This window comes from Podarcis bocagei, assembly GCF_964188305.1.
Source record: "Podarcis bocagei genome assembly, chromosome: 12".
Lineage (NCBI taxonomy): Eukaryota > Metazoa > Chordata > Lepidosauria > Squamata > Lacertidae > Podarcis > Podarcis bocagei.
This window is the reverse complement of record NC_138137.1, coordinates 62,496,246-62,567,970: the sequence shown is the minus strand read 5'-3', so window position 1 is coordinate 62,567,970 and position 71,725 is coordinate 62,496,246. Positions and strand designations below refer to the sequence as shown.

Below are 71,725 nucleotides of genomic sequence, written 5' to 3'. Positions count from 1 at the left end.
TCATGCTCTTCTGAAGTTTACTATACAGCGGAAAGGAGCAGCCAAGCATACTAGGACTCAATTTCTTGACTTTAAGAAAGCCGACTTGATAAAACTTAGGGAAGTGCTGGGTGAGATCCCATGGACAGTGTCAGGGGTTCAGGAGCAGAGACGCAGAGAAGGGAGGAGACAGAGAGCGAGGGGGAGGAATACGAAGGAAGGATGAGCGGGGATGACGACCCAAGATCACTGAGCCTGTCAAGTGAGTCCGAGGATTCCCAGAAGGGAGCGCCAGCAGCCAGAGCAAGGGGGGAAAGCAGGGGGACACCCCAGGAAGAAGGGTCCAGAGAGGGATCAGAAAGCAGCAGTTGGAGATCGGGACCCACGTGCCCAGCCGGGAGCAGCGGGGAGAAAGGGGACCAGATATCGGGTTCCGGAGACTTTCAGAAAGAGGGAGGGCATGAGTCAGGAGTAGTCACGCCCACCTCGGGGAGCGATGAAACGATCCAGAGGAAAGTGGAGAGTTGGGCGCGCGCGCCAAGTTCAAATGTAGCGGAAACTGGCGCAGTCAGCAGCCCCGAGAGTGAGCCGGGTCCCAAAGCCCGCCGCAAGGAGGCGGAAGGGTCAGGGGGGTCCGCATCTGAAGAGAGTAGGAAGGGAGAGACCCCGGAGGGCAGAAGGACCCAGAGAAGGAAGGAAAGGCGCAGGAGGTGGAGCAAGGCTAGGGTATTAAGCTGGTGCGCGAGAGGCGGAGACTCAGACGGGTCTTCGTCGTTCTGACCTAGAAGAAGTAGGGCTGCACATTGCAGTTTGGAAATGGAACCTGTAATCCAATAAAGACTCTTTGAAACTAAGCACTGGCTGACTTGGTCCTATGTGAGCTGGGACTGGGCGGCAGCCCCGACAGTAAGACCCGTCTCAAAAAAGCTCCTGACATCTGATACCTCGCAGCGGAGACAGAAGCAGCTGGAGGAGGGGATCGGTGTTTGGAAGCAAGCTCACGACGGTTGGCAAAGATGACGGAAGCGGCGACAATTTCAGCGCTGCAACAGGCAGTTACCCAATTGAATGCGGAGGTACTGGCATCCAAGAAAAGGGAGGAGGATGCGGCAGCCGCCTACCGGGATCTCCACGCCAGGTTTGAAGCATGGGTTAAGCATGGGCAGCCAGGACCCAGACCGGAGGGGGTTGGGTTGGCACGGAGAGCAGGAGGGCTTGTGACTCACTTCGATGGGAATTTACAACAGTACCCCAATTTTCGAGCAGATGTAATGTGCGCACTGAAACTGCTGGCAAAAGACTTTAGAGATGAGGAAGAGAAAGTGGGGTTTATACTATCCCATTTGCATGGGGATGCTAAAGCGTGGCTGCGCAATTTGTGGAGGGATAAAGACCCAGCGCTTCAGAGTGCAGATGCCTTTATCAAAGCGATGGATGCGTGTTTTTTGTCTACCATTGATGTGGATCTTGCCCGACGGGAGATTCATGGACTGAAACAAGGGAGGGCGAGCGTCCGGCAGTACCACGCCCGATTTTTTGCGCTGGTCAGTGCCTTGGAATGGGACCGGGATTCGCCGCCCGTCAGGGACCTGTTCTGGGAGGGTCTGAGCTCTGCTGTGAAGGATGAAATTGCAAGGGGGGAGAGGCCCCGAAGCACGCAGGAAGTGGTCCAAAGGGCGCTGACTGTGGGTGTGAGACTGGAAGAACGTCCTTGGTGCAGAGATGAAGGACGTGGGGGGCGCGAAGCAGCTAGAAGTTTCTCTTTCGTTCCAAGGGAAGCAGCGCGTGCGCAATCCACACCTCCGCCAGGAGGGGGAGTGGAACCGATGGAGGTGGGAGGAGCCAGGGCTCAGTCAGCTACCAGAGCCTCTGCACCGACGGCAGTCAAGACTAAACCTCCTAGAGGGACCAGGAAGTGTTACGTATGCGAAAGCTCTCAACACTTGGCGAAAGAGTGTCCCCAGAGGAGCTCCAAGCACACTGCAGCCTCCGCAACGGTGAAAGCGGCCACGCAATGCAGCGAAGCCCAGCAGGGAAATGACGATGTCTGGCTGGAGACAGAGGCACTGGGGCCCAGCCAGACGTATCAGTGAAGCAGTCCCCAGCGATATTGCAACCCACGGACCCCCTCCCACCCAAACCAGTAGTGCAGCTCACAGCGTCTCTCCAGCTACCCAATGGCGTCACTATCGAAGTGCCGCTTTCTGTGGATTCTGGAAGCAACGCAGACTTTATAGCACAGGATTTTGTGGAGCAGCACGCTATACAGCTACTGCCTGCCACGCTGCCCCTGCAAGTCGTCACAGTAGATGGCAGAGAGTTGCTAGGGGGGCAGGTGGTGAAGCAGACGCCACCAATGGTGATGCAACTTGGCAACCACAGAGAGGTCATCAGTTTTAATGTCACCCGACTGTCGGACACGCCCATTGTGTTGGGCATGAGTTGGCTGGACAGGCACAGTCCAACGCTGGCTTGGTACCAGAGACAGCTGATCTTCGGCTCCTCTTACTGCGCAGAACACTGCATCCTGCCAAGGAAGGAGGGGGAGGAGGAGGACTCACACCTGCAGTTGGGAACGTTGCAAGCCGTCCCCCACAAATATGCGGACTTTCTGGAGGTCTTCTGCGAGAAAGAGGCAGACAAGCTACCACCGCACAGGCAATATGACTGCAAGATTGACCTACTGCCAGGGGCGACGCTGCCGAAGGGGAAGCTATACTCCATGTCTGAGGACGAACTGCAGGAACTCAAACAGTTCATAGATCACAATTTGCAGCGCGGTTTCATCCGGGAGTCCAACGCAGTAGGGGACAGTCCTGTTTTCTTCGTGAAGAAGAAGGACACGCCCCAAAAAAGATTGGTCGTGGATTACCGCCTCTTAAACAAGAAGACCAAGCCCTCTGATTTCCCCATGCCCAGGATTGACGACCTGCTGGCGACGGTGCGCAAGGGGCGCGTTTTTACCAAGTTGGACCTACGAGGAGCGTACAATCTCATCCGCATGAGGGAGGGCGATGAGTGGAAGACAGCCATGTTCACGCCTCTGGGCACCTACGAATACAGAGTGATGCCGTTTGGTTTGCAAAACGGTTCTCACTGTTTTCAAGCTTTCATGCATCACGTGTTGGCGGGACTCCTCTACAAGAAGTGCGTCTGCTTTCTGGATGACATTCTGATTTTCTCTGAATCGCAGCAAGCACACGACCAGGACGTTCGGGAGGTGCTGGAGAGGCTGCAGCAGCATAGACTGTACGCCAAGCTGGAGAAGTGCCAGTTTGATACGACGGAGGTGGATTTCTTGGGTTACAAGCTGTCAGACAAGGGACTAGCCATGGACAGCGCCAAAGTTCGTGCGGTGTTGGATTGGAAGAGCCCGCGCAACCGGAAGGAGGTCCAGCGGTTTGTCGGCTTCGCCAATTTCTATCGCAAGTTTATCAAGGGGTTCGCGATGCAGACGACAGCTATTACGGACACGCTAAGCTCCAAGAAAAAGAAATTCATCTGGACGGAGCAGGCGGAGCGGTCCTTTCAGACACTCAAGCGTCTCTTCGCGTCGGAAGAGCAACTGCTACATATCGACCCCAGCAAACCGCTGCGAGTAGGAACAGACGCGTCCGATAGAGCAGTGGGAGCGGTCCTGCTGCAGAAGGACACACAGGGGGTCTGGAGGCCGGGGGCGTACTACTCCAGGAAGCTCAGTAAGTCGGAGCAGAACTACACCATCTGGGACAGGGAGTTGCTTGCCATTCATGCAGCTTTCAAGGCGTGGAGGCACTTCCTGATCGGCGCCAAGCACACGGTGCAGGTCTGCACGGACCACAAGAATCTGGAGCACTGGCGCACGGCTCGGTTCCTGAACCAGAGGCAGATACGTTGGGCGGAGTTCTTTGCTGACTTCAATTTCCGAATTGAGTACGTCCCAGGCGACACCAACATCATGGCGGATGCATTGTCCCGAAAACCGCAATACCTCGAGGAGGCAACGCCAGCGGCAGCCATGCACATCTTCGCGCCAACAGCGTGGGCGTGCGCTTCGGCCACAGTAGACCTGGATGCGGTGCGACGGGCGTTGCAGGACGACTCATTCGCGCAGGCGAAGATGGCAGAGGTGCACAAGGGCACGGCGAAGGGCGACGAGTTCCAGATACGAGACGGCTTGCTGTTACGTAAAGGGGCCATCTACGTGCCGGGAGACGAACTTCGCGCCCGGGTACTGCAGCAGCTGCACGACGCACCCACGGCCGGGCACTTTGGCACGGAAAAAACAGTGGAATTGGTCGCAAGGGACTTTTGGTGGCCCAAACTGAGGGGGGAGGTCGCAGACTACGTCGCGAGGTGCGACACCTGCCAGAGGGCCAAACCGGTGCACAGACCACCGGCGGGACTGCTGGAACCGCTGCAAACGCCGTTTGAACCGTGGGAGAGAGTGGCCCTGGACTTTGTCACGGATCTACCCAGCTCGAGGGGCAAGACAGCTGTACTAGTGGTGGTGGACCTGTTCACCAAGATGGCACATTTCATACCGTGTGCGAAGGTGGCCACGGCAGAACAAACAGCCAAACTGTTCATAGATCACGTGTTCAAAGTGCACGGGCTGCCACGGTCCATATTGTCCGACCGCGGACGCCAGTTCATCTCGAATTTCTGGCAAAAGCTGATGGGCTTCCTGAACGTCAAGATCAACCTGACATCGGCAAGACACCCGCAGACCAACGGGCAAGCGGAGAGGGTCAATGCCATCATGCAGCAGTACCTGAGATGCTATGCCAATCAACAGCCTGCGACGTGGGTGGATTACCTGCCGCTCGCCGAGTTCGCCTACAACAACACGAAGCACGTGTCCACGGGGGTGACGCCGTTCTTCGCCAACAATGGGAGGAATCCCAGAACCTTCCCGGGACTGGACAGAGTGGGGGAAGGGGAACCGCAGACGGCAGACGCTTTCGCATCTGAGTTGCAAGAGGTCCATGATCAACTCAGACGGCAGCTGGAGCTAGCGAAGCACGCATACAAAGTCCAAGCTGACAAGCACAGGCGAGTGGGCGAGGAGATCCGAGTGGGAGACTGGGTCTGGTTGGCCGCCCACGCGGTGCCGACCCGCTCGTTAGCCAAGAGGAAGCTGGGGCACAAGCAACTCGGTCCATACCGAGTCGAAGCGCAGATCAACCAGGTGGCTTTCCGGCTGGTGCTACCGGAGGGTTCCAGGATGCATCCGGTGTTCCACAGGTCGGTGCTCACTCCCTACAGGGCACCGCACAGGTTCCAGGAACCAGGAACGGCACCGAGTCAGTCTCCTGTGCGGGCGGAGACGGGAAGATTGCCACAGCAGGACCCCATCAACGAAGTCACGGAGATTTTGGACTCCAGATGGGGGGAAGACGGAGTAGAATATCTCCTGGCAAGAGAGGGCACCCGGGCCAGTGCTAACAGCTGGGTGCCGGACTACGCCTTGGAGGAACCCCTGCTCAAGGACGAGTTTCACGCCCTTTTCCCACACAGACCTATGCCAGCGGGCTTCTTCGACGACTGGTTGTTCACGCCCACGCTTTCCTCCAGCACATTCCATGGTTTCGACTCGGAAGGGGAACCCGCATCGCGCACACGTTCCCCAGAGGGGTCGCCAGAGGGTTTGGCGTCCGACAACTCGTATTGGTGGGACGATCTGCCAGAGGTGCCGTGGCGCCGGAAGTGGCAGGAGATACCGGGTCCAGCGACAGACGCAGAGACTGACATGGACGTTGGCGGGGAGGATCTTGGTTTCGAGCACGGCGGCACCGAAATGGAGGCGGAGGAGATCACTGTTGACGGAGGCGGGGAGGAAGACTCGGAGGTCTTCAGTTGGCGGCCAGCACCGGGGAGCGAACTGTATCCGGCATTCACTCCCGTGATGACGGAGCACCCACCTACCACCCTTGAGAGCGGGGAGGGGGGAAGGGAGGGCTTCGAGGGGGGGATGGATGTCAGGGGTTCAGGAGCAGAGACGCAGAGAAGGGAGGAGACAGAGAGCGAGGGGGAGGAATACGAAGGAAGGATGAGCGGGGATGATGACCCAAGATCACTGAGCCTGTCAAGTGAGTCCGAGGATTCCCAGAAGGGAGCGCCAGCAGCCAGAGCAAGGGGGGAGAGCAGGGGGACACCCCAGGAAGAAGGGTCCAGAGAGGGATCAGAAAGCAGCAGTTGGAGATCGGGACCCACGTGCCCAGCCGGGAGCAGCGGGGAGAAAGGGGACCAGATATCGGGTTCCGGAGACTTTCAGAAAGAGGGAGGGCATGAGTCAGGAGTAGTCACGCCCACCTCGGGGAGCAATGAAACGATCCAGAGGAAAGTGGAGAGTTGGGCGCGCGCGCCAAGTTCAAATGTAGCGGAAACTGGCGCAGTCAGCAGCCCCGAGAGTGAGCCGGGTCCCAAAGCCCGCCGCAAGGAGGCGGAAGGGTCAGGGGGGTCCGCATCTGAAGAGAGTAGGAAGGGAGAGACCCCGGAGGGCAGAAGGACCCAGAGAAGGAAGGAAAGGCGCAGGAGGTGGAGCAAGGCTAGGGTATTAAGCTGGTGCGCGAGAGGCGGAGACTCAGACGGGTCTTCGTCGTTCTGACCTAGAAGAAGTAGGGCTGCACATTGCAGTTTGGAAATGGAACCTGTAATCCAATAAAGACTCTTTGAAACTAAGCACTGGCTGACTTGGTCCTATGTGAGCTGGGACTGGGCGGCAGCCCTGACAGACAGCAATACTAAAAGGAAAGGGAGTTCATGATGGCTGGGAGTTTGTTAAGAGGGAGATAGTAAAAGCACAACGTCAGGCAGTACCAATGAGACGGAAACATGGAAGGTGCCTAAAGAAGCCAGGGTGGCTATCTAAAGAACTTTTAACTGAATTAAGATTAAAAAAGGATGTGTACAAAAAATGGAAAAGGGGGGAAACCACCAAAGAGGAATTCAAACAAATAGCCAGCACGTGTAGACACAAAGTCAGAAAAGCCTCAGTCTTCTCCGATAAAGAAAACAATGCCCGACCTGAAGAATTTGGAGCAAATGATTCAGCAAAGGAAACATAGCCCAGAATAACTAAGGAGATAGTACAAGAATACTTGGCTAGTTTAGATGTATTCAAGTCTCCAGGGCCAGATGAACTGCATCCAAGAGTATTAAAAGAACTGGCAGATGTGATCTCAGAACCACTGGCAGTCATCTTTGAGAATTCCTGGAGAACAGGCGAAGTCCCGGCAGACTGGAGGAGGGCAAATGTTGTCCCTATTTTCAAAAAGGGGGAAAGAGAGGACCCAAATAATTACCGCCCAGTCAGTCTGACATCAATACCAGGGAAGATTCTGGAGCAGATCATTAAGCAAACAGTCTGTGAGCACCTAGAAAGGATTGCTGTGATCACCAATAGTCAGCATGGATTTCTGAAAAATAAGTCATGTCAGACTAACCTGATCTCGTTTTTTGACAGAATTACAAGCCTGGTAGATGAAGGGAACGCAGTGGATGTAGCCTATCTTGATTTCAGCAAGGCATTTGACAAGGTGCCCCATGATATTCTTGTAAAGAAGCTGGTAAAATGCGGTCTTGACTATGCTACCACTCAGTGGATTTGTAACTGGCTGACTGACCGAACCCAAAGGGTGCTCATCAATGGTTCCTCTTCATCCTGGAGAAGAGTGACTAGTGGGGTGCCACAGGGTTCTGTCTTGGGCCCGGTCTTATTCAACATCTTTATCAACGACTTGGATGATGGACTCAAGGGCATCCTGATCAAATTTGCAGATGACACCAAACTGGGAGGGGTGGCTAACACCCCAGAGGACAGGATCACACTTCAAAACGACCTTGACAGATTAGAGAACTGGGCCAAAACAAACAAGATGAATTTTAACAGGGAGAAATGTAAAGTATTGCACTTGGGCAAAAAAAATGAGAGGCACCAATACAAGATGGGTGACACCTGGCTTGAGAGCAGTACATGTGAAAAGGATCTAGGAGTCTTGGTTGACCACAAACTTGACATGAGCCAACAGTGTGACGTGGCAGCTAAAAAAGCCAATGCAATTCTGGGCTGCATCAATAGGAGTATAGCATCTAGATCAAGGGAAGTAATAGTGCCACTGTATTCTGCTCTGGTCAGACCTCACCTGGAGTACTGTGTCCAGTTCTGGGCACCACAATTCAAGAAGGACACTGACAAACTGGAATGTGTCCAGAGGAGGGCAACCAAAATGGTCAAAGGCCTGGAAACGATGCCTTATGAGGAACGGCTAAGGGAGCTGGGCATGTTTAGCCTGGAGAAGAGGAGGTTAAGGGGTGATATGATAGCCATGTTCAAATATATAAAAGGATGTCACATAGAGGAGGGAGAAAGGTTGTTTTCTGCTGCTCCAGAGAAGCGGACACGGAGCAATGGATCCAAACTACAAGAAAGAAGATTCCACCTAAACATTAGCAAGAACTTCCTGACAGTAAGAGCTGTTCGACAGTGGAATTTGCTGCCAAGGAGTGTGGTGGAGTCTCCTACTTTGGAGGTCTTTAAGCAGAGGCTTGACAACCATATGTCAGGAGTGCTCTGATGGTGTTTCCTGCTTGGCAGGGGGTTGGACTCGATGGCCCTTGTGGTCTCTTCCAACTCTATGATTCTATGATTCTAAATATACCTTTGTAAAGAAACCAGAGGCCTTTCTCCTGGGCATAGTCGGCCAATTGGTGTCAAAGAAGGATAGAACTTTTTTTATGTATGCTACAACAGCAGCAAGAATACTCATCGCAAAGTATTGGAAGACACAAGATCTACCCACCCTGGAAGAATGGCAGATGAAGCTGATGGACTACATGGAACTGGCGGAAATGACTGGCAGAATCCGAGACCAGGGAGAAGAGTCGGTGGAAGAAGATTGGAAAAAAATTAAAGTATATTTACAGAAATATTGCAAAATTAATTAATGTTAGAAGGATGCTGGAATGAAGCTATATGGCTTTAGCACAAAAGTTATAAAGAATTAAGTAAAAATAGAAGAAGAAGAGTTTGGATTTGATATCCCGCCTTTCACTCCCCTTCAGGAGTCTCAAAGCGGCTCACATTCTCCTTTCCCTTCCTCCCCCACAACAAACCCTCTGTGAGGTGAGTGGGGCTGAGAGACTTCAGAGAAGTGTGACTGGCCCAAGGTCACCCAGCAGCTGCAGGTGGAGGAGCGGGGAATCAAACCCGGTTCCCCAGATTACGTGACTACCTCTCTTAACCACTACACCACACTGGCTCTCGTTTGTTAATGGTCCAAAGTGGAAAATTTGAGGTTAGAGTGTCTTAAGTTAAATTCTAGAACGAAAATTGAGAAAGATGGAAAGGACTTGCTGAAATAGCTAATTGAACTAGAATACAAAAAAGGGAGGTGTGAGGAGGTTGATGAAACAAGTATCTGAAAGGTAAAGATATGGAAAGGTTGGATGTGTTTTTAAATGTTTTTGTTCTTTTTTTGTTGTTTTATTGTATTTTTAAATGTATTGTAAGGTATTGTTTTGTTTTGTTTAATTCTTTACTGTTCTCTTGCTTTTTCTGTAACTTGTAAACTCTTAATAAATATCTTTTTTAAAAAAAGATCTGGATCTAGAATTCTGTTCATGAAGCCCAGAATCACTTCAACATTTTTGGCTGCTGCATCACATGGCTGACCAATGTTATGCTTGTGATCTACTAAGGCCCTGAGATCCCTTTTGCATGTACTCCTGGCAAGCCAAGTGGCCCCCCCACCCTATATTTGCACATCTGGTTATTCCTGTGTAAGTGTACATTTCTACAACATTCTGGCAGTCCCATCTTCTAATGGATATTGTAAAGTTAGGAAAAGGAGAACCAAGCCAGCTAGAGTCTGAAGAGTCTTCTATGTGTGGGGAAATGGTTAAGCCTTCGTGAATTTTGGTTTAGGAGTCTTTGCTGCCCAGGGTAGTTTTCCAGGAGAAAGAACTACAAATGGGTCAAGATAATAATAATAATAATTTTTTATTTATACCCCGCCCTCCCCAGCCAAGGCCGGGCTCAGAGCGGCTTACAAGCAATAATAAAAACAAGATGAGTGATTACAACTTAAAAACAAAAATAAAATACAACATTAAAATAATGGAACATTAAAATATTAAAATGGAGCCTCATTGCAGGAGAAGGAAAAGAAAAAAGAAAAAGGGGGCGGAGGGAATCAAATTGGCTCCAATCCAAAGGCCAGGCGGAACAACTCTGTCTTACAGGCCCTGCGGAAAGAGATCAGATCCTGCAGGGCCCTGGTCTCATGAGACAGAGCGTTCCACCAAGTTGGGGCCAGTGCTGAAAAGGCCCTGGCTCTGGTTGAAGCCAATCTAACTTCCTTAGGGCCTGGGACCACTAGGGTGTTGTTATTTATGGACCTTGAGGCTCTCCGTGGGGCATACCAGGCGAGGCGGTCCCGTAGGTACGAGGGTCCTAGGCCGTGAAGGGCTTTAAAGGTCAAAAGCAGCACCTTAAATCTGACCCTGTACTCCACCGGGAGCCAGTGCAGCTTGAAAAGCACTGGATGAATATGCTCCCATGGCAGAGACGCTGTGAGGAGCCTCGCTGCAGCATTCTGTACCCGCTGGAGTTTCTGGGACAGCTTCAAGGGCAGCCCCGCGTAGAGCGAGTTACAGTAGTCAAGCCTGGAGATGACTGTCGCATGGATCACTGTGGCCAGGTCGGGGCGGGAAAGGTAAGGGACCAACTGCTTGATGCGGCGAAGGTGGAAAAATGTCGCCTTGGCTGTTGCTGTGACTTGCGCCTCCATGGAAAGGGAGGCGTCAAGGACTACACCCAAACTCTTAACGGAAGGCAATGGCACTAATTGGGCCCCCGCAAGAGAAGGGAGTTGGTCCCTCATCCCCATGCTATCCCGACCTAGCCATAGGACCTCTGTCTTCGAAGGATTTAGTTTCAATCGGCTCCCACGAAACCATCCAGCCACAGCTTCCAAGCATCTGGTCAGTGTGTAAGGGGCCGAGTTGGTGTGGCCATCCATCAGTAGATAGAGCTGAGTGTCATCAGCATATTGATGACAGCCCAGCCCAAAGCTCCGGATAATCTGGGCAAGGGGGCGCATAAAGATGTTAAAAAGCATTGGGGAGAGAATTGCGCCCTGCGGCACTCCACACACCAAGGAGTGGCGTGACGACATTTCCCTCCCTAGTGCCACCCTCTGTCCCCGACCAGAGATAAAAGAGCACAACCAGTTACGGGCTATGCCCTGTATCCCCACGTCTGCAAGGCGATGGTCCAGAAGATCATGATCGACCATGTCAAAGGCTGCTGACAAATCTAAAAGGATCAGCAGTCCTGACCCGCCTCGATCCAGTTGTCTACGGATATCATCTGTTAGGGCAACCAGAGCCGTCTCCGTCCCAAAACCAGGACGGAAACCGGACTGAAATGGATCTAATGCCGATGTTTCCTCCAGAAACCTACCAAGCTGTTCAGCAACCGCTCTCTCAATTACCTTACCCAGGTATGGAAGATTTGAAACTGGGCGGTAATTGGATAGGTCTAAGGGATCTAATGAAGCTTTCTTTAAGAGTGGACGCACCACTGCTTCCTTCAGTTCCCCTGGGAATGTCCCCGTGTCAAGGGACAAATTGATAATTTCAACCAGGGGGGTCCGCGCAACATCTGGACACTCCCTAATCAGCCAAGACGGGCACGGATCAAGGAGACAGGTGGTGGGCCTACCAACTTGGAGGAATCTATCCACATCAGTAGGGAGTATCCGATCGAAATGGTCCAACACTGGACCTGAAGTCAGTCGAGGGGCCTCCAGTTCAGTCACTGTATCTAAATTGGCAGGGAGGTCACGGCGGAGCAACAGGACTTTCTCCGCAAAAAAGCTCGCGAATGCCTCACAGCTGTGGGTCGAATTTGTGCTTAAATTTGGTTGTCCTCCTAAGGACGTTATTGACCTAATTATTCTAAAAAGTTGTGCCGGGCGAGAGCTAGCGGATGCAATAGAAGCTGCAAAGTAAGATTTCTTAGCAGCTTTCATAGCCATCTCATAGGCTTTCATAAGCTTTCATAAGATGGAGTCATAAAAGCCACAACTTTATTGGGTACTGCTCTTTGGTTACAGTCATTGAAATTCTACTCAATATTGATCCAGAGTAGATTCCAACGTATAGTTAGCAGAGCAAAAACTTAAAACACATTGTAGGATTCCCCAAAAATAGACCAGAGGCAATTTCATCCAGCAGAGCTTTACTGCTACTGAAGGCAAATGAGCATAATGGTCACAAATCCAATACATTCAGGATTGGCACTGTCCATAAGAAATCCAGTTGAAGCAGACTAAACGTAAACTTAAAATAACTTATAATAAGACTAAACCTTAACTATTATATTTTAATCTTTTGTTGAAAGCCACCCAGAGTGGCTGGGGAAACCCAGCCAGATGGACAAAATATAAATAATAGATTATTATTATTATTATTATTATTATTATTATTATTATTATTATTATTATTATTATTATTATTATTATTAAACACTATATCCAGAACACCACACCAGAAGGAAGAGAGATAGAAAGAGAAAGTGTGAAACTCAGGCTCCTTCTGGCCCTACTTTTATGGTCAGCATGACCTTGACTGAAGAGATAGAAGAACCAATTATATACACAAGGGCCACAGAAAGAAACTGATATAGATTACAAAAAATCTCTTAAGAAAGTAAATTAATGTTGAACTATAAAATATCTGAACAGGAAGTAGAAGGTGCCATTCAAAACATGCAATTAGGCAAATCTCCAGGACCAGATGGGCTCAAACATTGCAAATTTTGGACAAAATGGACTGTTTCAAGAAGTGGCAGAGAGACATCTCTAGATTTGTCTGGCAGGGCAAGAAGCCTAGAATAAAATTTAAAATATTAACGGATGCAAAGGAAAGATGCGGATTTGCCCTGCCAGACCTTAAACTTTATTATTAATCAGCAGCTTTTTGCTGGTTGAAAGAATGGCTGCTTCTTGAAAACACAGACATCTTGGACTTAGAAGGTTTTAACAATGTATTTGGATGGCATGCATACTTATGGTATGATAAGGTCAAAGCACATAAAGCATTCAAAAACCACATTGTCAGGAAAGCATTGTTTAATGTCTGAATAAGATATAAGGATTTATTTGAAAATAAAACCCCAAGGTGGCTGTCACCGATGGAACCGAAGGCTCAGAAAAATCTCAATATGGAGGCCAAATGGCCGAAATATTGGGAAATTTTGGAACAAGAGGGAGACAAATTGAAATTGCAGAGTTTTGAAAAATTAAAAAACAAAGTGCGAGACTGGCTTCATTATTATCAGATAATGGAGGCATAGAATTTGGACCAAAAAAAATGGATTCCAGGTGGAAAAATCAAAATTGGAAACAGAACTGTTGGATCCCAAAACTAAGATTTTGTCAAGGATGTATAACTTGCTGTTGAAATGGAATACTCAGGATGAAACGGTGTAATCTGCTATGATTAAATGGGCACAAGATGTTGGACATAACATAATGATGGCTGACTGGGAACAGTTATGGACCACAGGTATGAAGTTTACGGCATGTAATGCCTTAAGAGAGAATATTATGAAAATGATATACAGGTGGTACATGACCCCAGTCAAGCTCGCAAAAATCTATCATTTGCCCGATAATAAATGTTGGAAATGTAAAGAAACTGAAGGCACATTCAAAACTTCGGCTTGGCTTCTTTCCCTTCCCCAAGTATTGAAACTCGGCTCAGGCCCTGTCTCCAGGCTACAGCTGCAGCAGGGGTAATCCAGTGCCAACTGGGAGTAATTTTAACCAACGCTTGCCTTCTAGTTCCTTGTGTAGCCGGTGATTCGGTGTCCTTCCAGCAAGGGAGACAAATTGCTGAGTCACTTGTAGGTGGAATGCTAAGGTTTAAATGCCTTAGATAGCAATTAAAACAGGTAAAAAGAAATTAATAAAACTGTTTAAAACTGATAAAAAACTGCACTACTAGCATGGAGCTTAGAGCAGGGCTGCCCTTACCGGCGCCATCTTTTTTCCTATCTTTCAAAAGCAAAAATTTCCCCTCTATACAGTTTGTGCGATTTATTTGGGTGGGAAGGCCCCTCTCCGCATTCATCAACGTACACAACTGAATTTTGCACGCTCAAAACACAGCAGTGTGTCCTCCCCAATTTGATCTCCGCTGAGGTTTCTCTTCAATGCTCTGGGTTGGTGCTGTATGATCCTGGGGGCTGTGCAGGAGTCGGTGGGGCAATCTATGAAAATGATATACAGGTGGTACATGACCCCAGTCAAGCTTGCAAAAATCTATCATTTGCCCAACAATAAATGTTGGAAATGTAAAGAAACTGAAGGTACATTCTTTCACCTTTGGTGGACGTGCCCAAGGATTAAGGCTTTCTGGGAAATGATATATAATGAACTGAAAAAGGTATTTAAATATACCTTCCTGAAGAAACCAGAGGCCTTTCTTCTGGGCATAGTTGACCAATAGGTGTTAAAGAAGGATAGAACTTTTTTATGTATGCTACAACAGCAGCAAGAATACTTATTGCAAAGTATTGGAAGACACAAGACCTACCCACTCTGGAAGAATGGCAGGTGAAGGTGATGGACTATATGGAATTGGCGGAAATGACTGACAGAATCCGAGACCAGGGAGAAGAGTCGGTGGAAGAAGATTGGAAAAAGTTTAAAGACTATTTACAGAAATATTGTAAAATTAATGAATGTTAGAATGATGTTGGATAGAAATTAAGTGGTTTTTAGCTGTAATACTATAAGGGAATATGAAAAATGGATCACTAATGGGTAAAAATTTAATGTCACAATATTTTAAGATTAAAGGCTAGGATAAACAAAGAGGGGAAGGATTTGCTGAACTAACAAACTGAACTGGAATACAAAAAAGGGAGGCGCGAGGAGGTCCGGGAAACAAGCTAATGAAAAATAAGTAATGGAAAGATTGAGTTGTTTTTAACTATTTTTATTTTGTATTTTCTTTTTTCATTTTGTAATATCTTGAAAATTTTAATTTTTTAATTTTTTTAAAAAAGAAGAGATAGAAGAACCAGTTTAAGGCAGCTGTATCCAGCTTCTCAGAAGGAATAACCAAAACAAGAACCTTCTTTCCCACAGAGAAGAAAAACTTCCAGTAACTTCTAGAATCAATCAGAACAGGAAAAATCTCTAACCATCAGATCAATACTTTCTGCACTAAGAAATGCAAACTGACAGTTACAATGGTTACAGGGAAAGTGAAGATCTCCTGACTGCGTAGACTGAGCTGACATTTGGGTGGCCAGTGTAAGAACAGAATGCTGGATCCGCCCTTGGCCTGATTCAGAAGGGCTCTTCTTAAGTCCTTATCCTGTGACCACGGTGTGCACCAGGCATGCCAACCCTGTGAGCTATGCAGTGGTCATCAGACCCACATCCACAAGATTCTTTAAGGGAATCCCACTTTCAGGGATGCCTGATGTCGACCTGGCCCAGTACCTTCTCCACCAGTAGATCCAAAAGAAGTCATGGAAATACATTTAGCATCAAATTATGCAGCTGTATAAGCAGAACAGTTGTGTTGCTATGAGGAAGCTGAAAACCCTGTGCTGCAAAGCCCAGTCGCAATTGCGAGGAAAATTGCTTGCCAACCAACATTCATCCATAGCAAGGCAGTTAAGTCTAGAATTAGAGGAAGGGAGAGAAGCCCGAGGTGTCTGTCAATTGGAATTTCTACTCAATAGTGATCCAGTGTAGATTCCAATGTATAGTTAGTAGATTCCAATGTATAGTTAGTAGATTCCAATGCATAGTTAGTAGATTCCAATGTATAGTTCACAGATGGATTTCAAAACATGGCCTTGGAAACAAAACCCTCCACAACTTATGACTGATAGAGGAAGACATCATTTGATGCTGGTTCAACATCAAAGTAAAGCTCTCTTGGGTGGAAGGTCCAAGCCACATCTTTTTCCAGCTGCAATGAGTTAGGCTGCAAAAAAGGTTATAGTGGATGCTGTTTTGCCACTCATCCAATGCTTAGCCTAGTATGCATTCAGGAAGATGATAATCCAGACACTCTTGTGCTCAGATGACAGTGAGGAGAGCTGGTGTCCACAAGTTTGTTGACTTGAAGGGTGGAGACGATGACACTCTGGGAGATCTTTCTGTACATCTGATGAAGACAGCTCCCATCCACCCCAGTGCTTTGTCACAGTTGGAGCTGAAAGGTTGGTTTGACAGGGAAGTCTCATGGGGTCTTTACAGCGGAAATCAAGAAGTTCATTCACGAATCAATGCAACTTCCAGGGTGACTCTGTCATGCCCAGTCTGTAGTAAGGTGTGTGGAACTGTTGAGGTTTGTGAGTGTTCAGTTTCTGTTTCAGTTTCAGTTAATTGGTTCTCGTGAGAAACTTGCAGATTCTAGCTTCACCAATTAACTCCAGCTGGTGTCAATTTACTCTTGGCAGAAAGCCCAGGTCTGCTTGACCTAGAAACTACTCACTCTGATTGGTTAACGAGCAGCACTCAACTCTGTTATCTAGGGATTGCTAGCACAGTTTGATGTGAGGTGTGTTAGGAGTTAGAAGTGCTGTGTATGGTTATGAGAGAGAGAAAGAGAGAAAGAGGATTTATTTTGCTTTTATTTGTATGCAGAAACTCTGCTGGTTTTATTTTTCCTTTTAATAAATCCTGTAAATAGTCATTCTGAGTCTAGCTGACTAGTCATTACTGCCGCAACTAGCTTCTTCGCTGTGCAGGAAAACTCTGCTACGTTTGGGCTAAAGCCAATAGGGCTATGCCTGACACTCCAAAGTTCCATGAGGTTATGGGTATTGTGCTGCCAGCCTGAGTTGCGGTGGTGTCAGCATCAACGGCGTTGGTTCCAGTAGTTCCAGAAGTTGTTGTTCTCTGGCTGGTTCCTGACCGTGGTGAGCTGGTGACGCAGCGGACACAAGGACAACAGCTGCAGCGTGTGAGTGCTGGGTGCTGTGGTTCCTGTTTTCTCTCTCGGTGGTCGTGAGTAGCTGGTTCCGGGTTCCAGGGACATCGCTCTCAAGATGGCCTCACAACCAGGTCAGATGGCTTTTGAGCGTCTGAATGACTCCAATTACTTGCTGTGGTCGGAACGCATGCAGGCAGTGCTGCAGAGGGATCGTCTCTGGCAAGTGGTGAGTAAGTTTCCTACGAAGCCTGATGATGAAGACCTCGATAAAGACCAAAGAGCAAGGGCCACAATTGTCTTGGGGCTGGAAGATTCCCAGTTGCCGTATGTGAGGGGAATCAAGACAGCTAGAGGTGTGTGGCAAGCACTTAAAGAACTCCATGTGCGTGAGACAGCGGTTTCCAAGCTGTTCATTCGCAAGGCATTGTACAAGGCAATGTTACAGCCTGGGGTTACAATGCAGGAACACCTACACAGTTTACAGTTAAAGTTTTCTGCGCTACAGGAAAGAGACTGTGCATTAGACCAGCAGGAGAAGGTGGCTATTATTTTGAGTTCTCTCCCTGAAAGCTGGGATAATTTAGTTTTGTCTCTAGAAGGCATGCAGGAGCCTGATTTATCAGTCAGTTACGTTACTGGGCGTTTGATTGAAGAATGGCAGAAGAGGCAAGAAAGGTCGGTGGCTGCAGAGGCTTCTACTGGTGGGCGGTTTGGAAGGAGTTCTCATGCCGTGCCAGAGGTGAAGCAAGAGCAGCGTACTGGTGAGGAGTCAGCGTTTGCTGTTAGGCGTTGTTTCCGATGTGGGTCTTCAGCGCATCTAAAACGACAATGTCCGGAGTTGGTCAAGTCTCAGTTGCCGGTGCAGGAGCAGAGACGAGATCAGCAGCAGCAGCAGCAGCGTAAAAAGAAATTCTTCAAACGAAAACAGTCGGCTCAGCTGGTGACCGGCGAGGTCAAGAGTGCTGATGAGAAACAAGCGGTCTGGGTGGTCGATTCGGGAGCGTCTCGCCACATCGTGAATTCAGATGAATTGTTTGTTTCCAAGAACTCAGCACAGCGCAGCCAGGTGGCTCTAGCAGACGGAAGTACATCCGAAGTGATTTCGGGGGGTGCAGTTTATGTTCCTTGTCTTCGTGAATGCCTGCAAAATGTACTTTGTGTGCCGTCATTAAGAAGCAATCTGATGTCTGTAGATTGTTTACTGAAAGCTGGGTTTAAAGTGTATTTTGAAGGAGACAGTTGCATTATTAAGAAGGCTGGTGAGATTTTAGGCACTGCTAAGTCAGAGGGAGGCTTGTTTTGGCTTAAAGCAGGATCTCAAGTTGCAGCAGCAGTCAGTAAATCTCAGCCTGGTAACAAAGCTATACATGACAACTGTGTGCACTTATTGCATAGGAAAATGGGGCATGCTTGCTGGAAAAGTGTACTAAAAATGTCTGAATTGGCTGATGGGGGTAATTTAAAGAGTTGTAACAAGTACCTTGATTGTAATGTGTGTAAAAAGGTTAAAACCCACAGAGTCTCTTACCCCAGAAGTGACAGAGTTAGTGAGTCACCGCTACAGCTGGTCCACATGGACGTAATTGGTCCATTTGCTGTAAGCAGGGGTGGATCGCGCTTTTCACTAACAATTGTGGATGACGCCACGCGTTATTCTTGGGTTTTTCCCATGAAGAATAAGGGTGACGTGTTCACTAAGTTTAAAGGCTGGGTGGCATCTGTGGAAAGATTTCTGTCCATTAAACTCAAAAGGATTCAGACGGACAGAGGTGGCGAATTTATGTCAAATGCCTTTAAAGATTGGTTGCAAAAGCGTGGCATTGGGCATAGGAAAACGAATGTTTTTTCCCCAGAGGAGAATGGCGTTGCAGAGCGGAAAAACAGATCTTTACAAGATATGATGTTTGCCATGCTTGCTGATGCTGATTTGCCCATGTCTTATTGGGGGGAGAGCATGCTCACCGCGTGTTATCTCCAAAATAGGCTCTTTCACCAAACAATAGGTACAACCCCGTACTTTAAATTGTTTCAGAAAAAACCTAAAATTGACCATTTGCATGTGTTTGGATCAAAAGCCTGGGTATTAATTCTGAAACAAATGAGGAAAAAGGGAGATCCTAAGACCAAACAGTTAGTGTTTGTGGGTTACCAGGAGCTGGGAAAAGGTTTCCGCTTTGCTGAAGGGACAAATGGCATTGTGATCTCCAGGAATGCCAGTTTTTGTGAACATAGTGGCTGGGAGAGACTACATGCCAATACTGAGGTTTGGTTTGAGCCTTCCCAGGAGCTTCATGACTCTGAAGGTAGACACAGAGAATCAGAGTCTGAGGGGGAGGAAAGTTCAGATAAGAGCTCTCAGGAAAGTGAAGTTAGCCAGAGACCAGTTGCTAAGCAACAAAAGAGAGGTCGTAGTTCTGAGGAGGAAAGTGGGTCAGAAGAAAAATTTTCTCCCAGAAGATCTAAAAGACAAAACAAAGGAGTGCCTCCGGTGCGTTTTTTCTCCTGATACTGCAAATGTGTTTAGTGTAAGTGCAGAACCCAAGAGTTTTCAGGAGGTGTTAAAGTTACCAAAAGAGGAGGCAGAGCTCTGGAAACAGGCAATGGAGGAAGAGATGTCCTCTCTGAATGAGCACAAGGTTTTTACACCAGTGGCAGCGCCTGAGGGGGCAAAGATTGTAGGCTGCAGGTGGGTGTACAAAAGACTTAGGCCCGGTTAGGACATATCTAGGGTTGGAAGTGTGCTGGGCCCAAGATGGCAGCTGCCTAATTAGTCAGCAGAACAAAGTTAAACAACTACTGACTACATACAGGATGCAGGATTGCAAAGGGGCAGCGGTGCCTATGGATCCAGGTTTCATAAAAACACTCCATATAGATGAGAGTCCTGAATTTGAACATCCTGATGTATATCACTCTGTAATTGGAAGTTTATTGTATATAGCACAGTGGTCCAGACCTGATATTAGCTATGCAGTAGGCATATTAAGTAGATTGGTCTCAAAACCCACACTAAATGCCTGGAAAGGGGTAAAACAAGTTCTGAGATATCTCAAACAGACAATTGGCTATATGTTACAATTAAATTCTTCAGAGGATGAAATGTTAAGTTGCTACTGTGATAGTGACTGGGGAAATTTGCCAGATAGAAAATCTGTCACAGGACTAGTCATAATGGTCGGTGGAGCTTTAATCAGCTGGCGGTCACGCAAGCAAGACGTTGTAAGTGTGTCATCAACGGAATCAGAGTATGCCGCATTGAGTGAATTGTGCAACGAGGTGATTTATTTCAAGCATTTGTTAGCAGATTTAAATGTAAATTGTGGAGAACCAGTACAAGTTTACATTGATAATCAAGCTTGTATAACCTTAAGTAAAACAGAGGGCTTCAAATCGCGTTCCAAACATATCTCTGTAAAATACCAAAATGTACGTTGCTGTGTACAAGACAATGTAATCACCTGTACTTATGTGTCAAGTGAAGAAAATGTAGCAGATGTGTTAACTAAACCATTGGCAAAGATAAAGAACAAGCGAATGTGCAAGGGTTTAGGTTTGCTGGAAAAATAATCTCCTACATAGGTGTATTTGGTGTTAATTGTTCAGCAGAATCTGTGAGGGGGTGTTCAGTTTCTGTTTCAGTTTCAGTTAATTGGTTCTCGTGAGAAACTTGCAGATTCTAGCTTCACCAATTAACTCCAGCTGGTGTCAATTTACTCTTGGCAGAAAGCCCAGGTCTGCTTGACCTAGAAACTACTCACTCTGATTGGTTAACGAGCAGCACTCAACTCTGTTATCTAGGGATTGCTAGCACAGTTTGATGTGAGGTGTGTTAGGAGTTAGAAGTGCTGTGTATGGTTATGAGAGAGAGAAAGAGAGAAAGAGGATTTATTTTGCTTTTATTTGTATGCAGAAACTCTGCTGGTTTTATTTTTCCTTTTAATAAATCCTGTAAATAGTCATTCTGAGTCTAGCTGACTAGTCATTACTGCCGCAACTAGCTTCTTCGCTGTGCAGGAAAACTCTGCTACGTTTGGGCTAAAGCCAATAGGGCTATGCCTGACACTCCAAAGTTCCATGAGTGAGAAACTGTAGCTTTGAAGGGGACAATTAGTGAGTTGGCAAGAAGCCAAGTTAAGCAAGAGTACATGAGAAAGTCTGCTTGGAAATAGGAAAGCCTAGCAACAGGTGGTGACTGGCTAAAAAATTTCCTTTATAAGCAGCATAACACAGTAGTTTGGTGTTGGAGTTCAGAGGTTGGTGTGTAGAGTTGGAATCGAGTCTATGTATATAGTAACTTGTACAAAGCTGTGCTATACTCTGTATATAATAAAAGCAAATACAAGTCAAGTTACTGTTCAGCATGTTATGTTCCTGAGTCGTCATCTTGGACTACAGGGACTAAGCAGCCGGTAGCAGAGAGTTTTGGTTGAGATCCATCAACTCACAGAGGCAACAGGCAGGGTGTATAGACAGGAGGAGCAGGAGAGCTACATCAGAGTGGATGTGGCCAAATAACAAATCAAAGCAAGACTTGATGAAACTTGTAGCTGAAATTTCTTATTAACTGATGTCATTACTTTCTAATGTTGTTTTATGATTACAAGGTAATGTTGTGTGCCTAGTAGGATATGTTTTATGCAGAGAAAGTAAGTTTTTTATAGCATGGCCTGACATTTTCAGAAGGTAAAATTAAAATTCTTTGGTTTTCTGGGGGGAGTTCATGTTCTTTTTGATCAATCAAAATATTGTCCAATCACAGAAATAATAGATTTGAATTCCTCTCATCCCAAAACATATTTGTAAGAAATTTGCAAAAAAGTTTCATCCCCTAAAACGACATGCCCTTGTAGGGTGCTCAAGTTGCTAAGGGTGAGCTTGGAAAAAACCTGTAACTCCCAAAACAGTGAGCAAGATAATGCACACGGGAAACAGCAGTGAGGGTTTCAAGTTGTAGGTAGGGGAAGGGTGTGGCTCTGAGTCCAAAGACAGGGACAGCAAATGGCCAACTGGCTGGTTTGCTTGCCTGCTGCAAGTGTTTCTGGAGAGAGGGAGGTCAAGTGGGTGGGAACAGATGGCATTCCTGCATTCCAGGGAATTGGACTAGATGACCCTTCAGATCCCTTCTAACTCTGCAATTCTATGATAGAGCTCCAAAAATAGGGCTTCCAGTTGCTGGAAATGTCACCTGCTGCAGTAACCTGGAGGCTTTTTAATCACATGGAAACTCAATCCTGGGCTTTGAAAAGCTAAAATGCAGGGTGTTCTGTTCAAATAACCTCCCAGGTCTCATCAGCATAGGAAGCTGCTTCATACTGAATGATAGGCAGCAGCAGTTCTCCAGAATTTCAGGCCAGGAGCCTCTCCCAATCCTATCTGGAAATGCCATCAGGGATTGAACATGGGACCTTCTGCTTGCAGGGCAGATGCTCTACCCACTGACCTATGGCTCTTCCCCAAAGACCAGCCAGATCACCCACTGGAGCTCCCAGGATGGGGCCTCAGACACAGGGCAGTTGGGTATCCTTTGATAAGAGGCCACCAGCCACACCCAGGAAAGGGTCTCCCTCTCTGCTGCTCCCTCCCCTTGGTGGCGCAAGGAGGGGGACCCAGGGCTGCTCTGAGCAGGGTAGATGATCTGGGGGGAATTGGGATGTGTAGGGGGAGCTGCTGAAAATGGCAACCCCTCCCCCAAGGCTATTCTTTGTCACCAGTGGTTGTTCCTCCTATGCTGAACAGCAACTTCAGGTAGGGGGGCTGGATTTGGGTCAGTATAAGAGCATGGGGCAAGGATGAACTACCCTGCCCTATGGTCCCAATCTTGATCACACCTTCCTCCTGTTGCTTTTTTAGAAAGGAAGGAAGGAAGGAAGGAAGGAAGGAAGGAAGGAAGGAAGAAAGAAAGAGTAACATATCAAGCTCTAAATTGAACAAAAGGCATGGTTTAGCACCCAAGAAAGGAAGAAATGGTGGGGGGATATGGTTGAGGTTTACAAAAAGCTTGCATTTTTCTGAAGAAAGTGGACAGAGAGGATTTCCTCTCATCGGAACTGAGGGATTCCCTCCCCCCCCCCGAACTGATTGGCCTCCTGATTCAGGACAAAGAAAATGGAAGGCTTCACATAATGGCAGAAATTTGCAGTGCAAGTGGTGGCAATGGCTTTGGAAAGGGATTAACCAGAACCGAGAAGGAGGAGGGAGCAAGAGCAGATTGTTGACCTTCCCATCCCTGTCTCTTGCTGGTCACTCTAGTAAAGTTATTGGCTGGGTGGATTCTTCTTAGGTTCTTCTATCGTGGCAAGTCCCTTTGCAAGAGAGAGTCCTCCAGCTGGACGCAGCAACCAAGAGTTTGTTTCCAAGTGCCCTTGCTGTCTGGGCATGGAGTGCAGGTAGATATCCAGGCCAGTCGTGATTGGACAAGAACAACAGGTGGTGGTTTCTCAGGAAGATGGTGATCAAGTTGTTAAGGGTGCGATGGAGCAAAACCTGTAACTCAAAAAACAAGATGGTATATGTGGTGGTGTCAGAGCTGCTTCAAGATCCTAGCTCACAGAGGATCACGCTAGCCAGCGGTCATTAAGTAAAAGTCTTTATTGAGTTACAGTTTCCATTCTCAAGCTGCTACGTGCAACTCTACGTCTAATGGCTAGATCGGCGAAGCTCCGTCTGAGTCTCCGCCCCTTGTGCACCAACTTAATATCCTAGCCCTGCTCCACCTTTTCTGCCTGACTGCTCTCCTCTGGGTCCCTCTGCCCCCCGGGGTCTCCTCCCTCCGGGATTCCTCTGACGCCGACCACCCGGAACTCCCTGTCTCCTTGCGCCGGGCTTTAGGACCTGGCTCCCTCTCCTGGCTGCCTACTGCGTCACTTTCCTGTGCATTTGAACTTGGCGTGCGCGCCCAACCTTCCACTTTCCGTCTGACCGTTTCTTCGCTCCCCGATGGAGGTGTGGCCACTCCTGACTCGTGCCCTCCCCCCTGTTGCGAGCTGCCAGCGCTTGATCTCTGGCGCTCTTCCTCTTCCCTGCTCTCTGGCTGTGACGCTGGTCCCGATTTCCAACTGCTCCCCTCGGAGTCCCCTCTGGCTCTATCTTCCTGGGGTGTCCCCCTAGGCTCCCCGCTTGCCCTGACCACTGGTGCTCCTTTCTGTGAATCTTCTGATTCACTGGAAAGGCTCGGAGATCTCGGGTCGTCGTCATCACTCATCTTTTCTTCTGCCTCCTCCCCCTCGCTCTCTGTTTCCTCCCTTGCCCTTGCCTCTGCTCCTGAACCCCTGACATCCATCCCCCCCCGAAGCCCCCCGTTCCCCCCTCCCCTCCTTCCGGTGCGGGAACTGGGTGCTGCTGTGTCAGAGGGACGAACGTCGGATACAGTTCGCTTCCCGTGGCGGGCCTCCATCTGAAGTCTCCCGGTTCTGCCTCCCTGCTCTCGTCGACGACGGTCACCTCCGCTTCCATCTCTGTGCCGCCGTGCTCAAAACCAGGGTCGTCCCCGAAAACGTCCATGTCCGTCTCTCCCTCACTTCCTCCTGGCGGCGTTGCTCGTCCTGGACCTTCCTGCCACTTCCTGCGCCACTGCTCCTCTGGTCTATCGTCCCACCAATACGAGGGTTCTGAGGCAGATCCCGAGGGTGACCCCTCCGGGGAACGGGCGTCTCGTATCGGGTCCTCGTCCGAGTCGAACCCCCGGAACGTGCTGGCAGAAAGCGTTGGCGTGAAAAGCCAGTCGTCGAAAAAGTCTGCTGGCATTGGTCTATGTGGGAAGAGGGCATGAAACTCGTCTTTGAGCAGAGGTTCGTCCAAGGCGTAGCCCGGCACCCAGCTGTTCGCACTGGCCGGGGTGCCCTCCTTGGCGAGAAGGTATTCTACCCCTTCTTCCCCCCATCTGGAGTCCAAAATCTCCGTGACTTCGTTGATGCGTTCCTTCTGTGCCACTCCCGCGTGCCCGGTTCCTTCTCTGAGCGGACTCGGTGCCGTTCCGGGTTCCTGAAACCTGTGCGGTGCCTTGTAGGGAGTGAGCACCGATCTGTGGAACACCGGATGCATTCTGGAACCCTCCGGAAGCGCCAGCCTGAAAGCCACCGGGTTGACCTGCTCTTCGACTTGGTAGGGCCCCAGTTGCTTATGCCCCAGCTTCTTCTTGGCCAACGACCTGGCCGGCACTGCGTGGGCTGCTAACCAGACCCAGTCTCCCACATGGATCTCTTTGCCAACCCTTCTGTGTTTGTCCGCTTGACCTTGTATGCATGTTTGGCCAGCTCCAGGTGTCGCCGCAGCTGATCGTGGACCTCCTGCAACTCCGACGCGAACGCATCTGCTGTCTGCGGCTCCCCCTCCCCCATCCTTTCCAGTCCCGGGAAGGTTCTGGGGTGCCTCCCGTTGTTAGCGAAGAACGGCGTGACCCCCGTGGACACGTGCTTCGTGTTGTTGTAGGCAAACTCGGCGAGCGGCAGGTAATCCACCCACGTCGCCGGCTGTTGATTCGCATAACATCTCAGGTACTGCTGCATGATGGCATTGACCCGCTCCGCCTGCCCGTTGGTCTGCGGGTGTCTCGCCGACGCCAGGTTGATCTTGACGTTCAGGAAGCCCATCAGCTTCTGCCAGAAATTCGAGATGAACTGTCGCCCCCGGTCGGACAGAATAGACCGTGGCAGACCGTGAACCTTGAACACGTGGTCTATGAACAGTTTGGCGGTTTGCTCCGCCGTGGCCACCTTGGCACACGGAATGAAATGTGCCATCTTGGAGAACAAGTCCACCACCACCAGCACGGCCGTCTTGCCCCTCGAGCTGGGCAGATCTGTGACAAAGTCCAGGGCCACTCTCTCCCATGGTTCGACCGGAGTTTGCAGCGGTTCCAGCAGTCCGGCCGGCGGTTTGTGCACCGGTTTGGCCCTCTGGCAGGTGTCACACCTCGGCACGTAGTCCGCGACCTCCCCTCTCATTCCGGGATACCAGAAATCCCTGGCGACTAATTCCACCGTCTTCTCCTTGCCAAAGTGCCCGGCAGTGGGCGCGTCGTGCAGCTGCTGCAGTACCTTGGCGCGAAGTTCATCTCCCGGCACGTAGATGGCCCCTTTACGAATGAGCAATCCATCTCTCAGCTGGAACTCGTCGGTCGCTGCCGTGCCCCTGTGCACCTCTGCCATCTTCGCTTGCGCGAAGGAGTCATCCTGCAACGCTCGCCGCACCGCCTCCAGGTCCACTGTTGCCGCAGCGCACGCCCACACTGTTGGTGCGAAGATGTGCATGGCGGCCGCTGGCTTGGCGTCCTCCAGATATTGTGGCTTACGAGAGAGAGCGTCCGCCATGATGTTGGTGTCCCCCGGGACATACTCTATTCGGAAGTTAAAGTTCGCAAAGAACTCAGCCCAACGTATCTGCCTTTGGTTCAGGAACTGTGCCGTGCGCCAGTGCTCCAGATTCTTGTGGTCCGTGCAGACCTGCACCGTGTGCTTGGCGCCGATCAGGAAGTGCCTCCATGCATTGAATGCTGCATGAATGGCCAGCAACTCCCTGTCCCAGATGGTGTAATTCTGTTCGGACTTGCTGAGCTTCCTGGAGTAAAACGCTCCCGGCCGCCAAACCCCCTGTGGGTCTTTCTGCAGCAGGACTGCTCCCACAGCTCTGTCCGAGGCGTCTGTCTCCACCCTCATCGGCCTGCTGGGGTCGACATGCAGCAGCTGCTCTTCCGACGCGAAGAGACGCTTGAGTGCCTGAAAGGACTGCTCCGCCTGCTCTGTCCAGATGAACTTCTTTTTCTTGGAGCTAAGCGTGTCCGTGATGGCCGCTGTCTGCATAGCGAAGCCTTTGATAAACTTGCGATAGAAGTTCGCGAAGCCGACAAACCGTTGGACCTCCTTCCGGTTGCGTGGGCTCTTCCAGTCCAACACCGCTCGAACCTTGGCGCTGTCCATGGCGAGCCCCTTGTCAGACAACTTGTAGCCCAGAAAATCCACCTCCGTCACGTCGAATTGGCACTTCTCCAGCTTGGCGTAGAGCCTATGCTGCTGTAGCCTGCTTAGCACTTCTTTGACGTGTCTGTCATGCTCCTGCTGCGATTCCGAAAAGATCAGGATGTCATCTAAGAAACAGACGCACGTCTTGTAGAGGAGCCCCGCCAACACGTGATGCATGAACGCTTGAAAAACGTGGGAGCCATTTTGCAATCCAAAAGGCATAACTCTATATTCGTAGGTGCCCAGAGGCGTGAACATGGCCGTTTTCCACTCATCCCCTTCCCGCATGCGAATGAGGTTGTACGCCCCTCGCAGGTCTAACTTGGTGAACACGCTGCCCTTCCGTACCTTTGCGAGGAGGTCGTCGATCCGGGGCATGGGGAAGTCTGATGGCTTGGTCACACTGTTTAAGATGCGATAGTCCACCACCAGTCTTTTTTGGGGTGTGTCCCGCTTCTTAACAAAGAATACCGGACTGCCCCCCGCTGCCTTGGACTCCCGGATGAAACTGCGCTCCAAATTATGATCTATGAACTCTTTGAGTTCCTGCAGTTCGTCCTCAGACATGGAATACAGCTTCCCTTTAGGCAGCGCCGCCCCCGGCAGCAGGTCAATTTTGCAGTCATATGGTCTGTGGGGGGGGTAGCCTGTCTGCCTCCTTCTCGCAGAAAACCTCCAAAAATTCTGCGTACTTGTGGGGAATCGCTTGCAGCGTGCCTAGCAGCAGCTGTGACTCCTCTTCCTCCCCTTCCTGCCGGGGGACGATGCAGTGTTCAGCACAAAAGGAAGAGCCGAAGGTCAGCTGCCTCTGGTACCAAGCCAGCGTTGGGCTGTGCTTGTCCAGCCAACTCATGCCCAATACAATGGGCGTGTCCGATAGTTGAGTGACGTTGAAGCTGATGATTTCCTTGTGATTCCCAAGGCGCATCACCATTGGTGGCGTCTGCTTCACCACTTGCCCCCCTAGCAGCTCCCTGCCATCCACCATGACCACCTGCAGGGGCAGCGTGGCCGGCAGCAACTGTATAGCGTGCCGGTCTACAAAGTCCTGCCCTATAAAGTCCGCGTTGCTTCCCGAGTCAATGGTGAGCGGCACGTCCATGGTGATTCCATTGGGCAGCTGGAGCGATGCGGTGAGCCTCACTACTGGTTTGGGCGGGAGGGGGTCCATGGGCTGTGAAATCTCCGGGGACTTCTTTACTGACACGTCTGGCTGGGCCCCATTGCCTCTTCCTCCAGCCAGACATCGTCGTTTCCCTGCTGTGGTCCTCCTTGTTGCGTTGCTGCAGTTACCATTGTTGAGGCTGCAGTGTGCTTGTGGAGCCTCCGGGGACACTCTTTCGCCATATGCCCTGGATCCTCGCAGATGTAACACTTCCTGTTCCCTCTAGGAGGCTTCGCTTTCACTGTTGTCGGTGCTAGGGCTCTGGCTGCTGATTGAGCCCTTGCACTTCCAACCTCCATAGGTTCCCCACCTCCTCCTTGTGGAGGCGTGGATTGCGCACGCGCTGCTTCTCTGGGAAGGAAGGAGGAGCCCCTGGCTGGTTCGCGCCCTCCACGCCCTTCGTCCCTGCTCCACGGACGTTCTTCCAGCCGCACCCCCACGGCTAGCGCCCTCTGAACGATCTCCTGCGTGGTCCGGGGTCTCTCCCCCCTCGCAATTTCATCTTTAACAGAGCCGTGCAATCCCTCCCAAAACAGGTCTCTTACAGGAGCCGAATCCCTGTCCCATTCCAGAGCACTGACCAAAGCGAAAAAGCGGGCATGATACTGCCTTACGCTGGCCCTTCCTTGTCTCAGTCCATGTATCTGCTGCCGAGCAAGATCCACGTCAATGCTTGATAAGAAACACCCATCCATCGCTTTAATAAAGGCATCCGCATTTTGGAGCGCCGGATCCTTATCCCTCCACAAATTGCGCAGCCATGCTTTAGCTTCCCCATGCAAATGGGACATGATGAACCCCACTTTCTCTTGCTCATCTCTAAAGTCTTTTTTCAGCAGTTCCAGTGCGCACATTACATCTGCTCTAAAGTTGGGGTACTGCTGCAGGTTCCCATCGAAGTGAGAGACCAGCCCGCCTGTTCGTCTCGCCAACCCAATTCCCTCCTGTTTGGGTGTCAGTTGCCCGTGCTTCGTAAGCATGTCCAACCTGACCTGGAGATCCCTGCAGGCGGCAGCTGCCTCCTCCTCTCTCTTCCTGGATGCGAGAGCCTCGGCATTCAGTTGTGACACTGCTTTTCTGAGTTCCTCTATCTGCTGCTCAGCCGTCATGTTGTCTGCCGTTTGTGAGCTAGCTAGTAGGCACCTGCTTCTCTCCTCTCCTCGAGGCTGTAGATGCCCACAATTTTGGGGACGGAGCTTACTGTCAGAGCTGCTTCAAGATCCTAGCTCACAGAGGATCACGCTAGCCAGCGGTCATTAAGTAAAAGTCTTTATTGAGTTACAGTTTCCATTCTCAAGCTGCTACGTGCAACTCTACGTCTAATGGCTAGATCGGCGAAGCTCCGTCTGAGTCTCCGCCCCTTGTGCACCAACTTAATATCCTAGCCCTGCTCCACCTTTTCCGCCTGACTGCTCTCCTCTGGGTCCCTCTGCCCCCCGGGGTCTCCTCCCTCCGGGATTCCTCTGACGCCGACCCCCCGGAACTCCCTGTCTCCTTGCGCCGGGCTTTAGGACCTGGCTCCCTCTCCTGGCTGCCTACTGCGTCACTTTCCTGTGCATTTGAACTTGGCGCGCGCGCCCAACCTTCCACTTTCCGTCTGACCATTTCTTCGCTCCCCGATGGAGGTGTGGCCACTCCTGACTCGTGCCCTCCCCCCTGTTGCGAGCTGCCAGCGCTTGATCTCTGGCGCTCTTCCTCTTCCCTGCTCTCTGGCTGTGACGCTGGTCCCAATTTCCAACTGCTCCCCTCTGAGTCCCCTCTGGCTCTATCTTCCTGGGGTGTCCCCCTAGGCTCCCCCCTTGCCCTGACCACTGGTGCTCCTTTCTGTGAATCTTCTGATTCACTGGAAAGGCTCGGAGATCTCGGGTCGTCGTCATCACTCATCTTTTCTTCTGCCTCCTCCCCCTCGCTCTCTGTTTCCTCCCTTGCCCTTGCCTCTGCTCCTGAACCCCTGACAGGTGGGTATTGCAAATGTGGGTGTGTGGGATAAGTGAGAAAAAATCTAGATTCCAGATTGAAATACTAGAAAGTAAAACAAAACTCCTATCGAAAATGTATAGCCTGTTGCTTGAATGGGACACCAAGGATGAAGAAGTAAAAGAGGTAATGGTGAGATGGGCAATGGACTTTGGGTATAATATAGAGTTCGATAAATGGCAGGCACTATGGAATAAAGGTATGAGATTCTCGGCGTGCACAACACTCAGGGAAAATATGTATAAAATGATGTACAGGTGGTATGTAACGCCCGTAAAACTGGATAAAATATATAAAATTGGTGATAAATCATGTTGGAAGTGCAAGGTCAAGGAGGGTGATTTTTATCATATGTGGTGGTTGTGTGAACCTATCAAGAAATTCTGGGAATCCATTTACAATGAACTAAAAAAAATCTTAAAATATACCTTTATAAAAAAACCCGAAGCCTTTTTGCTGGGGATAACTGGAGAGGAAATCAAAAAGGAAGATCAAACACTTTTTCAGTACGCGTCAGTGGCTGCCAGAACACTAATAGTGCAGAATTGGAAGACACCAAAAATCCCAACTATAAATGAGTGGCAATCCAAACTATTTGATTATTTAGAATTGGCAAAAATGACACAGAAAATAAGAAATCAAAAAGACACAAAGTTTAATAATGATTGGAATAAATTTATGGCATACAGTGGTGCCTCGCAAGATGAAATTAATTCGTTCCGCAATTCTCTTCGTCTTGCGGTTTTTTTGTCTTGCGATGCACGGTTTCCCATAGGAATGCATTGAAAATCAATTAATGCGTTCCTAGGGAAACCGCCTTCAGACCAGGTCCGGGGACAGTCTGTCCCCGGACCTCTTCTGAAGGCTGGGGGGGGCAAGGGCTTTTCTTCCCACCCCCAGCATTTTAAAAAACCCCGGGACAGCGGAGGACTTCTCCGCTGTCCGGGGCGATCTTAAAATGCTGGCGGGCGGCATTTTAAAATCGCCCCGGACAGCGGAGGACTTCTCCGCTGTCCGGGGCGATTTAAAAGCCCCTGGGAAGGCAGGCAGGGGGGACAAAGACTTTTGCCCCCCGCCAGCCTTCCTCTTCTGAAGGCTGGCGGGGGCGAAAGTCTTTGCTCCCCCCCGCCTGCCTTCAAAAGCTGTCCGGCCAAGGCTTCGCGGACCTCTCCGCCAGCAGCGGCAGCGCTGCCGCTGCTGGCGGAGGGTTGCCGTCATGCCGAAGCCTGCGCGCGCTGACACCAGCGCTCCCAGGCTTCGCGGACCTCTCCGCCAGCAGTGGCAGCGCTGCTGCTGCTGGCGGAGTGTTGCCGTCATGCCGAAGCCTGCGCGCGCTGACACCAGCGCTCCCAGGCTTCGCGGACCTCTCCGCCAGCAGTGGCAGCGCTGCTGCTGCTGGCGGAGGGTTGCCGCCATGCCGAAGCCTGCGCGCGCTGACATCAGCGCTCCCAGGCTTCGCGGACCTCTCCGCCAGCAGCGGCAGCGCTGCCGCTGCTGGCGGAGGGTTGCCGCCATGCCGAAGCCTGCGCGCGCTGACACCAGCGCTCCCAGGCTTCGCGGACCTCTCCGCCAGCAGCAGCAGCGCTGCCGCTGCTGGCGGAGGGTTGCCGGCATGCCGAAGCCTGCGCGCGCTGACATCAGCGCTCCCAGGCTTCGTGGACCTCTCCGAGAGGTCTGCGAAGCCTGGGAGCGCTGATGTCAGCGCGCGCAGGCTTCGGCATGCCGGCAACCCTGCAAAAGACGTCCGGGGGAAGCGGCTTCTTCCCCGCTTCCCCCGGACGTCTTTTGCAGCAAGGGGCTGCAGGGAGATAGCGATCTCCCTGCAGCCCCTTGCTGCAAAAGACGTCGGGGGGGGGGGCAGCAGGGAAGAAGCGCTTAGCTTCCCGCTGCCCCTGGACCTCTTTTGAAGCAAGGGGCTGCAGGGAGATAGCGATCTCCCTGCAGCCCCTTGCTTCAAAAGTGAAGACCCGCTGTCCCCGGGGCAAGCTTCGTTTTGCGAAGCAAGCCCATAGGGAAATTCGTCTTGCGAGGCAACTCGAAAACGAAAAAACCTTTCGTTTTGCGAGTTTTTCGTCTCGCGAGGCGTTCGTCTTGCGGGGTACCACTGTACATGGAAACAGAGGTAAAAAATCTAAAAATTACAGTAGGTGTGATATAACACTTGTGATGTAAAGAATGGTCTGAGGAGAAGAAACTGCAGATAGAAAAACTTTATAACACATTCCGATACCGAGACAAAGGGAAGTCAGTTAGTGTTATGTGTTTTGTAGTTAATGTAGTTAATCTGTTGTTGTCTTATGTTAATTTTTTATGTATTCTTTTCAGTGTGAATGTGTTATGTATGTCTTTTTTGTTTGGTTTAATGTATGAAAATCAATAAAAAAACTAAACAAAAAAAAAGCAAATGTGGGTGTGGTGGGTCTGAGCCCAAAGGCTCTGGTGGCAAACTGTCAACTTAGTAGCATCCAAGGAGTCATCAGTGCTTCTGGAGAGGGTGAGTTGGTGTGCGCAGGTTGTAGCAATGTGATCTATTGAAATCAAATTAAAACTTTAGCACAAGGCTTAATTAAAACAGCCTCTGCAACCTCACAGCGTCACTGTGGAGAGTGCCACTGAACTGGATGAGTTTTGCCCATTTAATGGGACAGGAAATACATCCTAGATCATGTGTGGACATGCTCCTCTCCCTGGGCAACTGGACAAAGTTTGACTTTGTCCCTAGAAGGGGCTACCTGCCCTTGTTCTGGGGAAATGTTGCCAAACATCCATATGCTTGTGGCAAATGGATCATTCTGGCAGTGAACAACTGCAGGCAAAATGCAAAAAATAAATAAAAATGAAGCATGTCAGGGGAGACCCCCAGGGAGATGGTTTTGTGTTTTTTTTTGGTTTTTTTAACAGCCAACAGTATTCCCATTTTTAAATAAACATGCAGGCACCCCATGGATAATATTCAGCCTCAGAGCTTGGAAAGGATTATTTCATGACTGCTGTGCTATATCACTGGCTCTGATGTAGTGCTAAACCATGGGTTAGTATTATGGGAGTGAGCCTTGGACTTGCCCTGCGGTGGCCCTGTCCTCATTAACAAAAAAGAGAAACTGCATCACTAAAACAGAGGACACAAACTGATATATAACTGCTTATTTACATGTATGTATGTATGGTCAAAAACGTGGAAATAATTGTAATGCTTTATATACAACTAGAATTTCGCCTTAGTCTGGATGGCTGTGACCAGGTGATCTAGCTGCCTCCCAGGTCTACTACTAAGGCTTTCCTGCTCTAACTTTTTAAGGTTCTTTATCTACAAAATAGACTTGAACAAGACAGTCTCTGTAAATGAGAGACCATGGCAACCCTTGGTAGCATAAGACCCCCCATAACTTCTAAAAAGAAAGATTGAAAACATCTTTTGAACTAACCACAGTTTCCTGTGATGTCAGAGCTTGGAAAACTGGGGTTTGTTCTAACTACATTTAGTTAACTGACTAGGATATAAAAGTATCATACTTTGAACAAATGATAGTTCAGATGTCACAGGAACCTGCTTTTTGTGTGTAAAGAAGTAGGATACGGATATGCTCGTACCCCTTCCAATCTGCGCCCCATCCCGAGAGACGAGGGTAGGGTGAGCAAGGATTACTCACCTCCTTCACTGGTGTTGTGCAATGCCAGGTCTATAGGCAACAAAACCGCTACCCTGCGAGATTTCTTTATCTCGCAGGGGGTCGACCTGGCTGAAGCTGGGGAGGGTGGGATATAAATAAATTATTATTATTATTATTATTATTATTATTATTATTATTATTATTTGTAGTTTCTAATAGGTAATCTTAGGATGTTAATCTTAGGGCCAGGAAGCAGATCTCACATGAAGGTGATAATGGTCACTGTCCTCCTGGCCACCCTCCTTATCATATGTGTATTGCTTGTTTATTACCACCGGGGTTGCCAGATGCTCCCCTTTGTAGTTCTCAACTTATTTACCCCAAAAGTATGCATGGGTAACTAGTGTTTATAGATTAACTTTCTCCCCACGTGGGTTTGTGGAAATGCTCAGAAGAAATCTGATTGGTTCTTACGAACACTCTGTAAAAAGCTCTTTTGTGAATAAAAACTACCTGGGCGAGGTTGTTATAGTTTATAATTATTGTGTAATGTTTTAATTCTGACTATCGGTCGAATAAAGAAATTGATTGATTGATACCTGGGCGAGGGGGCTCAAAAACGGACAACACAGAGAGAGACAATTATACGCACCCTTCCCAGAGTCTTGCTGGTTCAAGCCTCTGTGTGTATTCTTATTAATCAGAGTTCAATCCTTCCTTTACTTTGCAAACGCAACAAAGAAAGAAAGAAAGAAAGAAAGAAAGAAAGAAAGAAAGAAAGAGGGATGTGTGAGCTAAGTTTGAAACAGGAGACAGAGAGATCTGCCTGCTCTGTGATGGATCCAAAGTTGTGAGTAGGGCCTGCTGGGGTATTAAAGCTGTGATCTCTTCTGTCCCTTTATTTACATATGTGTAAATAAAACCATATATCCTAAAGACACCACAGTCTCCACTGAGCTTCATTCCAAGGAGACTGAACCCTGGGGAAGCACAGGAATCCCTGGAGTTTCTCACTTCTCAGAGATGGGATGCGGTGTAACAATATCATTGTCCCTCAGACAGACTTGAGAGATCATTCCAGTCCACTTGAGAGACTGTTGGAGGTCACACGGTACTTTTTAAGGTGCTTTAACTGTGCACCTGAAAATGCTATTAGGCCACTATCCAGCCATTCCTTCATCAGTGAAATTGTTTCCTAATGGATCAGGATTTTTTCAAAAACCTGTTTTCTCAGTGGTACCTAACTAGCTGGGAAATCTCTTTAGTATTGTTCTATGAAGCTGGTGTAACTGGAGGAACATTTGGGATGCTGTGTACTGTTCTGGTTACCATACCCCCAAAAGCATGTTGTAGAGCTGGAAAAGGTTCAGAAAAAGGCAACCAAAATGAACATAGGATGGAATGACTCCCCTATAAGGGAAGGTTACAACATTTGGGGGTTTTTAGCTTAGAAAGAAGTTGGACATCTGTTACAAGTTGCAAGGGCTCTTAAGTTAGGCATTGGAAAGATCTCTCCACTGTCAAATTGCCATCAAGTGTTACTTAAAAAATTAAATTAACAAACAAGCGGAGCTCAGACTAAGAAAGATAATGTTACTGTCATGTGGTATGATTTTATAATATTTACAAGTACAGTACAAGTATTGGTATGAAATAAGGTTCAGTCAGCGTAGGCTTATCTTTCCTTTTCACATTATATATATATATAGCAAATGATGCTTGAATTTTTATGTATACATTTTAAAATTAATTTTGAAATAATCAATTATGAGAGAATTGAGTGACAAACTTCCTTGCCTGGTGGAAATGATTTGGGCACGGTATACACTGTGGCGATGATGTTTTCTTTTTCTTTTTTAAAATAATAATTACCTACTTTTGTTTTACATCCCCCCCCCCTTCTTTAAGCACTTTATTAGCTGCCAACGTTTCATAGAGTTGATTTGTTTCTTTAAAGTGTATAATAATGTTTTGACATAGCTATGAACTATGCCGAGCAGGGCACCCAAGATGGACAGGTCATAGTGGAGAGTTTTGACCAAACGTGATCCACCTGGAGGAGGAACCGGCAAGCCACTCCAGTATCCCTGCCAAGAAAACTCCATGGGCAAAGACAGCAGGCATATAAAAGTTATGACGCTGGAAGATGAGCCCCTCAGGTCAGAAGGCGTCCAACATGCTACTGAGGAAGAGCAGAGGACAAGTACAAGTAGATCCAGAGCTGATGAAGCGGCTGGGCCAAAGCCGAAAGGACGCTCAGTTGCAGATATGCCTGGAAGCGAAAGGAAAGTCCAATGCTGTAAAGAAAAATATTGCATAGGAACCCGGAACGTAAGAACCATGAACCTTGGTACATTGGATGTGGTCAAAAATGAGATGGCAAGAATAAATATTGACATCCTGGGCATCAGTGAACTAAAATGGATGGGAATGGGCGAATTCAGTTCGGATGACCATCATATCTACTACTGTGAGCAAGAAATCTGTAAAAGAAATGGAATGGCCCTCATAGTCAACAAAAGAGTGGCAAAAGCTGTACTGGGATGCAATCTCAAAAATGATAGAATGATCTCGATACAAATCCAAGGCAGACCTTTTAACATCACAGTAATCCAAGTTTATGCACCAACTACTGGTGCTGAAGAAACTGAAATTGACCAATTCCATGAAGACTTACAATACCTTATAGAAGTGACACCAAAGAAGGATGTTCTTCTCATTATAGGGAATTGGAATGCTAAAGTAGGAAATCAAGAGATAAAAGGAACAACTGGCAAGTTTGGCCTTGGAGATCAAAATGAAGCAGGGCAAAGGCTAATAGAGTTCTGTCAAGAGAACAAGCTGGTCATCACAAACATTCTTTTCCAGCAACACAAGAGACGACTCTACACATGGACATCACCAGATGGGCAACATTGAAATCAGATTGATTATATTCTCTGCAGCCAAAGATGGAGAAGCTCTATATAGTCAGCAAAAACAAGACCTGGAGCTGACTGTGGCTCAGATCATCAACTTCTTATAGCAAAATTCAAGCTTAATCTGAAGAAAGTAGGAAAAACCACTGGGCCGGTAAGATACAATCTAAATCAAATCCCTTATGAGTACACAGTGGAAGTGAGGAACAGGTTTAAGGCTTTAGATTTGCTGGACAGAGTGCCTGAAGAACTATGGATGGAGGCTCGCAACATTATACAGGAGGCAGCAAGGAAAACCATCCCAATGAAAAGGAAATGCAAGAAAGCAAAGTGGCTGTCCAATGAGGCTTTACAAATAGTGGGGGAGAGAAGGCAAGCAAAATGCGAGGGAGATACTGAAAGATACAGGCAATCGAATGCAGATTTCCAAAAAATAGCAAGGAGATACAAGAAGGCCTTCTTAAACGAGCATGCAAAGAAATAGAGGAAAACAACAGAATGGGAAGAACCAGAGATCTGTTCAAGAAAATTAGAGATATGAAAGGAACATTTCGTACAAAGATTACAATAATAAAGGACAAAAGTGGTAAGGACCTAACAGAAGCAGAAGACATCAAGAAGAGGGGGCAAGAATACACAGAGGAATTATACCAGAAAGATATGGATGTCTCGTACATCCCAGGTAGTGTGGTTGCTGACCTTGAGCCAGGCATCCTGGAGAGTGAAGTCAAATGGGCCTTAGAAAGCACTGCAAATATCAAGGCCAGTGGAAGTGATGGTATTCCAGCTGAACTATTTAAAATTTTAAAAGATGGCGCTGTTAAGGTGCTACACTCAATATGCCAGCAAGTTTGGAAAACTCAGCAGTGGCCAGAGGATTGGAGAAGATCAGTCTACATCCCAATCCCAAAGAAGGGCAGTGTCAAAGAATGCTAAAACTACCGCACAATTGCACTCATTTCACACGCTACCAAGGTTATGCTTAAAATTCTACAAGGCAGGCTTAAGCAGTATGTGGACCGAGAACTCCCAGAAGAGCAAGCTGGATTTCGAAGGGGCAGAGGAACCAGAGACCAAATTGCAAACATGCGCTGGATTATGGAGAAAGCTAGAGAGTTCCAGAAAGACATCTACTTCTGCTTCATTGACTATGCAAAAGCCTTTGACTGTGTCGACCACGGCAAATTATGGCAAGTTCTTAAAGAAATGGGAGTGCCTGATCACCTCATCTGTCTCCTGAGAAATCTCTATGTGGGACAAGAAGCTACAGTCAGAACTAGATATGGATCAACTGATTGGTTCAAAATTGGGAAAGGAGTACGGCAAGGCTGTATATTGTCTCCCTGCTTATTTAACTTATATGCAGAATTCATCCTGCGAAAGGCTGGGCTGGATGAATCCCTAGCCGGAATTAAGATTGCCGGAACCTCAGATATGCAGATGACACAACCTTGATGGCAGAAAGTGAGGAGGAATTAAAGAACCTTTTATTGAGGGTGAAAGAGGAGAGTGCAAAATATGGTCTGAAGCTCAACATCAAAAAAACGAAGATCATGGCCACTGGTCCCATCACCTCCTGGCAAATAGAAGGGGAAGAAATGGAGGCAGTGAGAGATTTTACTTTCTTGGGCTCCATGATCACTGCAGATGGTGACAGCAGCCACGAAATTAAAAGACTCCTGCTTCTTGGGAGAAAAGCAATGACAAACCTAGACAGTATCTTAAAAAGTAGAGACATCACCTTGCCAACAAAGGGCAGTATAGTAAAAGCCATGGTTTTCCCAGTAGTGATGTATGGAAGTGAGAGCTGGACCATAAAGAAGGCTGATCGCCAAAGAATTGATTCTTTTGAATTCTGGTGCTGGAGGAGACTCTTGAGAGTCCCATGGACTGCAAGAAGATCAAACCTATCCATTCTTAAGGAAATCAGCCCTGAGTGCTCACTGGAAGGACAGATCCTGAAGCTGAGGCTCCAATACTTTGGCCACCTCATGAGAAGAGAAGACTCCCTGGAAAAGACCCTGATGTTGGGAAAGATGGAGAGCACAAGGAGAAGGGGACGACAGAGGACAAGATGGTTGGACAGTGTTCTCGAAGCTACAAACATGAGTCTGATCAAACTGCGGGAGGCAGTGGAGGACAGGAGTGCCTGGCGTGCTCTGGTCCAGGGGGTCATGAAGAGTCGGACACGACTCAACGACTAAACAACAACAACAACAATGTTTTGACAGCTGATTGTTTTTCTTTTCTTTTCTTACAATTTAATAAACATAATTGTTTAAAAAAGAAAAGTTGAGTAAGAAGGACATAATAGGATTTATTGAATTATGCATGGCCTGGAGGAAGTGGGCAGAGAAAACCTTGTCTCCCTCTTTTCTAACACTGGAACCCGGAGACCTCCAGTGAAGCTGCTGAATGCTAGAAGGCTCAGGGCTGATAGAAGGAAATCCTGTGCAAGTCTCTCTCGCAGGAGGCAGTGATGGCCTCCAACTGGATGGCTTTGAAAAGAGATTACACAAATGGAGGAAAAGGCTATTGATGGCTATGAGCCTCTGATGCCCAAAGGAGCAAGACTTCTGAATGCCAGCTGCTGGGCACCGCAGGAGAGACGGCTCTGAGGACTGAATCCTGCTTGTGGGTTTCCTGCAGGCGCCTGCTGGGCCGCAGGATGCTGGACTAGGTGGGTCTTTGATCCACTATGGCTTCTTATATATTTGTGAAAGGACGAAAGAAAGTCTGGGGACAGACAAGAAGACGGAGAGAAAGGGAGAGAGAGGGAGAGATAGTTGAGCATCGGCTGCTGGGCAGCTGTGTCCTGCAGTGATGGGCATCTTTCCCTGGCGATCTGATGTGAGGGTACAGATCTGTTGCCTGAGTGGAGCACACCCAACGCTCTATTTGGAGATTTGCAAAACAAACTAGAAATTACAAAAAGCCCACCTGCCCAGTAATCTCTCATTGCCAAGGAAGCCAAACGCAAGCAATTCCTTGCTGTTTGAGGCAGAGCATCTGGCCATACAATGTGTGAATTCAGACATGTTTGTCATGCACATTGTCTCACCAGAGAGCCATCATTGGCTCAAGACATCTTGCTGCCTAAGACAAAGGACAAGAGGGTGCCCTCCCCCAGGGGACCTGCAGAAGCCGACTGGACTGTTACTTGAGTAGGGCTGAGTGGGGCTTCAAACCCTGGTCTCTCCCAGGACCTAGTCAAGCACTCTAACCAGTACACTGCACCAGCTCCCCCTGTCGAATGGACACTTGAAGGCAAGCTTAGCCTTGCTTCCATGTAACGTTCACTGCCATTGTAGTCAACCCATGTCTCCCAGCAATCTATCCCTGCCCAGTAAAGCACGTCAGTGAACCTTCTTCCTCCAAGTGTGACCTACATTCTTACAGACATGCAATGAGAACACAACCACACCCAGCCCACTGAACTTGAGCAAAGGATGGCAGAAAGGTGAGACAACTCTGAACACCTGAGTTCTTTGTGCAAGTCCCCCAACAAGGAGCCCAGAAGGCAACTCACAAAGTGTGTCTGAGGCAGAGAGCAGAAGTGCTGGTGAAAAGTGCCTGCAAGTCACACACCCAGAAGCTCAAGCAAGCAAACCAAGGCATGTAGACAGAGAGGCAAAAACATTTTCTCCTCTCAGACAAGCCTGGGACCTAATTCGTTCTCGATCTGAGGAACAGATTCTGGGAAGTAGATGTTTTTCTAGATAGTTTGACTTCTGAATTCTTACTAAATGTTGTTCTCCCACTCTTTATCTAAAAAGCTCAGGCAAGCTTCCCTGTGTATCTAGGAGCATTTTCTCTCTATATATTTCTTAATATATGTGATTTTTGCATTCTGCTATCTTCCTGACAGTCATTTTAACTGCAGATAATGAAAGAGCATCTCTTTCACAAAAGAGATCACAAAAGATCACAAAAGAGGTGCAAATTGTATGCTATGAAAATATTTGCTGTCTACTTATTCTGAATAATCAACAGTAGTTAACACTGTGGTTCTGAACAAAACCTGTCCCATTTGTAAGCTGTAAATAAGAGAGCCCAGCAGGAAGGACCTTCCATTAAAGAAGCTGGACAAACCCAAATTTCTCTGGCTGAGAGTGATGCAAGTCAGCATAACAAGGCATATAGTTGATGCAGTATAAATGCCCTGATGGTCACCTTATCAGGCTTAGAGAGACCCAGCCCAGATAAGCACCACAACACGAAGGGAGATGGGGTTTTGCACTGTTTTCTGTGATGTCTGATCTTCAGATAAGGAACAGATGCATGTGAGGGAGAGGGAGAATGCAAGAGTTGCTTCTTACCTGGCAAGGCCTTGGCCCACTTCAAGACATGCACCAGCTGCTTCTCGTCTGACTCATTCAAGTTGGTGAAGAGGACAGCAAAGGGATCAGGCTGGTTGCTGTCATGGCCAGCACACATCACCCCTGGCTCAGTAGCCTTCAGGACATGGAGGAAAATGGGCTGGTGCTCCAGGCTCCCAATGCGTGTCATGGTCATCTTCGGAGCTTGCTCCTCTTGAGGGCTGGAGGAGCCAGCTGCTTCCCCTTCTTCTTGCATCTCCAGGTTTCTCAGCTTCTTTCTCTTGTGGGCTGCAGCAAGTAACAAGAACAAAAGAGCTGAGAACAGAAGAAGGGCCTGGTTGGATCAGGCCAGTGTCCAGTCTAGTCCAGAATCCTCTTGTCACAATGGCCAAAGACCCCAAAGAACCGAGGAATCTAGATCTACTGCTTCTGGACCTGGAGGTTGCGTCAGAATGTCCGAAGAGTCTTGCTGCTGGATCAGGCCTAAAGGGCCCCATCTAGTCCAGCCTCAACTCTTCAGTGGCCAACCAGAGGCCCCAGTCGGAAACCCACAAGCAGGTTCTCTGCACAAGAGCACCTTCCCTCCCTGCCGCTTCCAGCAAATGGTCTTCAGAAGCATGGCTGTCTCTGGCCATGAAGGCAGAGCACACGCATCTTGGCCAGTAGCCATGAATGGCCCTCTCCTCCTCTATTCAAGCCACCTTAGCTGGTTACTGCAGCCTCCTGTGGGAGCAAGGATTCACTGAAGGCACAGCCAACAGGCCAAGAGATAGCATGGGCAGGATTTTCTTGCGATTGCTGAAATTGTTGTGTGGATACACTATTAGATAAGCCAACCTCCTAGCTTCTGCTGGACTTTGGGCTTCTCAGCTACCATATGGCTGAATTCCTTTTGGCCATGACAGCTACTGGTATTACCTACTGACTTTAGCCAATTGGAACATCTCAAATTAGAGGCAGTATTCCTACAATACCCCAGTGGTGTAGCATGGGTTATCAGCACCCAGGGCTGCATGGAAGGGGAGAAGGGAGGGAAACGGGTGGAGTATGCATGTGCATTCAACTGCCTAATGGCATCCGCGTCACCCTGGAGCTCACAGCCACAGACACAAGAAAAGAAGAGTAGTTCCATTGTCTGGAGAGGTCACTTCCTGGTTCGCATGGAGAAGCCATTTTCTGCAGAGTCCAGCAGCGGAAGCGTGAAGCTGTATTGAGGCAGCACCAGGTGTTCAACATTTGCGCAAGTAACAATTTTAACAATTTTGGGCCTGGGGCAACCACCCCTGTGCCCCCTCATACCACGCCACTGGAATACCCTGCTGGGAACACAGAATAGATGATGAGGAGGAGGATGAGGATGAGGATGATGAGGATGATGAATTTATTTATTACTCACCCTTCACCCTAAGGTCCCAGTGTGGGTAACAGCATTAAAAACAATATTAAAAGTAATTTAGAACCATCTCAGTCAGCATCAAAGAAACAATAATGCAGATAATGCAGAAATGGTGCATAACCCCAGTTAAACTTTCCTCTATGCATAAACATACTTCACCTATGTCCTGGTAAGGGTGTGGGGACAGGAGGAACTATAAGCACTGGAAGTGGACATACCCAATTGTGGTAAATTTTGGGGAAGAAATGTTTAATGAGATATGCAACATTGCAAATCAGCATGTCACCAAGCCTCCAGAGCTTAAGTTACTGATTCTGTCTTTAAATGAGAATCAGGATTTGGGGGATAAATCACAGAATTGACCTGCGTCTCCATGGAGAGCTGTGAGTCCAAAATGACTCCCAGGCTGCACACCTGGTCCTTGAGAGGCACAGTTACCCCATTCAGGACCAGGGAGACCCCCACACCCACCCGCCCCCTGGACCCCAAAAAGAGTACTTCTGTCTTGTCTGGATTCAACCTCAATCCATTAGCTGTGATCCATCCTCCAATGGTAGAACATAAGACTCTTTACCTCAGGGTCATAGGTTCAAGTCACATGCTGGATTCAAGCCACGTGGTGGTCCCTTCCAACTCTACAATTCTATGTTAAGAGAAGTTACTACAGAGCAATGGTTTTGCATTCATCTACAAAGCTGAATGAACGACAACTCTTTATTTTATTTTTTAGTTTTTATGTCAAAAAAGAGAAGAGAAGACTCATGAGAAGAGAAGACTCCCTGGAAAAGACCCTGATGTTGGGAAAGATTGAGGGCACAAGGAGAAGGGGACGACAGAGGACGAGATGGTGGGACAGTGTTCTCGAAGCTACCAGCATGAGTTTGACCAAACTGCGGGAGGCAGTGGAAGACAGGAATCATAGAATCATAGAATCATAGAGTTGGAAGAGACCACAAGGGCCATCAAGTCCAACCCCCTGCCAAGCAGGAAACACCATCAGAGCACTCCTGACATATGGTTGTCAAGCCTCTGCTTAAAGACGTCCAATGTAGGAGACTCCACCACACTCCTTGGCAGCAAATTCCACTGTCGAACAGCTCTTACTGTCAGGAAGTTCTTCCTAATGTTTAGGTGGAATCTTCTTTCTTGTAGTTTGGATCCATTGCTCCGTGTCCGCTTCTCTGGAGCAGCAGAAAACAACCTTTCTCCCTCCTCTATGTGACATCCTTTTATATATTTGAACATGACTATCATATCACCCCTTAACCTCCTCTTCTCCAGGCTAAACATGCCCAGCTCCCTTAGCCGTTCCTCATAAGGCATCGTTTCCAGGCCTTTGACCATTTTGGTTGCCCTCCTCTGGACACGTTCCAGTTTGTCAGTGTCCTTCTTGAATTGTGGTGCCCAGAACTGGACACAGTACTCCAGGTGAGGTCTGACCAGAGCAGAATACAGTGGCACTATTACTTCCCTTGATCTAGATGCTATACTCCTATTGATGCAGCCCAGAATTGCATTGGCTTTTTTAGCTGCCGCGTCACACTGTTGGCTCATGTCAAGTTTGTGGTCAACCAAGACTCCTAGATCCTTTTCACATGTACTGCTCTCAAGCCAGGTGTCACCCATCTTGTATTGGTGCCTCTCATTTTTTTTGCCCAAGTGCAATACTTTACATTTCTCCCTGTTAAAATTCATCTTGTTTGTTTTGGCCCAGTTCTCTAATCTGTCAAGGTCGTTTTGAAGTGTGATCCTGTCCTCTGGGGTGTTAGCCACCCCTCCCAGTTTGGTGTCATCTGCAAATTTGAATGGAGAGAGGTCCAGCCACATATACCTAGGTGGAAAGCCAGTGTGGTCTAGTTTCAGACTAGGACCTGGGGGAGACCAAGGTTCAAATCCCCTCCCTTTGCCCTCATGAAGCTCACTGGGTGTGGCCTTGGGCCAGTCACACCTCTCAGCCTAACCTGCCTAGCAGGGATCAAATAAGCAGGGGGAGGGCCTGGCGTGCTCTGGTCCAGGGGGTCACGAAGAGGCGGACACGGCTAAACGACTAAACACAACAAACAATGTCAAAAAACACTTCATATTTGATGTTAACTGTTGTACATTGCTTCTTCTTTGATTTTTTTTTCAATCTTTAATAAAAATCTTTTTTTTAAAAAAAAGAATTGATTAATCTATTGCATTTCATTCCCACCTTTCAGTGTTTTATTGTTTTTGTTTTAGAAAAAAGGTGCAGGTGCCGGAACTCACTATGAAGTTGTTATAGTAAGTGCCACACTTTTAACACTGGGGGGGGGGTGCTAGCTCTGCGTACCCCAGAAAGAAAGCACTGCCACTTTTTCTTCCCTGGAGCTCAGGGTGGCACACACAGCTCTCCCCCTGCTTATTTGATCCCTGCTAGGCAGGTTAGGCTGAGGGCTGTGACTGGCCCAAGGCCACACCCAGTGAGCTTCATGAGGGCAAAGGGCGGGGATTTGAACCTTGGTCTCCCCCAGGTCCTAGCCTGAAACCACACCACACTGGCTTTCCACCTAGGTATATGTGGCTGGACCTCTCTCCATTCAAAACCTGCAAAACAGAACAGAACATTTTCAGAATTTCTTCTGCCTAAGCTCTGCTAAAAGAGAGAGAGAACAGGAACCAGACAAAAGAAGCCCCAGAAAGATGCCAAGTTGCTTCAGGGGAGCATCTAAGCAGACCCTGTCCCCAGCAGACAGCAACCTTCACACACACAGACCTTGCATCATATTACACAGGAACAGGAACAAAACACAAGGAAACCTGTGCTTATGACTCTCTAATTCTCTGAAATAGGCTGCTTAATGCATTTATTTATTTATATTCACTCTGTGTCTGCATTAATATTTGGCAATGCTAGTGGCTGTAAAAGAAAAAGTCTGTGGAGCCAGATTTTGTTATTCTAGACAGGAAGCAGCGACCATTTTATCCCTCTGCATCAACCCCAGGAGTCAGCCAGAGGGGTCTCACTGCCCCTCAAGAAAGGCATAGGGAAGTCAGTGAGTGGGGGCAGCTACTGAAGAGTGACAGAAGCCCACCAATTTTATCCAACTGAAGATTAATTTTAATTTTTAGATTCTAAACTGAGCATGTGTAAAAGATTTGAAAATGGTGCTAGCAAGAGCAAGAGACAAAGACTGGAAAATGCTGTGGTGATGAAGTTAAGAGCAATCACTACTTTCTTGCATCAACCACTCACTGAAGCAACAAGAGCCGACAGTGAAGCTATCCAGCCTGAGCCAACCACTAACCACACAAAAACTTCCCTGAAAGAGAAACAGCGAAGCAGGATGTGGAACAGCAAGCTGATTAGGAGGAAGCAGCCATGATGCTGCCTACTGTAACAGATGTTGGTTTGTGGCCAGAATTATCACATTAGGAAGTATCCTATTGGGCAGAGAGGGGTCCCTCTCAAGTTGTGCATCATTGTGGAACATTTTCAAATTCCAAACGAGTGTACAAAAAGCAGTCTAGGTTTTGCAAAAAAACTCTTTTTTATTCAACAAAAGCAAATGGGAAAACATATAGCCAAGAGTGGCTTGTATATTCTCCCTCAAAAGGCCGAAATTATTGCTTTGCTTGTAAACTCTTTCCAGACCTTGCTTTAGCTTTAGCTATCGAAGGGTTTGATGGTGTCACTTCTATAAGGTGTTGTAAGTCTTCATAGAATTGGACCCGTGTGCTGCATTTTTGGGCCCGTGTGCTGGGTCATTTTCACAAGGTCAGCAAAGCCCTTCAGAAATCAGACCTATTATTGAGTTCTTGTGCAAATTTGTTCACAGTTCACTTCTGGATTTTTTAAGGAAAATTAGAGAAGATTTTGATGAACTTGAGAAATAAGCAAAAGCCACCTTGCCAAATGTCAACTACAAAACAAGGAGACAAAGAGTGAGGGAACGGCAAAGAAATGACAGAAGTGCACCTGATGCCTCAGAAGCACTTTCTTCCAGAGATAAGTTTAGAAGAAAATCCTTTATTCCTATATTAGATGCACTTGAAGCCAATTTAAAAAGAAGTACTTTGTACAGTGATGTTGCACAATTGTTTTCTTGCTAATCTGACAGCATCTAAGCGAGAAATTCAGCAAGGTTGATGGAAGCATCCCCAGAAGATATTGACCTGAACCTTATTGATGAACTTTTGCACTTGCACCTATATGTGACACAAAGCCATAGGTTTATAACACTCTTCCATTTTCTTCCAGTCGTGATGGAGGGGGATTGGGAGGGGCCTTACAAGTAGCCAAGGGCCACTCTTCATCTAAATCTGGCCCTGCAAATCAGGTATGCTGCAAAAATCAAAGGGTTGTAAACAGAAGCTGGATTACCTCCGAGAGTCATCCCGGCCTCATAGCATCTCCGAAGGCGGCAGGAGGGGCAGTTTTTCCTTCGGAGCTTGTCAATGTTGCAGTCATTTCGGCTGGCACAGAGGTACTTCTGTTTGCCTAAAAGCATCAAGAGGGCATATCATGAATGCAAAGTGGCAATCCTCCCCTTACTAGATACAGAGCATGAAGGGCTCAAAGCGACAAGCTGGAATCATACAACAAGGGCCATCGAGTCCAATCCCCTGCACTGCAGCTAAAGAATCCTTGACTGGTGGCCACCCAAACTCTGGCAAAACGTTCTTTTGTCAGGGCAAAATATTAACTATCATTTATGAAAAGTGTGCTTAAAAGCTTAAGATGCTGATGCTCGGCTGAAGGAGAAGAGGCGTTCTTGGCTGAACTCCTGGTGAAATGTGGAGAAAAAGCTGGAAAAGAACAAGCCCAAGAAAGTTTATGACCTAGTCTGCATAATTGCTGGAGGAAACACTTTGAAGGCAGATAAAGTGGGAGTATGAGAAAGATTTATTCTTAAGTGCATTGTTTGGGAGTGAAAGTATGGCGGCTTCAGATTTGGAGGTGGAGACCGAAACAGAGGTTATTAAGCCTAAAGCTTTTCAAAAAGAAATTTTAAAAGCCATAGAAGGAGCAAAGAACAGTACTACCAAGGGTGTTACAAAAATAGTAGAAGATAAATTCTCTAAATTGGCCGAGACAGTAGAACGGTTGGCAGAAAATGTAAATGCTGCATGGGAAATGGCACAGGCCAATGAGAAAAAAATGAATGCATTGCAAGAGCAGACTAGGAAACTGAAGAGACACAATAAGTATGTTAATAATAAATTAATGGACTTAGAAAATAGAGCCAGAAGGTCGAATTTACGTCTAAAAAATGTTCCAGATATGGAGAAAGTGATTGAGTGGCTGGCCAATTTGCTGCCTGAATTGGGAATTTTGAAAGACTCGCTCAACCACATACATAGGGTTGGGAAGCTGAGAAATGAGCCGTTGGCTGAGAGATGTGGTAATGTGCTTTGGGAGATATAAACAGAGAAAGCAAGTATTCAAGGCACTGAAAGACTTGGATAGACTTGATAAACTGTTGTACAATGGCAAGAAAGTGATGGTTTTTGAGGACTTATCTTTGGAAACAATTAAAAGGAAAAAGAATTTACGGGTGTCTACCATGGTGCTGCAAGAAAAAGATATGAAATACAATTGGAGAATGGCACCATTTGCTTTAAGAATGCAGTATAAAGGAGAGAGATTGTTCGCAAAAGATCAACGGCAGGTGGTGGCGTTATTTAAACATGTGGGACTGCAGTTGCCAAAGGACTTTAAGGGGACTCCAGACTTGGAAGAAGAAGAAGAAAATGACTTAAGAGAAGAAAGCGAACAAGCTCAGGGTGGCAGAAGAAGAAGGAAAGCAAGAATGAGGAAAAAGTCATGGGATCTTAGAGACAGAGTTAAATATAAGAAGTGAAGATGAAGAAGGAAGGCAGGAAGAAAGAGTACCGGGGTGGCTCGATGGGGCTGTTTTTTTCTTTTTCAGACTAGGGGAACTTGCAAGCTCCCTTCCAACTTATCCCCCCCCCCCATATGGGAGTATTATGTTGGTTGGATGAGTGAGTGTGGAAAGTTGTGTGTGTGCTGTGTTGTTGGTAAGGGGAGTTATGATGTGTGGAAGGTGGGTGGAGATGGATGGTTTGGAAGGGATGATTAAACAGAGAAGAGTAATTGGAAAAATAAATGTGAGGATGTATTGGTTTGTACCCTGGGTGCAAGAGTTGCAGCACACAGATATTTTCTTGTGTTTTTGCCTTGACTTTTTTGTGGGGAGGGAAGGTGGGGGTGGATTTATCTCCAGGAGGGAATGGTACAAAAGGAGGGAAAGGAGAAGTGAGATGGTTGGGAAAGACATAATAAAGAATGTGAATGTTATGTGTACAACTCTTAATGTGAGAGGTTTAGGTAATCAGAACATCAAGGGCTCAATGCGACAAGCTGGAATCGTACAATTGTAGGATTTTAAAGGTCCCCAAGGGCCATCGAGTCCAATCCCCTGCACTACAGCTAAAGAATCCTTGACTGGTGGCCACCCAAACTCTGGCAAAACGTTCTTTTGTCAGGGCAAAATATTAACTATCATTTATGCAAAGCGTGCTCAAAAGCTTAAGATGCTGAAGCAGGACTAACAATGCTGTGTAATAAAATAACAACACAAACCAACGTTCACTCTACACATTTCCAGATGGTGACTAAAGTAAATACTTTTTTTAAAAAAAATGAAAATATTTTTTATTTGCTTTTACAAATACAAATTTATAACAAAATTGTTTATACATCCATTTACAGAGATTCTCTAAATCTCCAGACTCTCACCTCCCCTTCCCCTAAGTGGGTCTTAATGGCAGTGTTTACAACTGCATACCACATTTTTTTTACCTTCTAGATTGTCCATAGCTTTTGTTACTTTACAAGTGAGGTTAAAGTCCAGCTAAAGTTTTGATTTGCTTACAATGGTCTCCTAAGTATATTATGAATTTTTCCCATTCTTCTTTAAAGTTCTTGTCCTCTTGGTTCCCGAGCCTCCTGAGTTTTGCCATTTTGGCCTAGTTTAGCCGCTTGGCCTTCCTTTCTTCTCTGGTGGGGATTGTTTCTTGCTTCCATCTTTGAGCTAGTAACATCTGTGCAGCTGTTGTCGTGTACAAAAAAAAAAGTCTTTTCTGATCTTTTGGAATCTCAGTCCCTATAATTAGGAGATCATGGACTAATGTTTCATCTGAGCTGTCTTCAAGGGGAGCCCCACATACAGCACAACAGGACAGGACGGAGAAAAAGTATTTCTTGATGCAACACATAGTCGAATCATGGAACTCGCTTCCACAGGAGCCAGGAATTAGGTCTGGAAATGAACTGGCAATCAGCTGTTTGTCTCCCTTTCTCATAACGCTATGTCAGGAATGTCCCTTTCTAGAGTGACAGCAAGGACTCCGAAGAGGGGGGAGGCAGGCTGGGGAAAAGAGAGGCTTGCTTCCTTCCCATACGGAGAGTGATGCAAGCCTCTCCCATCCTGGAATGCAGGCTGTCAATTCCCAATATAGCGTAGGGCAGACAGAGGCAGTTTCAGAGGAGCTGCAGCCTTTAGACATTGCTCCGAGGGGGGTGGACAAACCACAGACATGGCAAAGGAGTAGGGTCCAGGCCTGGCGTCAGTCCGACAGGAGGAGGGGCAGCCAATGGAGGATATCCTGTTGGAGGAGAACCCACCTGTCAGGGCTGCCACTCAGTCCCAGCTCACATAGGACCACGTTAGCCAGCGTTCAGGTTAAAAGAGTCTTTATTGGATTACAGGTTCCATTTCCAAACTGCAATGTGCAGCCCTACTTCTTCTAGGTCAGACCGGCGAAGACCCGTCTGAGTCTCCGCCTCTAGCACACCAGCTTAATACCCTAGCCTTGCTCCACCTCCTGCGCCTTTCCTTCCGTCTCTGGGTCCTTCTGCCCCCCGGGGTCTCTTCTTTCCTACTCTCTTCTGACGCGGACCCCCCTGACCCTTCCGCCTCCTTGCGGCGGGCTTTGGGACCTGGCTCACTCTCTGGGCTGCTTACTGCGCCAGCTTCCGCTACATTTGAACTTGGCGCGCGCGCCCAACTCTCAACCTTCCTCTTGATCGTTTCGTCGCTCCCCGAGGTGGGCGTGACTACTCCTGACTCATGCCCTCCCTCCTTCTGAAAGCCTCCGGAGCCCGATATCTGGTCCCCTTTCTCCCCGCTGCTCCCGGCTGGGTACGTGGGTCCCGATCTCCAACTGCTGCTCTCTGATTCCTCTCTGGACCCTTCTTCCTGGGGTGTCCCCCTGCTTTCCCCCCTTGCTCTGACCGCTGGCGCTCCCTTCTGGGAATCCTCGGACTCACTGGATAAGCTCGGCGATCTCGGTTCGTCATCCCCACTCATCTTTCCTTCGTATTCCTCCCCCTCGCTCTCTGTCTCCTCCCTTCTCTGCGTCTCTGCTCCTGAACCCCTGACACCACCCTTTAGTGAGCTCAACGTCGTTCTTTGGCAGATGATTGAGCTGTGAGCTCAGATGGAAACTACTGCGTAAATACTAATTAATCTAAGCCCAATTCAACTGCCAGCTTACTGCGTTCTTGGTGTGAGAGGGACATCTGCAATCTTGACATGCTAGAACTTGCGGACATCCAATGAGGCCAAATGCTGCAATATTCAGGGCAGATAAAATAAATCCACACTGCCAAGTATGGAACGCCTTCTCACAGGAGGCAGCAATGGCCACTGACCTAGATGGCTTGAAAAGAGTATTAGACAAATGAACTGAGGAGGAGAGGGCTATTGATGGCTATGAGCCAGGATGGCTGTGCTCTGCCTACACAGCTGGAAGCAGTAATGCTTCTGGATACTGGTTGCTGGAAGCCATGGGAGGGAAGAGGGATCAGATCCTGCTTGCAAGTTTCCCATGAGAATCATTTTGGCAGGAGAACTGCACATGCGTCGGCGTGGGTAGACGCACACCTGTCTTGCTCTTGGAACTTCACTAAAAGCCTGAAAAGCAAATAACTCTCTGCAAACTGATAGCTGAGATAACTCACTGAAAACAGGGCTCAGGTCCAAGTCCTGGATTGGGGTGAGTTAGTGTTTAAAACGGTGGTTTATCCATTTATTTGAGAAAGACTTGAGAATGATGCAAACGTAAACAAAATAGAATCTCTGACAAAAAGAATTTCACAAATGAACGACAGACAGCGCAGAAGGAATTTAAAATTCTCTGGTATTTCTGAAGATATTGGGAATAAGGACCTGGAAAAGGAGATGTTAGAATGGCTCAAAGAACAAGGAATTGAAATTGAGCCGAATGAAATTGAGAGAGTGCACCGGGTGTTCACACCACGAGGAGGCTCTGGACTTCCCAGGGATGTAATCATGGCATTCACAAGAGAGAAGTTAAGAGATCAAATTTATAAATCACTAGGGCAGAAAGCAGACCTGCAGTTTAAACAGCGAAAGATCATAGTGAGACAAGACTTTTCTCAGGAAACGCTTCAAGACAGGAAACGTATGCAGCAGTTTGCACAAGCTCTCTACAATCATAAAATCCTCCTTACTTGGGCCTACCCTGCTACATTGCTGGTTTTTAGAGACGGCAGGAAATATTCCGCTAAGAACCCTGGTGAAGCAAAAAAAATGCTAGCTGATTTAGGAGTTGGAATACAAGGACAGACTGAGCAAGAACTCTCATGTTCGGAAGAATTACAGGGAGAGTCGAGTGAAGAATCTCAAGAATCTCCAGTGCAGGGACAAGAGAATAAAAGAAGACGGAAGTCGAGAGGGGAAGGAAACAGAAAAAAATAATATATACTAGAAACATCTAAAATGGGCATTTGTAAATACATATATATATATTTTCTGATATAAACTTTCCAAGAGCGAAGGGAGAGGAGTGTGGTTCCCCAAGACACCATGGGACAGGGATCATGGAGATCCCTAACTGAGTCTCAGGGGAGAAGGGGGAGGGGGGTTGAATGGGCCAGAATTGAAAATATAATATATGTACACAGAGGGATTCAAAAAATAAACAGTAGTCGGGATAATGGATAGGTCTTTAAAGGTTTTTATCTTTAAATGTTAACAGGCTGGCCTCAAACATTAACGCTACAGGGTACTGACACTGGCAAAGAAAATGAAAGTGGATATACTATGCCTCCAGGAGACTCATAGAGCCAAAGCAAACAATAGACCTTTGTTATGCTCTCAGCAATGGGGCCTAATAGCAGAATCGAAAGTGATGAATAAGGCTAGAGGGGTCGCTATACTATGTGTCAGGGGAGGTCTTCAGTTGGCGGCCAGCGACGAGGAGCGAACTGTATCCGGCATTCACTCCTGTGATGATGGAGCACCCAGCAACCACCCTTGACAGCGGGGAGGGGGGAAGGGGGGGCTTCGAGGGGGGGATGGATGTCAGGGGTTCAGGAGCAGAGACGCAGAGAAGGGAGGAGACAGAGAGCGAGGGGGAGGAATACGAAGGAAAGATGAGTGGGGATGACGAACCGAGATCGCCGAGCTTATCCAGTGAGTCCGAGGATTCCCAGAAGGGAGCGCCAGCGGTCAGAGCAAGGGGGGAAAGCAGGGGGACACCCCAGGAAGAAGGGTCCAGAGAGGAATCAGAGAGCAGCAGTTGAAGATCGGGACCCACGTACCCAGCCGGGAGCAGCGGGGAGAAAGGGGACCAGATATCGGGTTCCGGAGGCTTTCAGAAGGAGGGAGGGCATGAGTCAGGAGTAGTCACGCCCACCTCGGGGAGCGACGAAACGATCAAGAGGAAGGTTGAGAGTTGGGCGCGCGCGCCAAGTTCAAATGTAGCGGAAGCTGGCGCAGTAAGCAGCCCAGAGAGTGAGCCAGGTCCCAAAGCCCGCCGCAAGGAGGCGGAAGGGTCAGGGGGGTCCGCGTCAGAAGAGAGTAGGAAAGAAGAGACCCCGGGGGGCAGAAGGACCCAGAGACGGAAGGAAAGGCGCAGGAGGTGGAGCAAGGCTAGGGTATTAAGCTGGTGTGCTAGAGGCGGAGACTCAGACGGGTCTTCGCCGGTCTGACCTAGAAGAAGTAGGGCTGCACATTGCAGTTTGGAAATGGAACCTGTAATCCAATAAAGACTCTTTTAACCTGAACGCTGGCTAACGTGGTCCTATGTGAGCTGGGACTGAGTGGCAGCCCTGACACTATGTAATGCAAATCTTAGGCCGGAGGTTCTGAGCCAGAAAAAAGATAATGATGGTAGATTTATATTCTTAAAAATTAAAGTGTCACAAAAAAATCTTTACAATAGCTAATATATACAAACCTAACACAAGACAGAAAAAAATTATAAAGAAAACCTTGAATAAACTGCCGCTTTACGCTGAAGGGGAAGTTATCGTTACAGCAGACTTTAATTGGAATATAAAGGACGATAGTACTTTCAGATTATCTAAATGGGGATTAAAGGATATTTTTGAGAGGGGAAACCCCAACACCAAACCTACCTTCTTCTCCAACAGACGTAAGACTTTGTCTTATATTGACTACGTGCTAATTAAATAAGGGAATGAAATCAGTGTTAGAACGGCAAAGACTATGGGAATATGGATTTCAGACCATGCTCCACTATTTGTGGAGCTGGGACTGGAAGAGGATGGAAAAAGCAGGAGATGGCGGTACAATAACCTAATAATGGCAAAAGAGATTGACAGGGAATATATCAGAAAACAAATTGGTTGGTATTTTAAAGAGAACAATGGTTCGGCCGAGAGCCTGGTAGTATGGGACGCTTTTAAAGCTGTTATAAGAGGACATTGTATACTGAAAGAGATTGCGATTAAGAAGGATTGGTACTCGGGGAGACAGGAAAAAATTAAAGAGATTGAAATTTTGCAACAACAGCAACAGGTTAAATTTCTAAGGAGCAGACAGGAGCAGTTAAGAAAGTTAAAACAGGAATTGGATGAGTTGGATATAGTTGCAGTGTGGAAGAGAGATAATATGATCAAAAATGATTTTCAGAGAACCTCAATAGGATCATATAAGAGACTCGCAAACTATTTATAGAAAAGAAGGGATAAACAGAGGGTGAAGGCCATTAAGACCAGAAGGAAAATACTTACACAAAACTCTAGAGAAATAAGGAAAGAATTTACAGAATTCTATCAATCTTTATATAAAGAAGAAAATAAAAATACTAGTAGGGAAAGTTTGGGGTTTAAAATCGAAGAAAGTGATAGATTAAGACTGAAGGAGGAAATTTCTTTGGAAAAAAAGAGAGAATGTAGTTAAATCATTTAAAAGTAAGAAATCCCCAGGATTAGATGGAATTACGGCAGACTTTAATAAAGAAACAATTGATATCCTGGGTTCAGAACTTTAAAAAGTATTTAATAATATTTTAGAAGGGGGGAAAGCCCCAGACACTTGGAAACTAGCGGAAATAGTAGTGATTGAAAAACCGCAAAAGGACCCTACAGAGGTGGGGTCATACAGACCAATTCGCCTATTAAATCAAGACTATAAGATATTTACAAAGATCCTGGCAAGGCAAGTGGAAAAGGTACTACCTAAAATAATCAAGGAAGATCAATATGGATTTGTTAAGGGAAGATACATAGGCTATCCTATAAGAAATGTGTTAGGGTAAAAGGATGTGTGGATGAGCCCTAAACCACAAACTAATGAAATAGAACTTGCTCAACAGGATGCTCCTTAAAGATTATGGGATGTTCAAGAAAGACAACTTGTACGAACAGTTGCTGGGAATCACATGTGAGCATTGCTATTGCGCTCCGGTCCTGCTTGCCAGCTTCCCACAAGCACCTGGCCAGCTGCTGTGAGAAAAGACGGCTGGACTAGATGGGCCACTGTGTGATCCAGCAGCTGGTCTCTTATTACATTCTTAGGATACTGAGCAAGTTGTATCAGAGGAGAGACTAATCATGGACTTCAGTTGCACAATGCCTAGACAGGCACCTGCTTCATCTGCAGTGAGAACTGGGCTTGGGATCCTGTCCTAGGGCTGGAACCTGATGAAACTGCCCCATACCAGGACTATTTCAACCATCTAAGACCAGCGTTTCCCAAAGTGGTCGGTAGCACATCCCCCCCCCCGGGGGGACACTAAGACGCAAGGGGATCAAAGGGGTGGAGGTGTAAATGACCATCAGGCATTGGAAAACAGGTATCACTGGATCAAGCTCATTGATTTTGCTGAATTAATCAAACTAAACAAATTGGATTTTGAATGAATATGCAATTAGTTGTTATAGTTTTGAATTTTACTGTGTTGTTAGCTTCCTTAGTGGGTTGTACAACCCCCCCTTCAGAATAACAGGTAGCAGGCTCTGGGGATAAGTTTATTGAACCAAGTGGGCAGTCTCCAGAAAGTTTGGCAACCACTGATCTGGGCAGTATGGTCCATAAAGACTTCCCCAGTCTCGGATCTCCAAACGTAGTTGGAACTGAATTCCCTTCAGCCCTGACCACTGGCCATGCTTGCTTGGTCTGACAGGGGGCGATACAGTCCAAAAACCAACTGGGTGCAAAATACAAGATAAAAGCAAGAACAAAAAAAGGACACAAACCGTTAAAGCCCCTCCCACAACCCATTTAAAGGGGGCATCTGCTTTGTGCTCTTGGCCAGCACACTGACTTTTATTAGGCGTAAGACCCTCTCAGGATACAACAAGTGCGCTCAGAGATCTGGGATGGTTGCTGTTTTGCTACTGGGCCAAGTTCAAGGTGTTACTATTAGTCAATAAAGCCCTTAGCAACTTCAGATCAATTTACCTGTGAAATCACCTTACGCCCCCGCCCAACTGCTTCCATCTGCAGAACTGGAGCTGCTGCAGGTGCTATATAATCCCCATTACACTGTCAATCATTTAGAGTGGCAGCACCTACACTTTGGAACTCTCTGCCTATGGACACATGAGACAGGCACCTTCGCTGTGCTCTTTTTGGCACCTGCTAAGAACCTTTTCCCTTAAATAAGCTTCTCCAGGCATGTAGAACACTGGTGAATGTTTTAAGCTATTTTTAGTTTACTGGTGATTTTATCTTTTGAATGTTTTAAAGAGTTGTTTCCAGTGATAATTTTACTGATTTTTTGTAAACCACTTTGAGGTACTCTTTTTAAACAACTGAATGGTGTATAAATTTTGTGAAATAAAATAATTCTAACAACAACAACAGCAACAATAAGAATATGTACTGCTTCAATAAAAGTTATCCAAATTGCTATTGCTTTCTATGAGGAAGATGAAAAATAAGTTCCAGGGCTTGCAGAATATCTCCATTTTTCCTTGCAGAGCAAAATAATAATAATAATAATAATAATAAATTTTATTTATATCCCGCCCTCCCCAGCCGAAGCCGGGCTCAGGGCGGCTAACAACAATAAAACAGTACAAAAGTACAGCACAAACAACACTCTAAAATCATTCATTATAAAATTAATTAATTCAGGCCACTGGCAACCATTGGGCCAGAGCTCTGCGAAGATTGCCGAGGGAGGGAGTCAGGCTGTGCCCTGGCCAAAGGCCTGGTGGAACAGCTCTGTCTTGCAGGCCCTGCGGAAGGATGTCAAGTCCCGCAGGGCCCTGGTCTCTTGTGACAGAGTGTTCCACCAGATCGGAGCCACAGCCGAAAAAGCCCTGGCTCTAGTTGAGGCCAGCCTAACTTCTCTGTGGCCTGGGACCTTCAAGATGTTTTTATTTGATGACCGTAGGTTTCTCTGTGGGGCATACCAGGAGAGGCGGTCCCGTAGGTACGAGGGTCCTAGGCCATATAGGGCTTTAAAGGTTAAAACCAGCACCTTAAACCTGATCCTGTACTCCACCGGGAGCCAATGCAGCTGGTAAAGCACCGGGTGAATGTGATCTCGCAGCGAAGACCTCGTAAGGAGTCTCGCTGCAGCATTCTGCACCCGCTGGAGTTTCTGGGTCAGTCTCAAGGGCAGCCCCACGTAGAGCGAGTTACAATAATCCAGTCTGGAGGTGACCGTCGCGTGGATCACAGTGGCGGAGGAGAATTCAAGGCCAGCATCCAAAAAGATTAATGTTATGTCCCTCAGCCACTAAATATAGAGGAGCCACCACTGGGGTGCTGAAAATAGACTGTCCCAAAGGTCTTCTAACTCTGAACCACTAATCCACTGTGTGGTGAATTCTGGTCTCACTCTTGCAAGGGAAGGACAGAAGTGAGTTTGCAAGCAAAACAGACATATTTGCAGAATATTTTGATTATGACCTGCAAACATTCACAAACACCTCCAGGGTTTGTGAGAGGCACATTTTATGCATGCGGTGTGCAATGCAACAATGCAAATGCCAAAAACCCCCCACCCCCTGCAAACTTGCCCTTTGCTAGCAGGCCCTGTGTTGCCCAGGCATTCCAAAGTGTAAAAGAGTCCCTCTTTCTGAATCCTCCTCTTCTTCACTCCTGCATATCCTTCGAGGCCTGACCCTCCTTGTCTTTTGATATCTCCGCTCTGGAATTCCTCTGTGTGACATCTCTGCCAATCGCCCTCCAAACCCAGTGATAAATATCTGTTGCTGCTCTTCCACTTTCGAGTCTGACAAGTCCAATCCAGCTGTGCAAACTGGATGTCTTTTTTGCAGACAGAAAACATTTGGGGGCTCTCTGGCAGGACGTGTGCTTTGCCCCTTGGTGAAGACAAGATTGAGAAGTGCTTCAAGAGCCAAGCTGGCAAGCTCTCAATTTCATCCAAAGATGCCAAAAAAAAGAGAAAGTAGTCCTTGCTAAGTGGGGGTTTTATTCCTGCCCCCGGACTGATCCTTTCAGGCAAGGATGATTCCCAACCCTACCTGGTGATGCCGTCAGGGACTGAACCTGAGACCGTCTGCTCCTCATTTAATTCTCACAAAAACCCTGTGAGTCCAGGCTGAGCGGCATTGTCTCCCAGGGAGCTTCATCGCCATCTGGGGATTTGAACCCTGGCCTCCCAGGTCCTGGTCTGATCATCTATCCACCATACCATGCTGCAAGGAGAGATTCAGTCCTTTCCCTCATCACCCTATTTCTCCTTCAATAATTTAATTTCTCTAACAAGATACCCCCTCCCCAAAAGAAACAGATTTGGAGGGGAAGTAATTTGGAGGTGGAAATCTGGCAGATAATGAAACATACCCATAAAAGCCTTTTTTGTTGCTTTTAACCTCTCTAGCAAGCCTGAGTTCATTCTGTGCTTTAGCTTTTCTGACTTTGTGTCTACACATGCTGGCTATTTGTTTGAATTCCTCTTTGGTGGTTTCCCCCCTTTTCCATTTTTTGTACACATCCTTTTTTAATCTTAACTCAGTTAAAAGTTCTTTAGATAGCCACCCTGGCTTCTTTAGGCACCTTCCATGTTTCCGTCTCATTGGTATTGCCTGACGTTGTGCTTTTACTATCTCCCTCTTAACAAACTCCCAGCCATCATGAACTCCCTTTCCTTTTAGTATTACTGTCCATGGGATCTCACCCAGCACTTCCCTAAGTTTTATGAAGTCGGCTTTCTTAAAGTCAAGAAATTGACTCCTAGTATGCTTGGCTGCTCCTTTCCTCTGTATAGTAAACTTCAGAAGAGCATGATCACTCGCGCCTAATGATCCTTCCACTTCTACCCCACTAACTAGGTCATCAACATTGGTTAGGACCAGATCTAAAATGGCTGTTCCTCTTGTTGCTTCTCCCACTTTCTGGACAATGAAGTTGTCTGCAAGGCCAGTGAGGAATCTGTTTGACCTTATGCTCTTGGCTGAGTTTGACGTCCAACAAATATCCGGGTAATTGAAGTCCCCCATTACTACTATCTCCCTTCCTTTTGCATGCTTGGCCATCTGTTCCAGGAAGGCATCATCTATGTCCTCCGTTTGGCTTGGGGATCTATAGTAAACTCCCACAATGAGGTCTCTGTTATTCTTCTCTCCCTTAATTTTGACCCAAATGCTCTCACTTTGGCTTTGAGGTTCTAAATCTTGGATCTCTTCACAGGTATACACATCCCTGACATATAACGCCACTCCTCCTCCTTTCTTGTCTGGTCTGTTTCTCTGAAATAGATTGTATCCCCCCATTATTACATTCCAATCGTGGGACTTATCCCACCAGGTTTCAGTGATGCCTATTATGTCATATTTAGTTTGCTGTACCAAGAGCTCAAGCTCATCTTGTTTATTTCCCATGCTTTGCGCATTAGTATAGAGACATTGAAGTCCATTAATCATTCCTCCGTGTTTCTTATTTAAGGATTTTTTCCTCCCACCACTAGGTCTGCGTGCTGTTTGCTCCATTTGGTCTATGACATTTGTTTGCTTGTTTGTTTAAAAAAATAATTTTTATTAACTGGCCAATCACATCAAATTAAATCACATCATATAAATTCCAAATTACAAATCCAAATTTTTAAATTTTGTTGGGGGAACCCATACTTCAAGATCCAAAGGGGGATTCAGATCATCTTCTTATTACTGCGTTAATGTCCAAATCAGTCCCAAACAGTCCAAACAAAGTTCATAATTCTATCCAGTCTTATCTTGGTGTTTCCACATCATATCTTATTCATATAATTTCTCTTTTTCTTTTACGATCTCTTCTGTTGGTCTCCTTAAGCCGATAGCAAGTATAATAATCCCGTGTGGATTTCCTGTTCCTCCTCTAAGTCCAGATGGTTTCCATATATCTCCTTCGTAGATAACATCGCTCTTTCCATCGTAAATTTTGGCATTTGTCACTCTTAAGTCCCACCGAGGAGTTGATCCACGATATGTAAACAACTCTATTTCTCTCTTTCTCCTCCCAGACCCAAGAGCTCCAACAATGCCTCCCAAAATGGCGACGGCATTTTTAACTGCGTCATTCCAAAACTCTTAGCTTTCCAGCTTCATCTTGAAACACTGCTTTGGATCGAAAGTTTATCTCCACACAGCCTTAAATCCACAGCTTAAGTCCTTAGTTTCTGACTCATTAGGGGAGGGGATTCTTGTTAAATCACATAAAAAAAGGAAGGCAGGTTTTCTTCCCCCTCCCCCATTTGTCATACCGTATCTTGACGTATCTTCTCATATTTTATTCTTGCCTTGTTATCAGAGATCTCTTCTGTCAGCAGTCTTTACTCCCCTTTTTCCTTGAAGCATGTGCAATTAATCTCGTCCAAATTGTTTCTTTTAAAGATCATTGCAACTGGCAGCGCGAATCAGGGACAGCGTCCAGGAGAGCCGGAAATCCCACAGGAGGGCTTTGTGCCTAGTGCCCCCCCCCCACAAATTCGGGGGTGGTATAGGGTACAGCAGGCAAGGGCCGTTGGTCTATGACATTTGGAAGATCATCTTCATCAATTGATAGACTTCTACCTTCAGGAGCACTGTCTCCCTCCCCCACATTAGTCAGCTTAAAGCCCTCCTGATGAGGTTTCTGAGATTTTTGGCAAAAACATTTCTCCCAACTGTTGTGAAGTGCAGCCCATCGCTTGCCAGAAGTCCATCTTCAAGAAACTGCAGTCCGTGATCTAAGAATCCAAACCGTTCCTGTTTACACCATTTGCGAAGCCAGCTGTTCACTTCCACTATTTCCCCCTCTCTCCCTGGGCCACGTCGTTCAACTGGGAGGACAGATGAGATGACAATTTGTGCATTTAATTGCTTCAATTTCCTGCCCAGAGCCTCGTAGTCTCTTTTGATCTTCTGGAGGCTATTGCTTGCAGTGTCATTGGTTCCCACATGAACCAAGAGGAAGGGGTATTCGTCAGTGGGTTTTATGATTCCTTGCAGTCGTTCAGTTACGTCTTGGATCTTAGCCCTGGGGAGACAGCACACTTCCAGAGACATCTTGTCAGGCCCACAGATCACTGCTTCTGTTCCCCTCAGTAGGGAATCCCCTATCACCACTACACGCCTCCTCTTAGGTTTGGTCAGGGTTCTTCCGTGAGCTGTCCGTTCCAAGGTCGCCTGCACATTCCCTGAGGACTGACGTTGCTGCTCGTCTTCATATACCTGATCAACTGTAATGAGGGAGAGATCCTCAAATGGAGTCTGCTCTTCGTGTTCCATGCTAGGGGAGAGGACCTCAAAGCGATTGTGTATTTCTAAACAATCAGAGTGAACCCTGGGCCCCCTACTTCTTTGAGTCATGTTTCTCCATATATCTGGCTCCTGTGTTGGTGAACTAGCCTCCTTCTCAGGGGAGTCCCCTGTCTCCTCCTTGGTGGAGACGGTGTGCTCTGTTGCTTCCAAGAAGAGCTCCAGCTCTCTGATTCTTTGGAGCGTAGCTACACGTTCCTCCAGTTGCTGGACTTTGCCTTTTAAGAGGGCAATCAACATGCAATTGCTGCAGGTAAAGCTGCCTGCAACCTTTGGCAAGATGGCAAACATTGCGCAGGAACCGCAGGCGACTGCAGCTGTTCCCTCCCCCTCCATCTTGATAACGTGTCGTTGGGGGTGGCTACAGCGGTCCTCCATCATAAAGCGTGAAGACAGGACAAATAACTCCCCCCACAAAAAACCTAGGTCTCCCCCAACAAATGTTTGAGATTAGCTCCCCTAAATCTAAAATATGGATCAAACTGCACACACCGCTGCCCTGCTAGCTCTGATAAGCTCCTCCCACAGCTAATCACCTGCCTCAACAGAAACCCTGCCCCCTCTGACCTAGTTTCCAGGCCCTTGGTCATACTGAACACATTCCTCCTCTGCACATCCTAGCTTGCCAATATACTTCTTAAAGTGTGACACTGAGAAATGGACCCAAGACTCCCAGTGGGGTCTGACCAAGGCAGAATAGAGTGAAATTATTATTTTCCCTTGACATCTGTTAATGCAGCATAGAATAGCATTAGATTTTTTTGCTGTTGCATCACATTATTCACTCAAGTTGTTCTTGTGGTCCTCTAAGACCCCTAGATCCCTTTTGACATGTCCTGTTGTGAAGCCAGGGGTACCCCATCCTATATTTGTGCGTTGAGAATGACATCTACAGCCAGTGTGGTGTAGTGGTTAATGTTAGGATATTTCCGTTCCACCTTAAAAGGGAGCAGGATGTTTGTGTCACAGCCTGCGTATTTCCTGTTTTCACAGGATGTTTCTGTTGTGTCTTTGCTTTCGTTTCTCTCTGTGTGTCTGGAGACACTGACGCAGGCAGTCATGTCTTTCTTTGTTCTGATCAACGCTGAATAAAACTTGTAAATAATGCTCTCCTGAGTGCGACTTTTGCTGTGAATTATCTGCTGATAAGAGTGTGCATGAGCTCTAGAATGTGGCAAGATATTTTCTAGAAACTCATGTCGCTAATTGCTGATACTGCGTGCCTATGGGAGATCGATGGATCATCCGGCAGACGGCTTGGGGCCATGATGGACTTTGTCTCCCTGGCAGTATCCCAGCAACAGGTTTCGGGCCCAGATTCACGGCACTTACAGGAGAGTAAGACTGCGACAGACTGCTGAAAAGTATGTGGAGGAAAAGCGAAAGTAAGGCTTTTCTGTTTGCCGCGGCAAGAGCTTTTGATGTCCGGCAGACTAATGGATCTGGGAGCTGCGCCAAGCATGCTTCGTGATTAATGGGCTGCAGAGATAAGACGTTTTTGAAGGCAAATAAGACTCACGGCTCAAACAAAAGGCTGGAATGGAGTTTTTCGAAGCTTCTGAGGCTGCTGAGTGCCCAAAGCTAAATCGGCACAATTATAAAACCTGGGCTGTGTGGTGTGAGAGTTTGCTGCGTCAGTTTGGAGTGTGGCATACTGTGTCTGAAGCCCCTCCAGTTCCTCTGACAGATAGATGGAAAGCCCAGAATTCGAGGGCCATTGACGTAATAGTCTTGTCCGTCTCTCTGGAGGAAATTAAAACGTTAGCTGGCAATGTGACTGCACGTAAGATGTGGAATGCTTTGAAAATAGCCCACCTGCCAGTCATCCCAGCCCAGAGTTTGACTGCATCGGAGGTCCTGGCTGTTTCCCAGAATGCGAGTGAATGCAGGGATGCCGAGGGCACTGCTTGCAAGCTGCAGGGGGAGCTGACTGTCACGTCATCCCAGGCAACATTCCAGCCTCCAGGGGGAGCCAAGGAGTCGGCAGCTGAGAGCTCTGTTTCTCATGGGAGCCAAGGTCATCCTCACAGATACCGGAAGGCCAGAAGTAAACAGAGGCAGATGCCTGCAGATGGCCAGAAGCAGAGGGAGGGTGAAGAGCCCACACCAGTGGAAAACAAGGCTTTGTTTGCTGGCACAGCTTCACCAAAGGCTAAAGGCAAGTCTGATGGCCAGGAGCAGGGGGGCAAGCTGCAAAAGCCCATGCCGGTGGAAAACAAGGTTTTGCTTGTCAGAAAGACTGCTGCAAAGGCTAAGGCCAGGTTTATTATTGATTCGGGGTGTACACGCCATGTCTCAATGGACCACCATCTCTTTATCTCCTTTAAACCTCAAGAAGGTGAGATCCACCTGGCTGACGGAAAGACGTTGTGGATTGCAGGAGAAGGGGCTGTGAGACTGGCAAGTCTGCACACAACCATCAAAGATGTTCCAGGTGCTGCAGACAATTTGCCCAGTGTCCCACAGCTTACTGGGCGTGGTTTTGAGATTTCCTTCAAGAGGAGCGTTTGTGTCATCAGAAAAGAGAAAGAGGACATTTTGCATGCAAAGTTTATAGATGGATTGTTCTGTATAACTTATGATGCAAATGGTGCTGTTGTGTCTAATGCTGATTCTTGTTGTGTTGCACAAACTAACAAAGTTCTTCATGCAGGATGCATTCATGATGCACATTGCAGATTTTGTCACCTCTCTTGGAAGGCACTGGCCAAGATGCCAGAGATGGTTGAGGGTTTGAACATCAAACCCTGTAAGTTTCACATGAAATGTGTGTCTTGTGCAGAGAACAAGACAAGGAGTCTAGCAGGCAGGCTTCCAAACCCTACCAGCTAGTGCACACAGACCTGGTTGGTCCACTTGCGCCCTCTTTGGGTGGAGCAAGGTACTTCATGGTTCTAATTGATTCTTTTTCCAGGTACATTCATGTGTTTATGCTCGAGCAGAAATTGCAAGCGTTTCCTAGGTTCAAGGCATTCTGTGCTTGGTTGGAGAATGTTCACGGTAAACGCATTGGTTGTCTCTTTACTGATCGGGGCGGGGAGTTCACTTCTCAGCAGTTTGAAGCTTTCCTGACTGAGAAGGGAATCCAGCATGACTTGTCAACGCCTAGATCGCCATGGATGAATGGGCTTGCGGAGCGAGCAAATCAAACGTTGCTGCAAGGAATGAAAACATTGTTGCATGATGCCAATCTCCCTGATAAGTTTTGGGGGGAGGCTCTGTCGAATTTTGTTTACACTTTTAATCGCAGATTGTCATCACCTATTGGTTGTACCCCCTATGAGAAGATGTTTGGTAGAAACCCAACATCAAGCACATGAGAATCTTTGGTTCTGACATGTGGGTACACACCCCACAGAGCAACAAGCTTGGGAAGCGTGGGGCACATGGTTTGTTCATGGGGTACGAAAAAGGTGCATACAGGGTATGGATGACTGACTCTAAGTCCATTAAGTTCACAAGGAGTGTTGAGTACAATCCTAAGTGGGGGGGGGGGAAATGTGGGAATTTTCCAGAGTTACCCAGAGGAAGTTGAAGGTGATGTGAAAAAAGCAGATGATGTTGAGGAAGCTGAGGATGATGATGATGATGATGATCAGAGTTCGGATTCCAGCTCAGTGGGCGGTGCTGCTGCTGATGTCAGTGAAAGTGATGACACAGCAGACTACAAGAGCGCAAAGGCCTCAGTCAGACCATCTGATGCGTCTGACAATGAACTGGAAGAACCACTGTTCACCATTGGTCACTTTTCTCCTAAGAAAGAGGAGATGAGTCCAGAAGACTTGCGTCTAGTACGCAGATCTGAGAGAGCCACGAAGGGCAGACCTCCAAAGAGATTTGCTGATGAGTTTGCTAAGACAGCAACTGCTGTTCTTAGTAGCTCAGAGAAGGTGTGGGAACCTTCAAGCTTCAAAGAGGTTCAGGAGTTAACCTCTAAAGATCCTGAGCCTTTGACAATATTTCTTGGAGTTTTATGAAGAAAAATCTTCAGGGGATGGGGGTCGGTCAAGGGTTCGAAAATGGTATAAGTGCAATTTATTCAGAACAAAAGGCTAAACTAATAGTTAACAGTGTGATAATAGAGGAATTTAAGATAGAAAAAGGGACACGACAAGGCTGTCCAATTTCCCCATTGCTTTTTATTTCGGTCCTGGAGGTTCTGCTAAACATGATCAGAAGGGACCGTTTGATCAAAGGCATACAGGTCGGAGCCAAACAGTACAAACTGAAAGCTTTTGCAGATGACTTAGTATTGACGTTACAGGAGCCAGAATCTAGTACGAAAAGAGTATTAGACTTGATTCAGGAATTTGGTCATGTGGCAGGATTTAAGTTGAACAGGTTAAAAACTAAGGTGCTTGAGAAAAATTTAACACCGATAGAGAAAGAGAGGTTTCAGAAGGAGACAGGTTTAACATTGGTTAAGAAAGTAAAATACCTGGGGGTTAATATGACCGCTAAGAACTTAAATCTATTTAAAGACAATTATGAGAAATGTTGGTCAGAAGTGAAAAAGGACTTAGAGATATGGTCAAATTTGAAGCTTTCCTTGTTAGGTCGAATTGCTGTTATAAAGACGAATGTATTGCCAAGAATGTTATTTCTATTTCAATCATTGCAAATTTTGGACAAAATGGACTGTTTCAAGAAGTGGCAGAGAGATATTTCTAGATTTGTCTGGCAGGGCAAGAAGCCCAGAATAAAATTTAAAATATTAACTGATGCAAAGGACAGAGGTGGATTTGCCCTGCCAGACCTTAAAATTTACTATGAATCAGCAGCATTTTGCTGGCTGAAAGAATGGCTGCTTCTTGAGAACACAGACATTTTGGATTTAGAAGGTTTTAATAATGTTTTTGGGTAGCATGCATACTTGTGGTATGACAAGGTTAAAGCACATAAAGCATTTAAAAACCATATTGTCAGAAGAGCATTGTTTAATGTTTGGACAAGATATAAAGACTTACTTGAAAATAAAACCCCAAGGTGGTTATCACCAATGGAGGCAAAGGCTCAGAAAAAACTTAATATGGAGGCTAAATGGCCAAAATATTGGGAAATTTTGGAACAAGAAGGAGACAAATTGAAATTGCAGAGTTTTGAGAAATTAAAATATAAAGTGTGAGACTGGCTACATTACTATCAGATAATGGAGGCATATAACTTGGATAAGAAAATTGGCTTCCAGGTGGAAAAATCAAAAATAGAAACAGAACTGTTAGAACCTAAAACTAAGATTTTGTCAAAGATGTATAACTTGCTGCTGAAATGGAATACCCAGGATGAAATGGTCAAATCTGCTATGATTAAATGGGCACAAGATGTTGGACATAACATTATGTTTGCTGACTGGGAACAGTTGTGGACCACAGGTATGAAATTCACGGCATGTAATGCCCTAAGAGAGAATATTATGAAAATGATATACAGGTGGTACATGACCCCAGTCAAGCTTGCAAAAATCTATCATCTGCCCGATAATAAATGCTGGAAATGTAAAGAAACTGAAGGTACATTCTTTCACCTTTGGTGGACATGCCCAAAGATTAAGGCTTTCTGGGAAATGATATATAATGAAATGAAAAAGGTATTTAAATATACCTTCCTTAAGAAACCAGAGGCCTTTCTCCTGGGCATGGTCGGCCAATTGGTGCCAAAGAAGGACAGAACTTTTTTTATGTATGCAACAACAGCAGCAAGAATACTCATTGCAAAGTATTGGAAGACACAAGATCTACCCACGCTGGAAGAATGGCAGATGAAGGTGATGGACTATATGGAACTGGTGGATATGACTGGCAGAATCTGAGACCAGGGAGAAGAGTCGGTGGAAGAAGATTGGAAGAAATTTAAAGACTATCTACAGAAATATTGCAAAATTAATGAATGTTAGAATGTTGGATAGAAACTAAGTGGTCTTTAGCTGTATTGCTATAAGAGAATATGAGAAAATGGTTATTAGTAGGTAAAATGTTAATGTTGTAATATTTTAAAATTGAAGTTTAAGATGATTGAAGAGGGGAGGGATTTGCTGAATTAAAAATTTGAATTGGAATACAGAAATGGGAGGCGTGAGGAGGTCTGGGAAATAAGCAAATGAAAATATGTGATGGAAGGACTGAAATGTTTTTAACCATTTTTATTTTGTATTTTCTTTTCTTTTTTTCTTCTTTCTATTTTGTAATTTTTTTTGAAAATCTTAATAAATATTTTATAAAAAAATAAAAATAAAGATCCTAAGCCTTGGCTTAATGCCATGAAGGCTGAAGTTGATTCCTTGAACAGGAACCAAACTTGGGAGCTGGTACCGGTAGTCCCAGGAATGAGACTGGTTGGCAGCAAATGGGTCTTCAAGGCCAAGACAGACCAGAATGGCAAGGTAGTCAGACACAAAGCTGCGGAGGAGAAACTGCATGTTTCCCGTCATGACATTAATACAGCTTTTTTGTATGGGATTTTGGGGGAGGAGCTGTTTATGCTTCCACCTGATGGAATGCAGATACAGAAGGGAATGGTCTGTAAACTGCGGAAATCCTTATATGGTCTCAAGCAGAGTGCCAGGTGTTGGAACACAAAACTCACTGAGACGTTGCTTTCTCTAGGTTTTCACCATGGCAAAGCTGATCCATGTGTGTTTGTCAAGGAGGAGGGGCAAAACAAACTGTATTGTTTATGTTTTGTTGATGATCTTCTGATGTTTTGGAAGAATCAGGCTTTTTATCAAAGCACCCTAGCTCAGCTGAAGGAGCACTTTGACATGAAGGATCTTGGTGAGGTATCCAACTATCTTTCTCTGCAGGTGGAGAGGGACCAAGCAGGTAATTTTCTGGTACACCAAACACAGAAAATTGCTGATGTTTTAACCAGGTTGAATTTGGTTGATGTAAACCCAGCAGACACACCGATGGTGACAGGTTACCAGGTAGATAGTACTGCTGAAGCGTTTTCTGACACAACGCTGTACAGATGCATTCTAGGCAAGCTGAATTTCATTGCTAGGTGCTCAAGACCTGACATTGCTGTAAGCTGTAACCTGCTTAGCAGACATGCAAACAATCCTACTGTTCAGGATTGGAAAGCTCTGAAGCGCATAGCCCGCTATTTGAAAGGGACTTTGCACTACAGGCTGAGGTTCACCAGTCAGAGGACTGGAGGTCTTGAAATCTTTGCAGATGCAAGTTTTGGAAGTGACACCACAGATGGTACAAGCACTTCTGGAGTATGCTACATGTACAACCACTGCCTGTTTGACTGGCTGTGCAAGAAGCAGACGACAGTAAGCCTAAGTTCCTGTGAAGCAGAACTCAATGCTCTGTCATTTTCACTCATGGATTGTGAATGGTTGATGCAACTGTTTAAGGACATCAGAGTGTCTGTAAAATGTCCTGTACAAGTGTATCAAGACAATAGATTGTGTTTGGCTTTGCTGAACTCAGAGAGTTTCAAGCAAAGAACCAAGTACTTGCAGATTAAGCTACATCGTGCAAGGGAGTGTATTCAGAAAGGACTCATTCAGGTGTCCTACATGGCAGGAAATGAAATTCCTGCTGATCTGTTGTCTAAGGTTGTTAACAGAGAACAACTTAAGGTTTACATAAGAAGGTTGCAATTGGGCTGAACCACAGGTACTACAGGTTACACAGAAAGGGGGAGGATGTTAGGATATTTCCGTTCCACCTTAAAAGGGAGCAGGATGTTTGTGTCACAGCCTGCGTATTTCCTGTTTTCACAGGATGTTTCTGTTGTGTCTTTGCTTTCGTTTCTCTCTGTGTGTCTGGAGACACTGACGCAGGCAGTCATGTCTTTCTTTGTTCTGATCAACGCTGAATAAAACTTGTAAATAATGCTCTCCTGAGTGCGACTTCTGCTGTCAATTATCTGCTGATAAGCGTGTGCATGAGCTCTAGAATGTGGCAAGATATTTTCTAGAAACTCATGTCGCTAATTGCTGATACTGTGTGCCTATGGGAGATCGATGGATCATCCGGCAGACGGCTTGGGGCCATGATGGACTTTGTCTCCCTGGCAGTATCCCAACAGTTAAGAGCGGTAGTCACGTAATCTGGGTCACCGGGTTCGCGTCTCCGCTCCTCCACCTGCAGCTGCTGGGTGACCTTGGGCCAGTCACACTTCTTTGAAGTCTCTCATCCCCACTCACCTCACAGAGTGTTTGTTGTGGGGGAGGAAGGGAAAGGAGATTGTGAGCCGCTTTGAGACTCCTGAAGGGGAGTGAAAGGCGGGACATCAAATCCAAACTCTTCTTCTTATTATTTGCATTCAATCACACACATCACAAACACACAAAAAGATGAATTACCATCAGCTGCCCTCTTGAAAAAGACTTTGCAGCTCCCGCAAGTGAGTGCTCCATAGTGGTGCCCAGAAGCTTCATCCCCACAGATCAAGCATGTCTTCTGTGGTGGGAAGTACCAGTCACTGGGCAGAACATGGTCTCTTGCAGACTCCAGCCTTAGGAAGCAAAAAGGAGAAAAAGGCAAACCATCAGCAAAGGTGGCAAATGCATAAAAACTACTGGATATTAAAGAATATTCCAGAAATGTTTATTAGTGTGAACTTGCAAGAGAAATATCTTAAGACAATATCCCACTGGGACTTAACTCCATGTATAATATTGTGTGTCATCCTTTCAGCAGCTGTGAGGTTCTGTAACTTTATGCCACAACTCAAGAAACAGATCCTTTAAGTTCTTCCATTTTTGTGCAACGGAAAATCTAGCTGCTACTAGAAACCAACTTAGCAATTCCTTCAAAGAGAATCATTTTGCAGTATCATCCCATATATTTAATAATGCAAGTTGTGGTGATGCCTGAATTGCATGTTTAAATATTTGTGATATTTCTGCAAACCCTTTCTGCAATCCCACCATAAATTGAGGGGGGGGTGCCATTAAGGGAGCAACCCATTCAACAAAGTTGGAAAGATTGAGAATTTATGTGTGAAATCTGAACTGGTGTACAATGCCATCTGTGTTTAACCTTCAAAGACCTTTCATGTATGTAAATAGAGACAGACATGAGTAGTTTATGTGACCCAAAAGGGAGTCTTCAATACTAATGTTAAGGTCCTTTTCCTAAGTAGCTTAAAGGCAGATTGTTAAATGTACTTTCTGCTGGAATAGGTCACACCTGTCCAGATGTTCAACATGCCTGCTGTGAAAAATGCAGTATCAAATCTGGCTTGGCTTGGGCCTGGAACTCTTGGGAAACGAGAAGTGCAGATTTGCTCAGGCACATTAATATGTCAGATCTCAATGGACATGCATCTCAGTTTCCTGGTTCTGCAAGTGGCTTTCCAGAAGGTCCTGGAGTGTGAGCCCATTAATATAGAACACTATGTGTTCTTAGGACAAATATTTATTTGGGAGGTTCAGGTCCACAGTGGAAGTAACTTCAAGTTGAGGTAATCTTAATCAATTTTATTATTTTAACTTTTGTATGTTTAACAATATGGTTATGAATTTTTCTCAGTTTTACTGTTTCAGCTTTTCATAAACTGATTTGAGATTTTGTACAATGAAGCGGTGTATAAATTTTATGAAATAAGCAAACAAACAAATGTCTGCATGAATAACTGTTAACAACCTCTCCAACATTAATGGCCCTTTGTGTCCCTTCCAACTCTACATTCTATGATTCTTTGTTTGCACTCTCCTGTCTAGGCTGATACTTGAAAATTGTGCTTGGATTAAACAGCAATTTGCTCTTCAAACGTTGGTTGCTTCATACTGATCTTTCAGTGAAAAAGAGATGCTGTTCAGGGCTTGGCACTGAGGGTTCTCAGTCTGTGTTACGTGGGACGCTCTTGAAGGCAATTAAAAAGATTGATTTTGAACCCCTCCAAAGACAGATGGAAACATTTCAAAGGTAGTAGAAGCAAGGGAGTGGCAGGTCCAGACATGGAGCAAATTGGACAGAGAAGCATGAAAACACCCTCCTTAGTTTCCAAAGCACTTTCTGAGGTTCAGCCCAGTTTGCATTTCCTCAAACATTTTTTTAAACGTGTTTACCTGCCTCACGGTAAGTCGATTAAATGAATGACTGCAAATTACCACAGGCTATCAGGGGAGGGGGGTCTTGTGTGAGGGAAACTGCCATTCAGGGAGTCTCAAGCAGAAGTTAATCAAACAAGGAAAGTTTGATTTCCTCCCCAAACAAACAAACACCAACCCCAAAATTGGTGAAACAACTTTGGGTCAGGAGACACGTTCTTTCAGGTAGAACTTATTATTTAAATTAAATATAGGGCGCCACAGGCTTAAACACAGTATGACAGTCACAGCTCCTCTTAAACTCTTTTTACGTAAAATCAGTTATTACACCTCAGTTTCCGTTATTCCTTTCTAGGTCCTTATGCTTAGTTCGGGCAGATGCTCCAGGTCAACGCCTTTTCTTTCTTTTCTTTTTTTGGGAATAATTTTTATTAAGAATTTCAGCATAACAATTTATCAAAAACATATAATCCTCATCCTCCCTATTTCC

The 71,725-nt window shown here is 46.8% G+C and overlaps 1 protein-coding gene across 1 annotated transcript; it reads right to left on the bottom strand.

Annotated features, from left to right (window-relative positions):
* Positions 1–23,162: 23,162 nt before the first annotated feature.
* Positions 23,163–69,826, bottom strand: LOC308569954 (androgen receptor-like). The gene is made up of 4 exons (XM_081164230.1): positions 69,544–69,826; positions 46,617–46,733; positions 40,876–41,163; positions 23,163–23,412 (listed from the first exon to the last, which is right to left on the bottom strand). The coding sequence occupies exons 2-4, from the start codon at positions 46,627–46,629 to the stop codon at positions 23,390–23,392; spliced, it is 324 nt and encodes a 107-aa protein (XP_081020356.1). The 5' UTR covers positions 46,630–46,733; positions 69,544–69,826; the 3' UTR covers positions 23,163–23,389.
* Between the last annotated feature and the right edge of the window lie 1,899 nt (positions 69,827–71,725).

Bases quoted from the DNA above. Each gene is read 5' to 3' on its own strand.
- LOC308569954 (XM_081164230.1), bottom strand. The intron at 23,413-40,875 runs GTAAGAAGCAAC...TTTGAGTTACAG, and splicing joins GTGGGCCAAGGCCTTGCCAG to GTTTTGCTCCATCGCACCCT.